This window comes from Lytechinus pictus, chromosome 17 (genome assembly GCF_037042905.1).
Source record: "Lytechinus pictus isolate F3 Inbred chromosome 17, Lp3.0, whole genome shotgun sequence".
Classification (NCBI taxonomy): domain Eukaryota; kingdom Metazoa; phylum Echinodermata; class Echinoidea; order Temnopleuroida; family Toxopneustidae; genus Lytechinus; species Lytechinus pictus.
The window spans coordinates 8,254,936-8,327,024 of record NC_087261.1 but is presented as its reverse complement, the minus strand read 5'-3'; the positions used below and the strand labels follow the sequence as shown (position 1 = coordinate 8,327,024).

Here is a 72,089-nt window from a genome sequence, read left to right as displayed (position 1 = left end):
TCCTTCTCAACACATAGTCTAACATCTACAAACTTGCCATCGTGTCTTTGGTCATTAAGTCCGAGAAGGATTTCGTTGACATGGTAAGGTTGTTCAAAGGTGTATTCCGTGGCAAGCTTTGCAAGGTCATTTGCTGATTCTCTCCTTCGATTGTCTTGTCTCTCAAGAAACTCTAGGCATGCCTGTTCTGATGAATGCATGTGGAACTGCCTTGATGCTGCAAGAAGCTTTGTAGCATTCTCATTGCTGATTGTGAGTTTAGCCGAGTAGATATAATCAAGCAACAACCGCACAATAAACGGTTCTACAGCATCAATGACAAGGTCATCTTTGGCAATTCGATCTCCTTCCTCCGTAACTTCATCTGCTAGATTATGGGCAAAGAATCTGCTAGTTGCAGCTAAAACTACTTTGTGACACCTAAATTGAGAATTTCCAACAAATATTTTGAAGTCTGTGAATCTATCCTCCAGACGGAATTGGTTGAGTTTGTTGAGCACTTCTGCTGCGTAGTTTGGATCATCCACTTCCTTCTGCTCTGCAACCGATGATGTGACTGTCCAAGTGCTTCCATCTGTCTTCAAACTGTCCGCAAGGCTGAACTGGCTTCCATAGCGACTCAAGCGATAGAAGTTCCCTGCCATAGAGAGTCTCTTGGACAAGGAGAGCGTTGACCCAGGAGTTCTTCGGATCACAAATGATAGATTGTTGATCGGGGTCATGTCCTGTCGATGGCTGTTTGTTGCAGGAGGCACCGGTGATGCCCTGATGATATCTTCGCATGATGATGGCTCTTCTTTGATCTCTGTAAATGGATGGCCCCCAGTGTCAGGAATCTCAGGGTAGAGGAAGTTTCCGATCTCTGCAGAAGGCGGCCGAGCCTTCTTCCGACGGCAGCTCTGGCAGCATCCCATCTTGTTTCCTTCACATATTACACCATACCAATCTTTAGGTCATCTGAAAAAAAATAAACAAGAAAACAACAAGTTTAAAAGAGGAAGTGTTGCATTATGTACACACTCAGGTCACTATTTGTAGTAGTAACCATGAATTGATTATTGAAACATATACCCTGTATGTATACACCAGCTATCTATAAAGAAAGCTAAATATGTTCTTGTGGATCCAATTCTTATGGTAACACACTGTACATAGAATTGGGTTGGGGGTGGCATGGTCTACTGTACATAGACTGCACATACAATCTTTAGAAAAAAACAAAAGGCAATATTACTCTCAGTTGTCAGTGTACGAGGCTGATGCTAGCTATCATCAACATGGTGATTTAAAAAGATTTAGCATCTGGAATTCCATCTTCATGACGAGTTTAAAGCCCCTGCCAGAGTAACCTATCCATAACGAGATTCCCAAATTGAATACATATGTGAAGACTATCTGAATTCTCCTAAATTAAAAGCAAATAAAAAGCTTTATGCTTATTACAGGATAATGCCAAATCTTTGGAAAACAACAAGGGTCTGTTCACACATGCCAACCAAACGTATACCTTTTATCTCAAATAAACTGAACATTTGAACATTTGAAAAAATGAACAAATTAAGATCTACATGTCTGCAAGATGACTTTACAGAATAATTTCATTTCTTCATAAAGGAATGTTAGGATTTCACTCAGTTCGGTCAAATCAAATACATGTATACATGTATGTGTAAATACAGAATGACCTCTTTTGCAACTTAGAATTCAAATTCTCATATTTGAAGCAGCTATTATTGGGAAATAGACTTCAACACAATTTTGTGCATTCTAATGTAAAAAAAAACTTTTAAAACAGTATAGTCCCGAGTAACAGATTGCAATGTGATATCAGGAAAATCTTCCCTTTATTAGTAAGAATTGTAATCAGAGTGAAGAAAATCTCGAGTGTGATTACTAGGACAGTCAAACCTATCTTATTCGTCTGTCGACAGTGAAATGCTGTGTTTAGTGGCCACCAAATTCATGTTACCCATCTATAAAGGCTACCTTTGTTTCCATTGGGTAGCCTTGAAACACAATTTTGACTGTATTTTCCCCAATTAGCAAATTATATTAATGAAATGGAATAAAACCAAACAAATCAAAGAAGGGTAAGTAGAACTGAAGGGGAGGGGGGGAGAACAGCTGAAACCCCCCCTCCCCCATTTTCAAAACTGTTCTGTGGCAACTGCGAGGAGAAAAATGAACATATTCATGGAATAAATAATTTTAGCTTTACAGTACCAATGGAAGAGCCTGGTATGAACATTCCCTTGACAGTGAACACAGTTAGCCTAATGTGTGATGTCATAGCTGCATTAAGTGAGCTGGGGATGTCATGAGCAATGATGTGATAGGTTTGACATCGGTGTAAAAGAAATACCTACATGTGACAAGTTCTTCTGACATACATGTATATCCAAACCTTGAGGAAAAAAATATTTGGGAAGGGGGGGGGGGAGCATTTTCTTAAATGTGTACAGAAATTTAATGGCATAACATGTACATTGTATACGGTAGGTTGTTGTTGCTTTTTCTGTTGTTGTTGTTGTTCAATTTGACAGACATTTGGGTATATTTGATAACCCATTCATTGCAGCTCTTTAATAACCCTTTCATCCTTATGGAATTTTCAAAAGAAGAATGTTTTAGATTTGTGGTTTCGACAACAAAAGTAATTTCCAACTCATGCCCATCTCTCACCAAAATGGGAAATAATGTAAAGACCTTTTGGAATTTCTTTTCAAATAAAAAATATTAGTAGTTTTTGGGAACAATCACTGAAGAAACTTTTTTGGGGTAAGTTTTATAAAATGGTGCAATAATGATTCAATAAATTTCAATCAAGCATCCCATGGCTTTCCTAATCCATTTGTTTTCCTTCAGAGATACGATAAAAGATCCTGAACCACACATGCCAATTCAATTTAACCTCACATTTTGACATTTTCATTGTCTCTCGGAACACATGCATGGTCTACAAAGGAAATGAACAATTCCAATGATGAGTGTTATGTACTTTCATGACATTGAACCACTATCAACAGACTCATTCAAATGAGACTGGGTGTCAATTCACCACATCCCTGAAAAACATATAAGGAATTGCTTAATATTTTGAGGTTACTGATTCAGAGTATTTTCTCCTTAAAATTTGAATCATTGGTATTTCATCCTAAAATTCTGAATTTTTTCTTCATGTTGTTAATGGTTGACTGTTAATGATAATGAGCAGACAAGGCATTGAGCACAACCACACAGGAAGTTTGCAAGAAATACTTTTCAGCTGAAGATTGATTCTAAAAGAGGATATTCCCAGCAAGGAAAGGATGTAGTACTTTAATACACCATTAAGTAATCATCGGCATAGCTAAGAGTGTTCATATTTAGACTATTTCCATGCATGGAACATTTCATTTATACTTTTAAAATATAAGGGAATAAAGTTTGCCAGCTTATTGAAGCACCACCGACCCCCCCCCCCCCCCCCCCCATTGAGCACAGATGACAAAGAGGAGATTAAATTAATTACCTCACAATAGTTTGCACATACAAATTATTAAAGCACATCCTTTTTAGGGCTTTTCTTCAAGAGAGTATATGGGGGAGATTAAAGAGAGCTCTATTAAAAACCCATTTTATAGTTTTTGGTATAAATCCTCCGGTACATTGCCAATTCGTCTACTGCCAACTTGTTAACTCACCACATGGTCTACTTTCATTTAGTCTAATGCCATAATGCCATAAAGCCGGGGTAATAATAGCAGAGCCGGCTGGGAGAACAGTTTTCGGAACTGAAGAGGCTACCCTGGGTAAATATGCCGCTATTATTATTATCATTCCGACCATCAACATTTTATCTAACAACCATTTGGTCCAATCATCACTTTGTCTAATCACCATTTCGTCTGTTGATGACCATTTTGTCTCATAACCAGTTGGTCTAACATCCATTTTATTTTCATTCATTTTGCACAAATAACACTTTAATACATTAGTCCAATTAGACCAAAAGGTATATATGGACGAAATTGCAATTGGATGAATTGGCATTAAGCAAATTGGAAATAAACCAACCCTCCCCCCCCCAAAAAAAAAAAAAAAAAAAAAAATGTGTGTAGATTTTCTAATTAATATTACAGAACTGAAATGGAGGATACAAACTAAAACGTGTTCAAATTATTATTAATTAAACCATAAGAATATGTACAAAGTAAAAGATGAGTGCGAAAAGACAAGAGTAGCATGTGGGTCACTAATTAAAGGGAAGTTCTTCTCTGTTGCCCGTAGCAATGCTATTTAACAACTGCGTGTGTTTTTTTTTCTAAATAAAAGTTCCACTACTCACACATGAAATGATCTGAAAATTTCAGGATATACATGTACATGCACATGTAAAAATATTCTGTATTTAGATTTGTGATGATCCATTTATCAAATTGCTTAAAGTAAGTTTAGAGAATGATAAGAGCATTACTGAGAGACAGGACACAATGTGTTCAAGATGTCACATTTCAATTTTGCACCAAGAATTACAGATGAAAAAAAAAAATAACGGCCACTATTCTTTTAGTTTCAAATGTGAGATGATGTTACATGTATTTGGGGAATATTCGCATTATTGGCCCTTTTAGGGAAAGTGATTTTCCATCTTTTCCATTTCTAAAACCCTGTAAATCCATTTCCAACTTGATTTTCAATTCAATTCAACATTTATTTCCAAAGGTACAATGGGAAAAGTGTCAGATGTACACAGCAAAAACACAAATTCTGTTTTGCAAAAAAACAAAATGGATTTTCCATTTTGATTTATTAGTGTGAACAGAAAATTCCCATACCCACCTTTTCCATAGCTATCTAGGTTTTATGAAAAAAATGTAGATCTGTGGCCCGTATCACAAAACTTAGCAATGATCGTAGAACAATTTTATACGACTGATTCCATTGACTACAATGTACAATCAATCGTAAAAATCAAGCGTACGATTGATCACTAACCTTTGGGTTATGGGACCCGGGTGCATACATTACTTTTATTACCTCTATAGGATTTATGCTGCAAAATGTTTTTTTAATCAAAGAGTGACCTACTACTTTGTAAATATTTTCTTGAACTTACATGTAATAAACAGGTTGATAAATATTAAAGTACGTTTGTGTTTTAATGATGACCTTAATTTTCTTTGAAATATAACTGAGGTGTAACCAGTAGCTGACATCTACCATGTTTTGCCGCCGCCACCATATCCTCAGTGAATTAATCTATTTCCTTACTGGAATTGGTCCAGATTTCAACAACGTCCGGTAGGTGCACTGTCACCTCCACATGCCCTCATACACAAAGGATCAAGAAGAGATGAGAAATTTATTATTTCCTTTACAATAGTGCAACTGTCAAAATTTTAAACAATATTTTAAACTTTATCCAGCATTAAAGTTTGTGTAAATTCTACATTATTTTCTACAATAAAGTTGCAAATGAATTATTTATTCATCATGGAGAACAGCAGTCTGATGGTTCAGACTTCTGAATTTGAAAAAGAGGGTTATTGGTCGTAAGGTTTGAATCTCAGTCATGGTATTATTTCCTTCAGCAAGAAATTTATCCATATTGTGCTGCACTAACCCTAGGTGAGGTGGATGAGTACCTGGCAGGATTAATTCCTTGACTGCATCAAATGCTATAATGCAGCTGAAGGTAAAGCCAGGGTACATCATATATCATGCACTACATAACCAGCACCTCATAATGCTATCAAGAGACATCAGTACCCGGTATGCCTACATCATATTTCATATCAAGCTGGCATATGTGAACAGGGTAATTTATAGGAAAGTGACAAGTTTCTCTATCAAACAGTGAGATGATTTTCAGGTATGCTATAAATAAACTATCTCCTTCAAGTCTAGAATGCATTCAATTCCAATACAGCCAGGGAAAACTTATCAATTTGACCTTATTTGGTAATTGAGTCTCCTTGCATTCTGAACTTAGTCTAGAGATTCAGACCTTGAAGGGATATCTACAAAGAAAAAGATGCTCCTAATTCCATTATTAAATGTTCAGTCTTGAATATTAGGATTTATGAGTCAGCTTTAAATTTCTGACACAACTTTGTGACATGTTCATCTGACCAAAAATATTTCAATCTCAAGCTACAGTGTAGGCCCTACTGTACTCCTTTTTCAAGGCAACTTTGTGGGATATCAAAGTAGGTACATATTATTAAAGGGAATATGGGACCTTCTGGGAGATGGTGTTTTTCAGATACAGAAACAGAAAGATTGAATCCAGTGAAGTTTATTAATTAGGCCTAATTATTATTTTTTTTCACTGTAACGTGATTGAGGTTTGTAAACGTAGACTAGCATAGATGTCTTTTGATTGTTTATCCAGAGAATCCCTGTCTAAACTAAACTTGAACCCTCTCTCCTCCCAACTTTTCGTTACAACTCGCAATGATTTCTGGGCGAGAACGACAAGAAAACATCTGGGGAACTCATCCCTCATAAGACCTTCCCAGAGCTAGGACACTATGTCAGTTTATAGCTTTCTGACACGAAACAGATCATCTATATTTTGGATAATTTTAGCTTGTTTTTCAGAGTGTTCATTCTGTATTATGCTTTTACCCCCAATAGAAGCAACGTAACCCTTCATCAGATCAGAGCCCTGCCACATCGTTCTGTGCAAGCCTTGCAGGTGAGTTGCGGGTGATTGCCCGCAACTCTGGTATTTTTGCTATGCGCAGGTTGTCCGCAGGTCGCGGGCCGCATTGACAGTATCTTGCACGTATCTCACATGCAGTTGCCCTTAGAAGCGCGCGCAAGTCCGATTTGCAAGCAGAAAAGTTTTGAATATTCTCAAAACTTAGTTGCGGGTGAGTTGCGGGTTGCACGGAACAATGTGACAGTCCTTTCACAACACTTCTGAAAGCATGTGCTGATTGGGATTTGCATGCTGCAGCATGAAAATCAATGGATATCAACGTTTCCAATTTGTTATTGTCATTGATCTGAAAATTGTTTCGATTATTAAAGCCTAATTAGACTTAGTCTGCCAGCACAGACTCATATTTGAAAATTCAACCAATAACAGGTCTAGAGTGAAGACTACATGTAGACTCCAAAGACTCTGTGTCAAATAAGAGCCAGCAACAGTACATAGTGAATTTAGTCTCACTAATTCAGACTCTGCACTCTGCACTATGCGAATCGCGAAAAGCAAGGGTCTGTGCCTGCAGACCACATGTATATAAGACCTGCCAGTTTAAGCCATGTCCATATGGTACAATTTATTTTTACCAACAATTGTATTAAGCCATCCCAGTGAAATGCATGATAGAATAGATTGAAACTGTTGGCAATATACACGTAGGCCTATTTATATGTACACTTGCATGTTCATATACATGTACCTTGTAACAACATTGTATTGGAATAAAAGAGATTATAGGTCAACCAAAAATTTTACTTGTTTTTCCACACACAGAAGTATCACAATTTGGAAGGGCACGAGAGAAAATAGACTTTGTGAATTGCTTACTACATAGTTCACATCTACTTTTGATGCAGTTTTTTTTTTATTCCATCTAAGCCATGAAACAAAGTTCAAAATAAACATGATACATTTTAAATGAAATCTTATGCATGATGTAGAAGTGGTGATTTTAAGTATTCTAGTGCCACATATTTCATACTATTCCTTCACAGTGATATGCCTACCTTTTGGAGTTGGACAGAATACTTACATTGAGATTTGACACAAAAACAATAGAAACAGATTGATACATGTAGGCTAGTAATGGCATCATTCATAAATCTATCTGAAAAGAAAGGCTTGGAAATGCAAATTGATTCTTTCCCTATAGATCCCCTTCAGGCTTCCTCCTACAGTATTTATGAACACAATACACTTGTTTTCTTTTCATTTTTTATTTAAAAATGCACATCATACATGTAATTAGTGGTCATGATTGACAGTAGAAGTGCAATGGGAGATCAATGCTGTAGCCATTCTATGCTAATGATAATGAATTCATTCACATTCAGTGGGTGTATTAAAAGCCATTGGGATCGAGAGAGTGATGCGGGGCATGGTTATATTTAGTACAGGAATATCAAGTAGGAGACACGAAGGAGCCTGTGAAGAGGGAGAATGAGAGATATGAGACCTGGGGACCGTTAAACACAGAGGTATAAGCAATTGATCGTATGCTTGATTTCCACGAATTTTGATTATACATTGTAGTCAATGCAATGAATCGTAAAGGTGATGATCCATAGTATTATTTGCGCCATATTTTTGTGTGACAGATTTTCTTTTATATAACTCAAACGAAGATTCTTGCCATCTGATTGGTTGAAAGGTGTTCAATATTTGGTCCATTTTTTACTGCGTGCATTTTGTAATTTTCCATTGCACGGTGACCGTGCATTTTTTATTTTCCCATTGCACGGTACGCGCGCTAGCGCTCCCTCAGTATAATCATGTGTATGTCTACTTATTGTGTATGTGTGTGTGTGTGTGTTCGCGCGCATGAAGATAGCGCAGATCAAACTGACTGTGCGCACTCGACTCAGATCCATGAAGCAATGCGCGTCACAAACATGAAAGCAAAGGGCTGATGAGCTGTCGATACATGGTGTTATCCACCGACTAGCAATTATCAGAGAAAAATTAGTTGCTGGAAATAGGCCAACCTAATCTTTATCTTTTTATTCCTTTTTTTACATTTTTAAAAACTTTGTAACTTATATGAGTTATATAAAACAAATAATGAATGTAAATATTTGTGCAATGGAAAGAATATTTACATTCGATGAAAGATTAAAAGTTCCATTCAACTCGGCTAACGCCTCGTTGAATGGAACTTTACATCTTTCATCTCATGAAAATATTCTTCCCATTGCACGCATACACATTCATTATTTGTATACTATACCCCTAAAGAGCAATTCATGGAGAGTTCTGTCAGTGATTTCAATTACTAGTTTGCTCTAAGCCAATCAGATGCAAGATTTTCAGTAGCTTATTACATCTATTGGTAAAGAATTCCTTGACAAAACTCTTCATGAAATGCTCTGACTGGACCTGTGACACACAAAAAAAGGTTTTTTGTGACTGATTGAAAATATGAAAGAACAATTCTGATTGGTTTCTGGTCAGTGTTTTGAACAAAGTGTGCACTCTACAATGATCCTCATTGGCCAATGTCATTTGATGATTGATGGCAAATCTTTTAGAAAACCATATTTATGTATCTAAATTTTCTCACAACCAAATTATTTGGAAAACAATTAACATTGATATGCACTTTGAATAATTGCATTAAATCTGTGTAGGAAATTCATTTTTATTTCATGCCCCCTTTGCCTGGAAATGGTCTGCAATCTAATGCCACATTTACACAGGGAACAGACCCCAGATCAACCAAAGGCAGCTATTACTGTACATTATTTCCAATGACATATCACCATTGGTCCGTCAAATTCAATTCCATTGCATTCCATTATTCTTGGTGATGCAACTGAAGCATACATGTACATTTAAATGACAGTCATAAAAAAAAATAATGCAAAAATAACTGTCAAAACTTGTCAATGACATTTTCAACACTAATTTTTAAGATACTAGTAGACTACCCCTTTAAGCATTTTAATAATAAACTGCTTCAATAATCCGTCTAGTGAATCCCTGTCTTACCGATTACATTCCCCTGCAAGTCCTCATCTATCAAAGTTAATTTCTTACAATTCCAGTGAAATGACTCATTAGAAAAGTGCATAGAAATCTATAAATCTAGTGCTGGGAACCAGGAGGGCGTTATTGCTATACCATACCACGGTACTATTGCCCTTCTGTCTCTGATGGATGGCATGGTGCATGTGAGAGCTTCATGATCAATCACTGAATGCTGCCAGCTCCATGTATGAGCTACACCCTACTGTTCCGTGATCTATGTCTTTGGGACATGGTTTGGGGCATGGCCTTTATACACATACATGTACTGTCTTACTGTTCTTCCTGAGGAAACATCACCTTCTTTGTAAAAAATTTACTGATTACTTTGTGATATGAAAAAAAGATGAGCTAAAAACTCAAACTAGACAAAGGATTTATAAACATCACCTGCACACAAAATCTGTTTAGAACATGCAGCACACTAACTTTGCTATTTTTTTAATTGACGCTTGTCCCTTTCAAATTGATGCCTATGGGTCACCACAGGATTTAAAGAAATGACCTTCATATTATTAAAGAGGTCAAAGTCATAACTAAGAACCATAAAGAGAAGATGTCCCAAAGTAAAGAGATGCAAGCAGATCATTATATAGAAACATTATTGCACAGTAACCTCACATAGAATGTGCATATCTTTAGTAGATGTTAAAGTGGTCAACTGACCATAGTCCCAAATGACCATCCTACATTTCATTTATTTTACCAAAGTAATGAATGCAAAAGTTCTGCTCTTTATAAAATAATTTCATGTTGCTTGCCCCATTTGTGTTTATCTCCCACATATTGAGAGCGCATATATGCCTATTTACATGACTACACTACCCAGACAAAAAATATATATTTTTCTGATGTCCAGGAAACTTCCTAAAGATTTAAATCTGGCATTAAAGTGAGGGTGAACTACTCACATCTTATCAAGAATAAAATGTTGGACTTTTGAGGGCTCCCAATATTCCCTATTTTGAACATCCATATTTTTTCTCTCTACCTATATACAATTTTTTTTATTTGTATTGCTCATGAAATTCCCTTCCAGTTTTATTGAACAGTGCATACTAATTTTTGTTCTTTCAAATATGAATTGATTATTAGACCGATGAATATGTGGAAACTCTATTATTGAACTTCATAAATATACACAGACGGTTAGTGTTGAACTGATTTAAAACTGAAAGTGAACATTCTCAGAATAATAGCTTTCCTTTTGCTTCTTTAAAACAGGTGTAAAAAATTTGTTTGTACATGTATTTACAAGTATTTTCTTTGATAGTGATGGATCGGCTCAATCTTTAGAAGGCTAATGAGGCACTTATCATCATGGCCCCTCAAAATTGGGTACAACTCAATTAAAAGTTAAATGTAGTAGAGGCATTGATTAATATAAGAGGCGGCAGATTTGCTCCTTTAAATTTACACAGCATGAAAGAAGTGATCATAAAAAAGAAGAAAAAAACAGACATGAAGGCATTTAAATGCACACTTTACCCATTATGCAATACATGTACGTACATGTACACACGAAGGTGTGCTAATTAGCCGATTAAGAGGGAATTTGTCTGTTACATGTACTGGAGATCCTGTATGACCAACATGTAGATGTGAGAGGATAATATGCCTATTAAAAAGCCTGCATTGTTTGTGAACAACAAAGTGAACTCATGTTCATGTGTGATTCATAGAAAAGTAAGCTTATAGAAAAGTCACCTTCATTTGGGTCACATGCATTCTTGTCTGCTTTATAAACCAGAGAAAAATGCATGTGACCCATATGGAGGTGACTAATATAGTACATACATGTATGCGTGTAAGAGGCTGATTGGGAAAGAACCATGTTCAGGCAAAACAAAATATTTCAGGGTCTACTTTTCCCAATCTACATACTCCCAAAATGGAGATTTTCCAGGGCCCCTTTGATAATTTCAGGCCTTCAGAGGCGAAATTAAACTACGAAATTACGCCACCTTGTAATTTTCCCTGATGTACTAGATCTAGTACTACACTACTCTCACTAGACTGGAATTGCATATTCACTGGCAAGATACATTGTTTGGCACCTACATATATTAAAACATTCACAGTACTTCTGTACACATCTAATCAAACATTTTTATCAAATTTATCAATGCACTATTAAAATTACACTGTATATATTTCATTTTTTTCACTCGGTAATCATTCTAGATTGTATACAGAGATATATACTCTCATCTCATACATGTACTGTACATCCAATGTAGTGATGAAAGTCAAAACCCAAGAGAATGTAAGGTACCCTCCCATGGATACATGAGCATACTGCACACAAGCAAACAGGGTCACAATAAAGGTGAAACGCTGGAAAGGGCCAACCTCAACAAATTCTGATCAACCTCCAACACTGAATGAATAAAGATGCGTTTAATTTGTAAAATCATCCTCACATGCATATTTTACGTACTAATCAGACAGGAGTCACATAGAGATGATAATGAGAAGATTGTGCATTCACAAAAGGCACTCCCATCATTAAACATGTCATGTAGACCTAATGTACAGTACATGTACATACATGCATACATGTACATGTACTACTCCTCAACAGTTGAAGGCTTAAGCAGGGCTCCACACTTTAACCCTTTATTTCTACTGGTCCAGCCTGTTAATGTTAGACCAGTAGATACCCAGTTTTTCAATTTTTTACTGGTCCGAACCTAAAATTTACTGGTCCCCCAAAACAAAGAAAAACATAAAGTCATACAAAGACTTGTTTATTTTGCTGTCTTAAAAGTTTTATTGCCCCCCCCCCCAAAAAAAAAAACCTACTAACAAACAGTACACACATGACACACACACAACATAATTCATGAGAACCATTTCTCAATTTTGGAAAGCCATTTTTTAAAGATGTCAAAGCCATTTCTATTATACAGAGAAGAAAATATCAATTTGATATATTTTTACTGGTCATGTCAGACCAGTAAATCTGGCTATTTCTGAAAATTAACTGGTCCGACAGCAATTTTTTACTGGTCTGGGACAGTCAGACCAGTGCCAGAGTCGCACGCTGGCTTAAGTTACATTCCTCCAGTGATAATAGAAATTCAGCACGATACCTTCTACCCTCATTCTCAATAAGAATTGGGATGTCAAATTATGCACAGTATGTTGGGGATGCCTATACACAGGTTAAAAGGAACAATTCCCAGGATTAAGGAACAATTCCCTGATGTACAGAAAATGTACTCACATTCAAAGAGACGACAGTCCGAAGAATTAATGTGAATTCACAAAAGGCACCTCCTATGAATGGCACACACATGTACAAACACAAGCAAGTTGAAGGCTACGACTACTACTCCGATGATGATAATAATAAACAGGGATTCATAATAAGGTGAAATCCCCAGCGGGATAGCCTCTCTAGCTCATCCTCATCCTCCGACCTGGTCTGGATGCGTTATCATGCCAGCGAGACAAAGCAAGGTGAAAAACCTAATCATCCGCAATGTAACCTGGATGCATGATGACTGACTACTCGCTGGCTGGCTGGTGAGCTGTCCTGACTCACTCATTGGAATGATTACATCACGGTATGACAGGCTTTAATATGACGACAGGGAGACACACACGGAGACTGCCCTCATTTGTCAAAAACAATATACCGGTGACTGGGTGCATCGCATGCATGTGAGTGTATGTATGATGTGGGATCGTGTATGATCCAAGTTTCAACATGACTATAAAATATGTGAAGAAACTCGCATCTGATCGAGTGCCTGGGCACATACATGCACTTCATATATACAGTATGTTCACATGCATGATTATACTAATACTTAAAATTATTTGAAACATGTACATGTAGTACATGTACCTCTACATATTGCATATTAAAGTGATCATTTCACTTTGTTCTGATTTAAAAAATTCTCCTTTTGGTTCCTGAAAATGGGCTAAACATTAGGCTTATAGTGTAAAAATACCATCCCAAAAGTTTCAAAGTATTATATTTACAGGATCAATTTTAAAACCTTGGAGATGTAAACCAAAGTTTGAAATAATTGGGAGTTGGTTTCAATGACTATGTGTATACAGGGAATCTGTGCACCACAACACGTTAATTCTAGATGAACACAGCATGACCTACATACAGTGTGTACAAGGTATACACTGAATGTACAGTGCAGCTAATAGTGTGTGTATAGGAGATACACACAACAGAAGGCAGTCAAAATAGCCAACGGACTTTTTGAATTGGAGAAAACTGGTCATAAGCTGAACCGTCTACTAGACGGTTCTCAAAATCAGGCTGATAAATTGCTACTTGTATCTAAATTAGAGTTTTTCATCCTATATTGTGGTCTGTTTCAGGGTTTTTTAGGACAAATACAGGCACTCATACGCACGTTTCAACTCAGTTTGAGAATTTTTTTAATCAGCTGCTCACAAAGTTAAACGATCCCTTTAAAGGACAAGTCCACCCCAACATGAAGTTGATTTGAATAAAATGGGGAAAATCAAATATACCACTGAAACTTTCAACAAAATGACATTTTAAAGTTTCTCGCTTTAAATTTCACAAAACAATTATATGCACATCCTGGTCAGTATGCAAATGAAGAGAGTGATGACGTAATCCACTCACAATTTCTTTCGTACATTATTATATGAAATATTCTAATTTTCTCCTTATTTTCCTATGAAACAAAGTTTTATTCCTCCCTGAACATGTTTCCCATTGTTTTAACATTTTATGAATCATTAAAGTTTGTCTGTCAAATCTGTAAAAACTGAAATATTGTATAATTCAAACAAAAAAAAACAAAAGAAATAGTGAGTGATAGACATCATCGACTCTCATTTGCATGTCACTGAGTTGTGCATACTTGTACCGTTTTCTGAAAAATAAGCAAACTTTTTATAAACTTTAGAATTTCACAACTTTCTTATTTTACATCCGATTTTGATAAAATTTTCAGCATTATGCTTGTAAAATTTTTCTCCATTGATTCAGATCAAAATTTTTCTAGGGTGGACTTGACCTTTAAAGGGATAGAGTACTGTCATGCACATTAATAGGGGTAGCAGCGGCTTTTTTTTATCAAAGGAATGTCATTTAAAATGGTATTAGATACACAACCTTGACCTAGTCTGCAGGCACAGACCATGATTGAAACTTTGATCAGCAAGTGTGTCTCCACGCAAAGACTAGCACATACAAAACTTGCTGTTTCAATTCGAAAGATGAAGCAGACCCTGAGCGAAAGGGCCTTCAGTACACAAGGCATGAGTAGGCTGCACATTCAGACACTTAGCTCGAGTGAAGGGTTTGCACAGCAGACTAAACCTACATGTAGTCCTCTCATACTATCTTCCTTCTACTTCCTCCCCCTTTCTTCCTATTTTACTTTTCTCCTGTTTTTTAAAACTACTTGAATAATCAGGTGGGAAAGGGGGAGGGGGGTGTGGCCTCATGCCTCCCTTTCTGCACAGTACTGTCACCCCTCCATGCAGGGGAAAGCAAATGGAAGTGGACTTGGTAGGGGAACACTAGAGTAAAATATGGACCGGGGGGATTAGGACCTGGAGAATGGGGAGGGGGTGGGGGAGATGCACAATTGAGCAACTTTCAACTGGTGCTAAAACTGCAGCTGTTTCGGGAGAAGTTGCACAGAAAGAATGCTTATGGTTCATTTGGAACAAGATTTTTGTTATTCATTACTGCACATCCCACCTCATCACTACAGAGCTACATGGTATAATGTACCTATTATGTATGCATGACCCCCCCCCCCCCATGCACACTACACACATGCTACACATATTTGAGATCGATAGATTGAATTAGATTTTAAATTAATTATTATATTCAGTCTACCATGTAACATCCACTCTATCCAATGATCGGCTGTTCATGTCTCACTGATTTATAGTGAGTAAGAGTGAGTGGAGGGCTTTGTTTACATTTCGACTATTCCACCAATGTATCTCACTTAGATGTAGATGTATTAAAGCATGCAATTGCAGTGGAGGTGCATAGTCTGCTAACACAGACCCTATTTCGATATTCATTGTGATAGGTTGGAAGTCTGGAGAAGAGCCTAGATTAGGTGGACTTTTGCAATATCGGGATCAGCTCGAAGTCAAAGCCCACTGGAGGTAGAAGCATCAAAACTGTGTAGTTTGCAACTTCAGACACTATTGAATACATCATTCCTGACATGTGTCTGTGAATAGAGACTACTGGGATGATTCATAATGATTGCATGGAGTTGTGTGCAGTGAGTCTGCTCCAACGTGGCCATGCAAGCACTCCGTGGCTCACTCCCAACCCTCGTCTGGCATTGCCATGGTGAATGTTCTCTGTTCAAATAAATGCCAACTTTGCACTTTACATTGACCTAATTTACAATCTAATGAGGCAAGAGTGATGAAAGGATATGGGAGGTGCATTCTGGGTATTCAAGAATCCATTTCATAGAATTATTCAGTCTGTCTTAAACCCAGTGCCCATCATACAGTACATACTATAATACAGCCCCCAGCAACCATTCACACAAAAAATAAAAATACATTTGTGGGTGTTACACACCCCTCACCCCCCCCCCCCCCCGAGCTTGTGATGTAAACTGAACTTGTTTAAAGTACAAAATCATCTATACATGTCAAAGGTGTTGTACAGGCCATCATAAATGGACAAGGGCAAGTCCACTGTAAGCCTTTGAATGTACCTGTCTCATATCATGGACCTAATACGTCCATGCTCATGTCCTCTTGTTTTCTTTCTTCGACTTCCAATTATTTCATCTCTGCATTGGTCTTTCTCTTCAGAATCCCTCTTTGGTTAAATGTAGTCTGTATATCTATGTACACATAGGCCTAAACATTGACAATGTTCTCCTATAAAATCCACCCACTTCAGATTCTTTTTCTTTTCAAATCAAAGCATATACATGAAAAATAAAATATCAAGTTTGATTTCCCATGATTAGAACTATTGGTACTGGTATTCATATCATCTACCCCCCCCCCCCCCCCCAACACACACGATGCAAAGAAGGTAGGCCGACTGTAGGCATAATTGGAATAATCTGCAAGAAATGGTATTTCAATTTTGAAGCATTTAGCAATAATTGGAAGACAATGAACTCAATCTCAAAGCACAAAAAGCAAGTGAGCAACTGCATCTGAAAACTTCAACCTCCATGTCCTCCTTAAACTTTAATTTAGTCTGAAAGGCCCTTGGGTATGCAACATTAGAGTGAAGTTCAAGCATCTTCCAGCAAGGCACTTCTTGTATGCACATAATGGACAGAGAATCAGAAAACACCCAATACCCAATCACACTCGCAGGTGCACATACACTGTACTGTACATTATGTAAGTGCAATACAGTCTTATGTACATACACCTGTACCAGGTACATTTGAACCTATATGTAGAGTAATATGTTAAAATGTTAAATGAAAAACTTTCTGCTTTATAACAAACAGTTAGCTGGTAAAACTGCATTCAACCCAGGGAATTTCACTTTTTGAAGAAAAAAAATACAATCTTCAATGCTAGATTTTATAGGCTTTACTTTTTTTCCTTGCTAAAATTTCTACCCACTCTATCCTGTATTGCATACAGGTTTACAGCATTGGTTGAGCCCTATTCATGTGCTTTTTTGGGGGTCAGATTTCTAGGGCTTTGGGTGCATTTCAGGAGCAAATCTGCACAGAGCCCCCATATATATTTGTATTAGTTTCAATACAAACATGAACATGATCGGGGGGGGGGGGGGTGTTTCATAAAGCTGTTTGTTAAGAATGACTGAACCTTTCTTGCGTGCAAAATAATCACCAATTAACATTTAAAATGCAAATATTACCACAAGATACATGTAGGATCCCCAGTCGTTCTTAAAGTCCTTCTTATCTTCATACGAACAGCTTTATAAAATGGCCCCCAGGTAAAAATAGGGGATTTGGGATTAGGCTTTAAAGGTTTAATCATCAGGCCTGTCAAGCAAGAAGCAACTACATGTACCTACCTACATGCTTCTACTGCAAACAATATAAAAATCACAAATTTTATTATGAACATCATATATGTAATCAAACATTTTTATTGCATTGTAAATGGGTCTCTTGCAGTTCGTCTTCAACATATTATGTGATTCAGTTTAGAGCATTCTTTGTGTGATACCTATACCTTGCACACTATACCATGTCATGCGTAAGGAGAGCAGCTCACTTATTCCTGGAATGCCATGAATCAGGGTGATGAGAGCTTCGCTGAATGATTTTCCATCATATTGTATAACAAGATCTCAACAATCTCATATTGTGCATGTCTCAGGATTATATTGTGCTGCCCATATTTGAAGATTGGCCAGAACATTGAGTTACATAGAACTGCAAGCATTTCCCTTCTTAAGATTTAAATTAAAATTTGTTATTGAGACAGCAAGGCCAATGGAATTTTTCCCCCTTGTCTTTGGTGGGTGGGGGGACAAACTTCTTTTTCCACTTCTTTGCTTTTCCTCAATGTAAATGAAACAAAACAAATAAATAAATGAAATGCAGTATCTAAAGTTGTATATCTAATACCCCTTTCATACTGCCCTCTTCATTTTTCACCGGCGATTGGCCTCATTCGGCATTTCCGCAGCACCACGATTATTTATTTCCTTTAATTGTGTAGATCTAACTTGTTAGTAAAGTTGTCAAGATGACGGCTAGATCTAGTAAACAGTGTCAGTATTCCCTTGATTTAGTCAGTGCTCGGCACGTGCAGAACAAACGAAAGAAAATTGTAAACATTACTTCTTACCTATTACAAAAAGGTATAGAAAAATTAATTACAACATATTTTGGAAGTATTATGAGAAAAACAAACAATATCACTTTGTTTTTATATTTTAGCGCATTTTATAGTATGTAAAAAGTGCTTTTGAATAAATATTGTAAGTATAAAAAAAAATATGTTTGAGGGTATCTACTTGGCCATAGCATTCAGCTGAGCTTGCAACTATCGCGCGCGGAATCTCGGTACAGGGGACTTCGGGAGAGAAAAAAATTGACCTCTGACGTCATTAAAGAGGAGAAGTTCTCCGGTTTGCTTTCATACTGGCCTTTTCACTGGTGAACTTCGCCGGTAAAACAGTTTCGCCGGCGAAGTTCTCCACCTCTAGAGGTGGAGAAGTTCGCCGACATACTTCACCGGTGAAGTTCTCCTGTGTACCTTTCATACTGGACACTTTCCCCTTCGCTGGCAAACTTCGCCGGTGAAGTTTGCCGGTGAAAAGCGCAATCTGAAAGGGGTATTAAAGGGATTGTTTAAAGGAGAATGAAACCCTTGAAACCAGCTGAATCCATATCAAAGAGAAAAATCAAAGAAACATATTGTTGAAAGTTTGAGGAAGATTGAATGAATAATAAGAAAGTTATGAGCATTTGAATATTGAGATCACTAATGCCATGTAGATCCTCCCATTGGCAATGCGACCAAGATCTGTGACGTCACACACGTACAACTCCCTCATTGCTTTAGTACTTATTTCACTTATATTCTCACTTTTATAGAATCTATCACAAGGTGAGGTGTTCTCTTTATGAGAGGACAAGTACAGAGGTTTCACAACATTATATCATTGATGAATCGTTTGTCGTATGATTAGAAAGAGCAAAAAGAGATGTTTTGGGGTATATTTTCAGTGTCCAAAAGGGGAGAGTTGTTCATCTGTGATATCATAGATCTCAGTTGCGTTGCCAATGGGAGGATCTCCATAGCATTAGTGATCTCGACATTCAAATGCTCATAACTCTTCTATTGCTAGTCCTATTTTACTCAAACTTTTGTTGATCTTATTCTTTGATTTTTCTGCTTTCACAAAAGCTAACTTGCTCCAAGAGTTTCATTCTCCTTTAAACTTTATTCAGGATATAAAGATATTTCTTCTCTCACAGCTACATGTACATGCTGTAATCATAATTGAAAACCTTTACATGGAGGTCCGAATCACCCAAGATAAAACTTAATTGCTGCGATAACAATGACTGCAGTCTCCAGTCATACATGTAAGCCTCCAAAAATACCAATGCTTTATAAAGTTAATGCTGTATGCTATCTAGGGAAAACTAATCACTTTTTAATTCTACATATTGTGAAGCTTGTGATAATATGAAATCAAAAATTTCAGTAATTTCCTCTTAAAACATCATTGCATGATTACATTTACTTGCAGCATGTATATGTAGAGTTCCGCAGCTCTTTATGTAATCCTCTATACTCCATCCCTTTTATTAATAGCAATTTCAAGATGATTTTTTTAATGTTATTCCGTATTTCATTTTCAATAAACTGAAAAGAGATTTGATAATACAAAAAGAAAAGTATAGATATCATATGACTATATACATGTACATGTATATCTGTTTACAAAAAAACAATGCAAAAGTTGAAAATTCTATATTAAGTTTTGTCAGATTCTATTGAAAATTCAAAAACCTTCACTTGGTACTTTTTAAAACTTAAGTTTAATATTTTTTTTCACATTAATTTCATTATAAATAGGAATGTCATACATGTAGATTTTAAAAAGGTTCCTTTCCTATAACCAGGTATAACCGTCACCATGCAGCCCATTTCTTAAAGGACAAGTCCACCCCAACAAAAAGTTGATTTGAATAAAAAGAGAAAAATCCAACAAGCACAGCACTGAAAATTTCATCGAAATCGGATGTAAAATAAGAAAGTTATGACAATAAAGTTTCACTTTAATTTCACAAATAATACATGTATATGCACATCCCAGTCGCTATGCAAATGAGGGAACTGATGGCATCATTCACTCACTATTTATTTTGTATTTTATTATATCAAATATGAAATATTCTAGTTTTCTCCTCACTGTCCTGTGAAACAAAGTTTTAATTTGACCTGAACAATCTGAATTACCATTGTTTAACATTTTAAGGACCTTTATATTAAAGTCAAGTTGGTCCTTATTGTAAAATCTGTAAAAAAATATATTTTATTATTCAAACAATAACAAACAAAAGAAATAGTGAATGAGGGACATATTCGATTTTCTCATTTGCATGTGACTAAATTGTGCATATAACTATTTTGTTAAAAATAAACAAAAATATAAATGTCATAACTTTCTTATTTTACATCCGATTTCGATGAAATTTTCAGCATTTTGCGTGTCTGATTTTTCTCTATTGACTCAAATCAACATTTTTCTGAGGTGGACTTGACCTTTAAAGGGTTACAACTATGTATAACACTACCATGGTAACAGTGCTTTTCAGCCAATCACAAAGTTTCCATTGCATTACATTAGGCCTAATGGAAAGTTATTAAACATAGCTGTATGAAAGTCTTTATTAACAGGGCCCCCACATTTACAGAATTATAAAATAAACCCCAGCATCTGCACTTAGTATCCGCTGAAAAAAGCAGCTATTATTCTCATTATACATGTACATGTAATACTTTCTCTCCAACTTTGAATGTGTTTTGCATACAGTGTATTACAGCTACAGAAATATGAACAAACCCACTTGTAGAAATCACAAGTGCTTGAAATAATATGAACTTTCAATAAATCAATATTCTCCAATATCCATGACATTTTATAATAACCAGACAGGTGCGTGATAAAATTGGCATTTTACCAGGAATTATGTGACACTTTGTCACACTATTTTAGCTTTGTAATGTACATGTATGTATGCGACCTGTCATTTCTCATCAAGCTGGAATTGATGAAATGACATGAAGCGTATACAGGTACATGTAGGCATATTAAGTGTATCGATGTGTAAAATCATGAAAAAACAACTCATACAACAGGTTTTCTATTTTTTTGTCTCTCTCTGAACAGTTTGCATTTTTAGATGTGATTCTTTCTGGTACATACTGTACATGTATGTTACCACAAGTGTGATTCATAACAACTTCTAAAGAAATTCATAATCTATAAAAAGACTTTAAAAGTGGCTGTCTGGCTTTTTAAAACCTACTGGGTGGTATTCTGATAGTTAAACCTGGGTTAACTTAGTCTGCAGTCTCAGACCCTGATTGGAACTTTGATCAACAAGTGTGCCTCCATGCAAAGACTAAACTTGCTGCCTTCAGTACACAAGGCATGAGTAGGCTGCACATTCAGACCCTAAACTCGAGTGAAGGGTTTGCCCAGCAGACTACATGTAGGTTAACTTACATGCAGACCAAACCTTTATGAAGTGCCAGTTGTCAACTCAATTATCAATTAAAAATCATTTTTAACCTGTTGCAAAATGTTGTCAAATCATTATTTCGAGTCATAAAATGGGAAGAATATGAAAATACAAAAATTACTATCATTTTCATAATTAATTGATCAATACATAATAATTGCTGTGAATATGGAAGAAATATTACAAAGCCCAGCATTCCATAGAAGTGTTTAAAATTCTAGTTTAGAATAGGGTAAAACCTAGGTTTAATTATCAGAATACCATGCGTTGTAATTGCTACTGTAGTGTCACTGTACTGTATGTGTGGTTTTGGTTCTGTAGCACCAGGGATCCATGGGACGGGGCCCTACATGTAAGTGCCCACCCCTGTATATTTAGTGAGTGCACAGGAGAAGGCACTCAGGGCCCCCCACTACTTGGGTGTCTTTGTGACAAGATTTCTGGAAGATAATGACATCATCATTTGTTTCAAAACCCTTTTACATAATTTGCTTTTGCCTGTCAAATTTTTCATAGTTCAATTAAAACATCAGTTCTTGTCAACAAGTGTGTTAAAGTTTTGTTACCAAAAAGGATTCGCCGAACAAAATGGAGCAGCTTTCTGAGCCCCCTCAACAACCCCTCCTTTTCATGAAATTGTTTCACTACTGTTTGGTGTGAATACTCTTTCTGAGAAATAGTTTTATTTTGGTTAATGATGTACAGATAGATTAAAAAGTGAGGCTTGTTTTAATGTATGATGCAAAATAGGTGACAGGCCTCTACAAAAAAATAATTCTGTCACTTGCCCTGTCGGGCAAGTGATGAAAAAATTTGCTTGCCCGATAGAGAAAACTTCTTGCCCTATTTGTTTTGTTTTTTTTTATTGACGGTACTACTCTTATTTTTAAAGGTCATACAAAATAGCAACGATTGAGAATCATGTACAGTATAAAAGAACACACATTTAAAAGTTTATTTTCAGCAACGTAGGCCTGAGTCATTACGTTTATTTTGAGTTTTTTCGCTATTTATAATGGGGCTTAATTTAAGGTTAAAAAAACCTTCACCAAAAGTTGCTAAAATTTCATATTTTACATCTTTAAATCTATGAAATGGTTATCTGTTTGCCATATTTCCTTAGAATTGTTTTGATTTAGTTGGAAACTATAAAGAAAGCCAGTGGAAAATATTCAGCTCTTTACTGACTCTGAAAAAGATTGTTTTATGATGTAAAAAAAATCAAAAGTGGAGTGACTAAAATTTCACATTTTGCATCTTTAAATCCATGAAATGGTCATTTATTTTCCATATTTCCTGGAATTTTTTAAAAATTAGTTGGAAACTATCAAGAAAATTAAGAATATTCACCTCTCCATTGTCTTTTCTTCATCATTTTATGATGTTACACTCGGTCAATATTTTTTTATATTGTAGTCCCACATGTAGACTTTCATGGGTTTTTTTTCATGGTGTTGCAGCATTGATCGTATCGTTTGATCGTTTTACACTTGGTCAACATGAAAGTCTACATGTGGGACCACAATAATAAAAAGCATTTACCGAGTACATCATCATAAATCAGAGTCAAGAAAGAGCTGAATATTCTTCATTTTTTCAGTAGTTTCCAACTATCAAAACATTTTCAAGGTAATATGGAAAATAGATGGCCATTTCATGGATGTTTGCAAAATGTGAAATTTTAGCCACTTTTGGTGTGTTTTTTTGCAAATTGCTCAAGTAGCGCATGCGCAGTCATTGCACACATAGAACGTATTAAAGATGCCATGGCACGGTTTTGCGAACGAGGTACCTGGCGATAAATTATTGGTAATTGGCGCTGTATTTATATCAGTTTCCACTGTTTTTTTTACTGGTTTGACATAATTTGAGAGATACATGTAGTTGTGATTATCCAAATGATATTGAAATTTAGAAGGTCTACTGATATTTTATTTCCAAAACAACCACTTGCCCGATCAGGCAATTGAGTTTGAGAAATGCTTGCCCGCACGTCATTTTCACTTGCCCCGGGCAAGCGGGCAAGCGGTTTTGTCGCGCCCTGGGTGAGTACTTGATCAACACTTCTCATTTCCACTGGAAAATAATCTTGTTGCCAGAGTACCATGAATTCAACCAGATCACACAAATGTATTCATAGGGAGAATGATCAACATCTTGAAGTCTGCAGCTAAGACTAATAAGTGCTTGGAAAAACAAGAAATGTGATTGCAAGTTGTTGTCTCCAGACTTTTAATCTAGACAATGAGGAGTGGGTTCATAACCCACTGTCTACTCACGTCCTTTGACAAGGCATTAATCATCTCAATTTGTAACCCTCTACCCAGGGGTAGAAAATTGGTACCTACAGTACATTCATGTAGAAGGAAGCACATAATATGCAGCACAGAAACAATTAACTGTACATAAAGCTTACCTGCCAGAGTGCCTTTTTAGAACAAGCCTGCTCTCTGTCTGTGTAGTCTTTGTCCTTAGGTAAGGATGTCTGTCCTACGACTTCTGTCCGTCTCCCTTTAAAATCAATAGCAATTATTAGTGCATTGTATGTTGACACAGTGTATTGATCAACTGGTGAGTGGTCCCCAATACTCCAAGGTCAATGTACCTAGTACAGTATAAAAACAAAAGGGCTTTAAGCTAGCACAAGTTTAAAGATCAATTCTAGATTGATATCATGTGGCAAGAGTGAAAGGGGAATTTAAGGATACCATAGAGAGTTCCTCAATGACATGTACATGCAGATAAAGTACCCCTACTGATATAAACATTAAAAATATTACGGAATCTGCCACGATCCTCTACTCCCCCCCCCCCCCCCTTCCCCTCTACAAAAAAACAACAACATGCAAATCATTAAAACACATCATACATGTACATGTATGTAAATACCTGTAAACATGAAATGTCAAGTGGGAACTGGGAGGTGCAAAAAATGTCCACACCATCACTCCCATGAGTTTCAGGAAAGGACTTGTTTGTTAGTAGGCATTTTATCTGACAAGTTTTGGTTTATCCAACAGTTAAAAAGTATTCAACAGTGCTTCTCAGCCAATCAAAAGAATGTAAAGTTGTCATGATCTAGTAGCATAGCAAATTTGTATATTACGTTGAGCAAAATGCCAACAGCCAAATGTACATGTAGGTGCATGAAAACTACCAATGGCCACAAAGCCAAATCAGAATTTCTTATATTGGTATTAAGACTTTTTTTTCTTTATTAATCTATGCATAGAATATTTGCGAGTTTGTTCCATTGCTGATGGTAAATAAGACCAAAATTGGAATCAAAGTTCTCTTTTATTAATTCTACCTGTTTAGCTAAAGTATACAATGATCACATATTTTTTGCTGACTATTTGGACAAAGGCCTGAAGCAACAATACATGTAGATGCACCTCCACACCATAACAATAGCTTCACCCCAAAGCAGGTTCTGCTTCAATACTTTATACACACGACCAAGTGACAGGGATTTGCACTCAAAGCAGGGCACAGCTTGACAGGAAAATCAAATAGAAATAGGCCTACAATACTGGAATTCAGGTGTTAAAAGAGGGAAGGAAATGTATCCCTTCAGACTTCTGAAATGTTTCTAGTATGTACTACTGTACAGTACACTGTAAATTAACACTGAATGAAAGCCAAGGGCTGAAATGTACATGTACTTCACTCTGGGGGATCCTTGCATAAATCTACATGAAAGGCCTATCATACAAGTTGCAGTACATCATGCCCCATATTGAAGAGCATATTGTTCAGAACGCCCAACTGGGTCAAAATATTGGAAAAGCACATGAGCCTAAATGCAGAGAAGGAAGAATTCACACAAAACAAGGGCGACAAAAAAACAAATTAATAAAAACCCCATCATTAAAAAAAGGGGAAGTTCACCCTGAAGAATAGTTTGCTAAAAAAATAGCTGAAAGAATAATAAAAAAATATTGGTGAAGGTTTGAGGAAAGTCCATTAAAAATTAAAGAAGTTATTAGAATTTTAAGTTTTGGATTTGTGACGTCATCAACGAGCAGCTGCCCCATATATGTTATAAAGGCCTAATACAGGTATAAAATGTAAATTTCAATTTTTTAATGGTTCATGGTGACTTTTTTTTTAATTTCTTTTTTGGAACTGGTGTAAAATGATTTGTCTATTCAGTCTATTGATACATAGTAATGAATGTAGAGTAAACTCATTTTCAATCTTCTGAGAAAATTACATTTCATTGATATTTTACCATTCGATATGTACATTTATATGTAGGAATATGACATCACAAATCAAATAATTAAATGAGTTATGAGTTAAGATTAAATGAATGAGATAATTCCTTGGGGGGGGGGGGTTCAAATCAGGGTATTCATATGGAATGTGAATTTCCTCCAAAATGTAAATTTGTTATTTTCATTTGGATGATCGCTGAATTGGGGGTACTTGAATATCTTTAATTTCAAGGGCGGTATGGGCAATTATTAAAATATCATTACCGGTATTCTGTTGTACGTGCATAATTTTCTGTTAAAATATTAGGAAGGTCTTTGAGTGACTTGGGAAAACATTCCATTTTTAGGGTCTTGAATTTATGAAGGTACATGCCACTCACTCCAAAGTTCAGCTTCATTAGAGCAAAAGGGGTATTATGGACTATAAAGTGATTACACAATCAAACTTACAAAGAATAGACCCAAACCTGTTTATTCTTTGTCACTTGGTGTTAAAGCATCCACATTTTATCATTTGTGCAGGTTTACAAATCCATGCTGCAGATAATACTTGACATAATACACACATGCATGTTAAAATCTGCAAAACAGGTTCCATGGAAAGTCATATTATGCATAGTTTTAAAGTACATTGGAATTCTCTTTGATTTTCATGATGACCACTTTTATTATCAAATTAAAATTTTCTGGCCTGGAAAAAATGTGTTTTCCATTCATATAATATGTGAATCCTCTGTTCTTCCATAATCCAATAATTTTTTTATGTTTTCTGTATCACTGAAAATGGGGACTCTAACAATTTCTGTTGCACAAGTTAACTTGTACCGGTACTTATTTTCTGGATCTGGATCTGTATGGGATGAGGGATCTACTGTTAGTCTGCTTTGTTAAGTTGCAAACCCCTCACTCGAGTAATAATAAAGGGTCTGAATACGCAGCATACAATGGCGTGTGTACTGAAAGCCCTCTCTAATCACATGTGCTAAAACTGGTCTTCTGTGAAGAGCCACTTGTTATCAAAGTTTCCAGCAGGGTCTGTGCCTGCAGACTAGGCACAAGGATGATTAGAAGGGGTGTGTGTGCAGTTTTCACAGACGTACATATTTCATTTACTTCTGGGACCGACCTTTAACATCACCATCCAATGGTTGTGACCAGGGTTTGAATCTTGAAGCTGTGCTTCAAAATTGTAGAGCTCTACCCCCATGAGTAGCCACAACATCTAGTCGTACTGTAATTATGTAGGTAAAGTCTTTCAATGCACAACCTGTTCGTTGATGGCGAGTTGATTAACATCACTCAGATGGTTCCACTATATTTTATTGGTTGACCACGATTTGTATAAGAACTGGACCCCCCCCCTCCACTGCCATCACTTCGAACAAGACAGTGGGTTTGAGATTTCTTCCTTTCAATTTTGTCTTTGTCCACATTTGTTGAGACGATAGTATTGTAGATCAACAAGCAGATACACGGTACTCCAATAAAAATCTGGTTTAATTATCTTCAACCGCTTTATAATCTATAAAGCACTTGCAGATTTATCATTAAACCTGTAATCAGATTCTATCAGTCAAACCTTCATTTTGCACATTGTCCACTCCCTAGGGAGCATCCAAGCCAGTTCCCATTGAGGCGCACAAATACTGGACAAGCTACTGGGTACCCGTTTAGCACCTGGGTTGAGTATGGCATGTTTGGACCAACGCCTTGCCAAACGACCCTTGGCTGTCGTGGGATTCAAACACAGGACTCTCTGATGATTGCATACATGTACAACTTGCAAGGCCAAAGTCAGAAACACTAAACACAACTTAGGCTCTTCCATGTGAGGGTAACAACAGCATGAAGAGTCTAGACCCACATAGATCTACAATCCATCAAATGCAACACGCACTCTGCAAAACAGAGCAAAAATCACAGAAATTCCACTAAGTTCATGAACCAAGTTCATCTTGCTTCACACTCAGCACTCCCCCCCCCCCCCCCCAACAATCACTGCTCACCCATATCCACAGATCGGTCCTTTTTAAGTTTTGGCTACGTATTATTTGGCTTTGGCATTGCCGCACAGCTCTGTAATTAGAATTCAAATAACATTCACAATTTGTCATTCTAAAAATAAAAATGAATCTAATCATGCTGATTCACTGATTTGGGCATTGGGGTTAAAACATCATGATCATCTCATCAAACAAGACAAACATAATTGGTTACAAATATAATTGATTGTTCAATAAGGAATATTGGCTTGGTTTCGGGTCGGCGAAAACATGTTTGCTCGTTTTCATCATCTCACTCACCAATTCGAAATTGATTGTTCAGCAGTTGAGTCAGGCGTGAGGCTCTGCTCAGCTCAGTCAGTAGACTCGAACTAGCTATGCCGCTCCTCCCGGCTTATCTGGCACTCCAAATGCGCTCTTCCTCTGTTCTGGCTCTGCTGACTCCTGCTGCAGACACACGTTCACTCAACTCCCCAATCCATCTCTATAGCACTAAATTCTAATTGTCCTCCGATTAAACTTTCAGCTCATCTATGGTCTCCTGAGATTCAGTTTGTAAAATGAACTTAAGCCTGGTTAAAATGCAACGACAAGGACAAAGATGAAAATACCGTCACTCTTTTCCAGCTGGTCGCGTCGCGGCGCCTCAAATTATCTGCCATTAGACAATGAACTATGCGAGATACTGAACTCGGTCATTTCCAACGACAAGATCGGTAGTATCATTTACGGGGCGGGGTCCGAATATAATTATTATCAAGTCAATTCCATTTTGATCAAGTAAAAGTAATTCAGTTCAACTCATTTATTTTCCACTTTCATTATGACTATCGCCTTTTAATCAGAGGGCCATGGTTCAAATCATATAAGGCAACATGAATGAATAGATATGAGGAGGTTCAGTGGCGTGGTGAGTCAAACATTTTGAGGGTCCGGCATGGCGTACTTGGGCAAAATTTCGTGAGCGAGCAAAAAATTACCTTTTTATTATTTAAATATAGACCTATTGTTTGGATAGATTTTGGCATAGCATGCAGAGGATAATGTACCATACGTCACCCTTTTCTCTGTTCTTCTTAATTTCTCCTTTTTTTCTTGGTCTTGATTTTTTTTGGGGGTCCCTGCATGGCCCCAAGCCCCCACCCAATTTCACCCGGGGGGGGGGGTGATATCCTCTGTGCTTGCAAACAAGGGACATTGATGTGATCAAACTTTTCAATCGTCTTTCATTAATGAGCAAAGTAGGCGCGGTTCTAGGAGGGGGCTTTGGGGACTAAAGCCCCTCCCCCCAAAAAAAATTAATAATAATAATAATTAATTAATTTAAAAATCGCTCGAGCCCCCCCCCCCCCAACAAAAAAAATCGACCCAAAGAAAAAATATAGATATAAAGGGCCTATACCAAGGCCCTATATGCGTACTAGTATGATGATTGTATTGAATAATGCAGTGTTCCATTCATGTCGTCGAGTTCTCTATCAAATCATAGCTTTTTCTATAATTTTTCAAAAATTAATATGAAAAATTTCTCGCTTGGTCGCCTCACACTCCCTCACATAAATAACATCTAAATGCAGCAAAATATTAATCAATGCTAGAAGTATAGGCCCTAATGCTAGGAATATATATGAAGTCAGTGATATCCTGACTAGTAGATTGCCTTGCAACTTTTTTCATTAGATAAATTATACTTCACCCATATCACTAATGCCGTAAAATTGAAGTATTAACTCTAAACCTGTCTTTGTTTTGTCAAAAGCGCTCCGAATTTGTGTCATTCTTTGGGAAGTTTTTTTTTAAAGAAGATAGCACTGACACTTTCTACTCCCTTACCAGGCTAAAGTTATTTAAAACACTTTTAGCTTTAGTAGATTCAGGGGTGTCGATCCATGTTTTGAATGGGGCTAGGGGTAAAAACATTGACCAAAATTTTCGGTGCGCTCTGCGCGACATTATAATACAGAATATTGCACGTACAGCACACCGAAAGAAAAATACAATTTTGTATGTTTAATAGTATTTTTATCATTATTGTCAAGTTTGATGCCTGGTTCTATGCCGCTTTTAGATGATTTTTCAAACACATTCTAGCATTGGATATTACAAAATTTTAATTTGTAAAACTTGATGGGCAGGGCAAATCAATAGGCCTATGTTTGCCACGTCCCTAATATTTTCTTGGCGATCGCCCCCTGCCCCCGCCCCACTATGAATGCAACATGTGGAATGACTTGACTCTATTCTCTACAATATTCTATATTGTCATGACTCTTGTGTGGTCGATCCGGGACGAATATACAGAGCATGAGCCATCGTCACTTGTTCTTTTGCAGCCTATATGCATAATGACTGTCCCCTTCAGTAACGGTGTTGCAGATGAAAATATATTTGGGAGTGCAAAATAAATTGCTCCAAATCAGGGGGGGGGGAAAGTATTTTTGTACAGGAAAATACTAACATGCCCCACCCCCCACCCACCCCCACCCCCCGAAAAAATGAAATTAAATTAAAGGGTATCCACTTCCAATTAATGGTGATTTATGCCAAAGAAAATTTGACAAGCAAGCAAAATGATTTTTGGGGTGGCTATAGGTCGCTCCCTCGCATAATACTAATATAGTTTTTTTTATAGGGGGGAAACAAGCTGCTTGGTCAGCATAGGGCTACCAAAGATAGACCATTTTCACGGTAATGAATAAACCAACGTCTATATTTTCTTAAGCCCCCCGAGTCCCCCCCCCCCAAAAAAAAAAAGAGTAAAACGTCGCCTGCAATAATACCAAGAATCCCTTTTTTTCTTCTTTTGCTCTTCATAGGCGGGACTTTCATTAAAGTGGTACAAAGATATTTTGATGGGGCCGGGCCGCCGGGGAGGGGGGTGGCGATACGGCAATGAATAACTTTTCTCTCTCTCTCTCACTTACAGGGGTATATAGACTTCCAAGCAGTGGCGTACCGTGGGTCACGGCATTGGGGGGGCACCAGCAAAAATTTTGAGTCACTTAGAGAGCGCGCGAAGCGCGCTCAGTTGCCAGGTATACTGACATAATAGAGACATTGACAGTGACATTAAACGAATATGTATCTCACTGATCACATAATGCGAGCGCAAAGCGCGAGCTTAAATTTTTTTGAAATTCAGACCTAAAAAAGGACATTATAAGCAAATTTTTGTAATCACAATACATACCTGTCTCGAAAAACAAACAATGCGAGCGCGAAGCGCGAGCTGAAATTTTTGTATATATTGACCCCAAACAGGGACATTTTAAGGACTATATTTTAGGAATCCATTAAGAGTATACATATCTCACCATAGTCATCTAATGCGAGTGCCAAGCGCTTGCTGATTTTGTTAGAATAATATAAATCTAAACACATGAAGCACTTGTAGTCATTGTAATCATGATTAACATACGCATCTCACATATCAAATATTGCGAGCGCGATGCGCGAGCTGAAAATTTAGGAAATTCAGACCTGAAGAGGGACATTTTAAGGCTTGTTTGTTGGAATTCACGAAGATCATACGTATTTCACTAACCAAATGATGCGAGCGCGAATCTCGAGCTGAAATTTTTGTATATATTGACCCCAAACAGGGATATAATAAGGACTATTTTTTAAGGAATCCATTAAGAGTACACATATCTCACCATAGTCATCTAATGCGAGTGCCAAGCGCATGCTGATTTTGTTAGAATTACATCTAAACACATGAAGCACTTTTTTTGTAGTCATTGTAATCATGATTATCATGCGCATCTCACTAATCAAATATTGCGAGCGCGAAGCGCGAGCTGAAAATTTAGGAAATTCAGACCTGAAGAGGGACATTTTAAGGCTTGTTTGTTGGAATTCACGAAGATCGTACGTATTTCACTAACCAAATGATGCGAGCGCGAATCTCGAGCTGAAATTTTTGTATATATTGACCCCAAACAGGGATATAATAAGGACTATTTTTTAAGGAATCCATTAAGAGTACACATATCTCACCATAGTCATCTAATGCGAGTGCCAAGCGCATGCTGATTTTGTTAGAATTACATCTAAACACATGAAGCACTTTTTTGTAGTCATTGTAATCATGATTATCATGCGCATCTCACTAATCAAATATTGCGAGCGCGAAGCGCGAGCTGAAATTTTAGGAAATTCAGACTTAAAGAGGGGCATTCTAAGGCCTGCTTTTAGGAATTCACGAAGGATTTCACTAACCAAATGATGCGAGCGCAAAGCGCAAGCTGAAAATTGTTGATATTCAGATCAGAAAAAGGGACATTTTAAGGACTGATTTTAGGAATTCATGAAGAACAGACATATCTCACCAATCCACGAATGCGAACGTAGGCACGGACAGGAAATGGTTTATATTAAGACCTTAACATGGGGCAATCGCTTTAAGTAGTCATGATAAAGAAGCATATGTCACTACATTAAACAATAATAATTCGAAGTGCGAGAAAATATATTTGGTGTATATTGACTTGAAAACGGGAGGTTTTAGTACAGAGGATTACATATCTTGATAAACAGACAATGCGAGCACCAGGAACAATGAAAACATAGGCCCTGCGCAAATTATGTTTCATAAAGTTATGATTTTTTAAATGTAATATAACATAACATAATTACAATATAATATAACATTAAAATTAACAATAATTTCTTCTTTCCCCACTACGTTTCTCTCCCTTTCTCCCTCTTTTTCTCCCTTTCTCGGTTTTTTTTGGGGGCCAGCCTATGGGGGGGGGGGCACGTGCCCCCCCATGCCCCCCCCCCCCCCCCGTAGTTACGCCACTGCAAGTTCCAAGGCTCAGGGCCCTTTTTCGTCCTCTTCCTGCAAGTTTTGCTTTCCTTTTCTCCCGGCTTCTTTTTCAAATTTTTGTCACTTCTTGCAAATCGTAGGGGATGACCCCCCCCCCCCCTTGCAGTAGCTCAACCCTTTTATATAGTCAACAGATCGACCCCGGGAGATCGACAACGCAGTGAATTAGTCTTTATTTGCTCGCTCATAATTATTTTTCATATCTGATGGTTTCGGAAATATACACATTCGGAGGAGACACATCTAATTCCACGATTTGATTTGGGAAGTTCATATTTGTGATGCCCTATAATGCATTTTCATATAAGGCTTCCTTATTCCTGATCCTCATCTCAAATCAAACCATTGAGTAAATAGTTTTCACTGAAGAAGTTTCAACTGTTAATCCACATTAGCTCATTGTGATATATCAACTTTCTATGTATTTTGGTTTTTCTTCTGAAGTTTCATTCCGTTATTAGGCTTATCTTCTTTGTTTTGAGACGAAACTCTCGCAACGTTACTGTATTATTTGAAAGCTTTCTGTCTGTCACGTAATATACACACACCTTAAAAGGAGTTTTTGAACACCATTCAGTCTTCCAACTACTGAACAGATAAGTCGGCCAGCCATTTTGACATCTCTATACAATATTCAGGAGCAATCACTGTATATACAATAAACGCTACTACTCCAAACACAAGTTAGATATCTCTTTGTTATACGATCTTTGACAAACCAGTGCTGGCGCAGCTGTATCGCGGGCGAAGAGCTGCATCCAAGTTTAGGATGCATCTCATTTGGTTCATCAAAGGTGCATAAATTGACTGCCCCGCCCCTTCTATTTCCGCCAAAATTAAGCCAACTTCCAAATTCACGTATTTCTTGAATTATTTGCATAAATACTGAATATCTGGAAATTCTGTCCAATACCTCATCCTTGTAATATATGGCTTTTATGTAGGCCTACCTTAAAATAATTTAGATGCTAAAATTCATATTCAAGGCCTACAATTTATGAAGCAAAATGTGCCAAAATACAAATTTACCCTGCTCCCCTATTACCATGGTTACTGATACTATTATGCCCTTTCCCCATTAAGCCCAAAGCATCGGCAATCAATTCAATTATGTACAATCAATTCATTCTTACATTAATTCCAGAAAGTACAAAGCAATTTTATACAATAACATGTGGCTGGGGAATTGAAATAAGTTTCCCTTGGCAAAAATTATGTGTAACAAGACGCAAACACTCTTCATTGAAATAATGACAAGAATGCAAACATTTTCATAGCAGAGAAATAAAAAATTTATTGATCACAATATTTATAATACTACCTTTATCTTGCAAGTGCTTATATAGAACCAAATCTTTCTGTAACAGACTGTTGAAAAAAACTGCGTGGTTAGATTAAACAGATATATACTTGCAACACTCTACTTTCACTGTAATAAAGTTACTGGGTAAGCACAATGTTGGGAACAAGAATTTGGAAAGAAAAATTGTTTTTCTATATTTCTTATTACATTGATATATACACCCACTATTCCGAAGGCTCGTTACTTGGAAACAAAAAACTTTGATTAATTTGATTAGGATTAAAGAATCTTTGAACAAATACGGGCCTACCAACCTGTTAACATACAGAATAGGAGTAATTCATTTTAAAAATAGGAGTCGTAGATTACTGTACATAATATCTGGACAAAAAAAAATTCTTTCCCTATATGATATAATCAATGTATATAAAAAATTTCCCCAAAAACTCTTTTTTCAAATAACAAATCATATTTCATTTTCCAAAAAAAAAAACCTTTGGGTAAACGAACCTCTGCAGCCTGTTGCATAACATTTTTTACCTGAGAAAACTCCGGTAAAAACTGAAAACTAAGGTTAGTCTGATTTCTGCCATTGACTTTAACACAGGGCAAAAACTCAGGTAAAAAATACCTGAGTTTTTCTCAGGTAAAAAGTTTTATGCCACAGGCCCCTGGATAAATGAACCTTTGGAATGTCAAAGCTGATGTCTTGAGTATTATTTAATCCAGGTTTGAATAATCATCAGATTTGATATTTCGAAGGTCATTTGGAATAGCGTGCAACCCAGGTAAAGTGGTAAATAATGCAGAACAATGTTATTATTGCATTGCCAAACTATACCATATACTGTAATACATAAAAAATTAGCCCACATTTATGGCACCTTGATTGAATGTCCTAGCTCTTCAACTATTATGGATCTTGTAATATCGTTGTTGGAATCTTGTTTATCACAATAATTGCCAAAAAAAGTGAATAGGTAAATTGGTGCATAGGTAGTACATAGAGTAGGTAGACCACAACCACAAGTATTCACTTTAAAACTCCTACTCTAATCTTATGGATGAATAATACCAAGTATTTGTGTAAAACAAATATGAAAGTATCATTTTTCAATGAAGACAAACAATAACAAATATAACAATTGGTACCATGGTTAAACCACTTTTGATTACTGATTGTACTTCACAGAATTTAAGCATTAGCACATACGTCGGCTTGTTCCTCTCAAAAACATGAAAAACAAAACCATTTTTTAACTGAATTTAGCTTCAAAATCATGTTTAATTTATTCATGATAGTAAAAACTTATTTCTAAGAAATACAGTCAAACATAACAAATTTTACAAGAAGAAAATAAAAATCACAAAACCCTCTCACACATTTTGAGCATAATACCACACACAATTTAATTCAGAAAAACAGAGAAATAATCACTTAAATAAGAGATTTAATAAAGTCACATATCATTTCATGAGCTTGTTAAACTAGTGTCCTATCTATGCTATATATATATGCAGGATCCAAGATAAATACTTGTTTAAGGATACCTTAAAAATGGTAATATCCTGTATACGTGTAGGTAAACTATAATTAGGGGAAACAAATCTCTTCTTTAGTGACATTTCTGTTGGCTACATAAATATACGTGTAATGAAAAGACCTTGTTGCACAAAATCATCCAAATCTATTCTTGAAATATCAGCTTTGACAAATGAACACACATGCCTTTGGAATAATCATGTCCTTGCACCTTGTGAAATCATTACTGTTTCTTCAAATAAACACCTGGCTCCTGTAACACGAAGGCTAGCGATTAATCATACGTTTGATTAATTGTACATTGTAGTTAATGAAATCAAACGTAAAAGAATTTTCTGTGGTGATTGCTAAGCTTTGTGTTTACAGGCCCCTGACTTCAAAAGACACATTGAAAGGGTAAGCCGACCCTGCTGTTAAAGATAAAAGAAAGTAGTTGCAGCAAACAATTATTTCACAAGAAAGTCCTCTAAATCAAGGGTAATTGCCACAATATTATCATACATCTACATCTGGTACATCTTGGCAAAATTGTGAAAATTTGGCTGAAAACTGATAATTCTGATGATCACTGACACAAAAAGGCATATGTGGGACAGTGTATTAATATTATTTGAAAAAATACCAAAAAAAATTACAAGAGAGTGGTTCTACCTTTATAGTAGTAGAAAACATCACAACATCAAAACTTTGAAATGTGTAAACTTTGGAATTCTTTAATGGATTGAAGGTTTCCTAAATTCTCTGCACCTATAAAAGCCAACTAGTGTGGTTTCCACTTTAAACAATGACAACTATACGAAAGATACTGCATAACAACCAATAAAACAGAAAAAAAAGAACAATCTACAAAAAAATATAAATAACACATATTCATGGCATCATCCAAGATTTTTCACACATTCACACAGAAAAAAGCTATTAAAAATGAAGAATGTGCTCATCCATTACAAAATTAATTACATTACAAGGTTTAATCAAATTGCCTGGAAGAAAATCAATAACATACCACATATATTGTATTGAAAGAATGAACTGGTGTTGAAATTGCACAAACCTTCATAGGCTTTATTTGATTCAAGAACTTCATATATATTTAGATTCAAACAATGATGTAGAAGTGTGTAAGGTTATTCTGAGATAAAAATCCCAAGGAAAACCTAGCCCTAGTCATCATAAATATTATTTAGTAAAACTTATTTTTCAGGTGCACATAGAGTTGAAGACTTCCATGAGCAAGATCTACCAATAGTTTTGAATATACCCAAACATTAACCATATATAAATGTATAAATCTCTGAGAAGTGTTCAGTCTTTAAATGTGAAATCTAAAATTTCATTTTTTTAGTTCTGTAGAAAAGTGCATGGTTTTGCTGCATTTGGTCCCTGTTGCAGTAATTTGTGATTGAAGATAGATATCAGAATTCTGGACATATAAACTTCTCAGCCAATCAAACGGCACTACTTCAGTAGCTTATAACAATGGCTTGCAACATGCCATTGATATTAAGTTCTGTGAATCAGGGCCAGTCAGTGGCGGACTGTGACCCGGAGGAGACAAAGCATTGGAGGGGTACAGCATTGTTCACAAACAATACAGTGCCCCTCCAATCATTGTCTCCTCAGGGTTACAGTCCGCCACTGGGACCAGTCACAATGGGAGTTTATTGCAGAATTCAGTCTCTTAATCAGTTCTCAACATCTTAAAAAGTAATACAATATGAGCAACATATACAAATAATGGAAAATATCATTATTTCCTTCACATTTCATATATTCTTAAACAAATGTCAAGGTATACTTTAACATAATATACCTTTGAAGCTATGGCAGCTGATAATTTGATACACAGTCGACACCATTCATATTCTCACAAAATATATCTACTTCAGCTACTTTAAAGCAAGGTAAGAATAAAACCATGTTGATATATATACACACACATATATTGACATATTTCTTGATCTAAAGAGATGAACCTTGGCAACTATAATATTCCCACAAAAGATTGTCGATCATCATCATCAATATAGATGGAGTCTGTTTCATTGTATATTCTGACTATATCATCATTCAATGTACATTTAACTTTATACATGTATGTACATGTGAACACTAATAGGGTGGTGCAAGAAACTTGTAATCAAAAGCAAATGTATTTTCAGTCCCTAAATTAATAATCATAATCTTGCAATCAAATTTAAAAATGAATTGCTAATAAATCTGCTTGTTGAAACAAGGAGTTTGACCTGTTTTGTTACAGTTAAAATTGATCAATTAATTGCAACAGAATATTTGCAGTTGATTGCAAATATTCTATTGCAAGTTGCAACATCCCCAAAGAGACAATGTTACAGGATATATATCACAGGGACATTTCATAAAAATTGTAAGTGATTTTTCACTGACAAACTTGCACTCAGTAAATACAAGAATTTCAACCAATCACTTTTAAGCGATTACAAAAAGACAGTTGCGACTGAACACGTCACAATACTATTACACTAGTACATGAAACACTCTCCTAGGACCTGTTGCACAAAGAGCTACAATCAAACACAATTCCAAATATCAAACACACCTTGATTTACAACCAATCAGAGGTGTGCATACTTTGGACTTGTGCTTAATAAATTTAGTTGCATTTAAACAAACTCTCTCTGCCCTCAGGTGACAGGAGGTTATTCTGCTTGACCAGATATATATACAGACATAGAAAAAACATAAAGGTCTCGACTGAGGAAGTGACATCATAATATGACTAATAGCGACCCTATAAAGGAGAAAAATCTGCACAGATGACGGCTCAAAAGGAAATTTTATCTGTAAATGTCCTTCCAAAATTGACCTTATAAGGCCATCTAGCCAACCAACTATTTACACACGTTAAGTTTAATTCAAGAAATTGGAACACAATCCTAACACCCCCCCTGAAAAAATGGGGAGGAAAAAAAAGAGTATACTTATCCCTTATGAGCAAAAATTGCCTTGAATGGTTACTAATTAGAACTAAAAGTACATAATTTTTACAGTCCTTTAATACTCAAGAAGTATATAAAAAAACAACACTTGTACAAGATATACCAAGGTATTACACAGATCTACATAAGCATGTAAGAATTCAATATCTTCTATTCTACAATATAATGTTGTTTTTCACATGAAAATACTTTCAATCATAAAGGCACATTTCAGCAAATCTAACTCTAATGAATAGAGCTTTTTTTTTTTTAGAACCTGTACATATACATGTACTTCATACATAAATTTTGACTTTTTTCTATCTTTTTATAATCATGATATGCAATGAAGAATCGCCAAGGAAAAAAAGAGTTTTTGAAAAAGAGTTTTTACAAGCAAATCAAGGAAAAGGATATTCTTGAATAGTGTCCTTTACATATTGGTGTTTATTATCTTTTAGCCTATATCATATTCCATGGTTTATTTTTGCGGCAGTACTGTAGAATGAAGCTAATCAAATGATAATTTAATTTGAACTGCTAACCAGTAAATAGCATTGTGAAGCATTGTGGCCCAGTGGATTGTTCTCCAGACAGGTCATGGGTTTGTATCTAAGCCATGGGTTTGTATCTCAGCCATGGCGTGTTTTCCTTCAGCAAGAAATCTACCCAAAATGTGTTGTACTCGACCCTGGTGAGGTAAATGATTAACAGCAGGAAGTATTTCCTTTAAAAAAAAAAGGTGCAAGCACTGGAACCGGTAGCCAAGCTTAGCCGGGATAATAAAGGGGTACCTTGAGCTCCTATCAAGGATACATGCACTATAAAAATATCCCATATTATTATTAAATAATTCTAACATTGGTTCCATGCATGCCTGGAGCCTGATAACAATCTACCTCGCTTCATGCTTGTTATTTAGCCATGCTAAGCTTTACAGTGGAGGAATTTCTGCATGAGATTCTGTCTATAACCTGCTGTGTCCGGGCATGTTTTAGTAAAGTCCTGGATGAAAACACTTGTTGTTGGGACCATGTGTGTTGGCTTTAATTGATAGAGCGTCCACTGGGATGGGATTCAAACCCACGACCCTCTGTTTCGAAGTCAGTAGACTAGTCCACTGGGCCATATAACGCTCCACAATATAGTTTATATATCTTTGCTTTTAATAAACTGGCTATAGATTCAAAGTTTGTATTGGTAACCAAGGAAACAAATCCCTCAGTTCTATACCGTTATTAAATATAAACACCTTACCAAAAACACCAATAGTAATGGGAAAAATACTTCATTTTAAATTCAAATATCTTCTTATGAATACAAAAACCCAGCTACCATATAATATATTCTACACTAAATTTTCCGATAATGAAGAGACCCCATAGGTCTATGGTTGGCCTCTTTCAATCACTCATACAATGCCCCTTTTCCCCAGCTGCTTTGTTTATGCACTATGGCCTGACATTATTGGGTTGCATGACATTTGATCCGGCGACAATTGCTCGCTGGAAATTCCACCCACTAATGGAATTACTAACTTCAACTCCTAATTTAACACTATACCCTAAACTTAATCCAACGCCAGACCGAATGGTAAACTTAATGTAAAACCGTACTGAGAACCTAACCCTATATCTGAGCCCAGAGCAATTGTCGGTGGAGCAAATGTCACCTGATAAAGATATTATAATAAGAAAAAACATACGCCATTCAACTGCACCTTTTTTATCATTAAAAAAAGTTTTGAACAATTAGCATTACATATAAAAAAAGAGGATTCCAATGATTCAATAACACAAGATTATTGCAAGTTGGATGATAAAATCACGTTTCCATAAATGACCAACTTCTACAGCATCTAGCAACTTCCAACTTTATAATTTGATATGCAATTTTTCAGTATTGCATATCGAATAGCTATGCAGGTCCTATGCATGCTCCTCTAGATAATTGAAAAAGATGATTATGGCAAAAAAAAAGGAAAATTGGTAATACTGGTATAAGATTTTATCATCCTACATGTAGCAATAGATCCTGCTTCTAAAAGCTCTGTGTAAATGACTTTAAGAAGGACTACCAGGTAGATTACAAAGTACACAAATAATAGCCAACATGATTTCCTACATGTAACTACTTCATAAAAGACCATAAGTTGTTGCCCCCTCTAAAATATTTTCTTTTTCATGAATAAATATATATTTGTGAACCATAACATCAATCTCTGTACACTTTGATGTTAGCAAATGCAGTGTATAACTTTTGACAAAGTGGAGTTTCATAAAACAGTCTGTTGCACAATGTTGAACAGACTCACAATTTTATGAAGCAGTCCCCATGAATCAATGCAGTCTCACATTTTGAATAGGTAAATAGGAGAATGTATTCATAGCCTGAAAACCAATGAGTCATAATGTATAAAGCTTGTTATCAACAATCATGACAGTATGCTCTCAGCAAATAAATACCGATTCCATGGCTTGTAACAGAAACACTTAACTAGGCAATAATAACAAGTTTTATTGTATCAGAGTACTGAACAATGATGGCAGCACCACCATACTTGATTATACATTTGTAAGTCTAATTTTTAAAATCATGTTCAGTGGTTTAATGGACTGAAGAACATATATTCATGTGGCTATATCGTTACCACAGGGACCTGCGCTAAAACAAGTTGTTTGAAAATTCACCCCAACAATAAGTTGATATAAATAATTAGAGGAAATAAAATCAGCAAAAGGCAACATTTCAAACAAATCTGATGTAAAGAAGCTGAAGAAGAAGCCACACACTCCTCACTTTTTCTATCTTTAATGTGTGAAACTAAATAAAATAGAAAATAAAATATTAAAAAGGCTTAATAATACAAATAATAAGAATATAGGATTTGTATAGCGCACGTATCCACCATGCTAGGTGCTCAAGGCACTCCTATATTACCCAGGCTAAGCTAGTCTACCGATTCCAGTGCTCACAGCTTTTTGAGGAATTACTTTCTGCCGGTACCCATTTACCCCACCTGGGTTGAGTGCAGCAAAATGTGGTTAAATTTCTTGCTGGAGGAAAACATGCCATGGCTGGGAATCGAACCCAAGACCCTCAGATTGAAAGATGAGAGTCTTAACCACTAGACCACGATGCCCCCATACTTTACATCAGGTTTAGCTCAAATTGTCAATGCTAAAAATTTCCCTATTCATTTATATCAACTTGAAGTTATGATGTTGGGAGTGTAGTGCTTCAAGCTTCTCGCTGTCACATAACATTGCATCGATCTCACAGTCAGCACAATAAATTTCAATTCAGACACAAAAATATGACTTTTACTAGATGGGTCTATATGCAAACGTTATTGCTTTGGTTTCTGTTCTGCCTTTAGATCTTCATAAACCGGTTGAAGCTTTGCGAAAAAGACGTTGTGGTCCCAGACTGTGGCTAGGAGGCCGTCGGGGTTCTTGACGTCATCTGTCCTGTCATATTTTATCGTATCTCCTTTCAATGTGGTCATCTTAGATTTCATCTCCGTTAGGATGGCATTGCCTGCACAGATATCCCATTTCTTGATGAGTGTCACATGGATGTAGATGTCAGATTCATCTTCAAGGAGGGACATCACTTTGAAGCCTGGAGTAAGCAATGATTAGGGAAATTGGAGAAGGGTCATTTTTACTTGGTATAATGATGGTACATGTCCGATTAATTTTTTTTAGTAGTCACTTCATATTTGAACCTTTGTGCAGCAAAAGTGATTTTGAAATATACAAATGGATGGGGTCCAATCAGAGCATTTTGTAATGAGTTACATATGGATGTCAATGTCCGATTCATTTTCCAGAAGTGACATCCCTTTGAAAACTAGAGTAAGCGATGATAGTTAAAAGACATTAGAGGGCCACTATCACATAATTTCTTGGTATGTGAAAGCAGATGTCAAATAAATCTTCCATTACTGAATTCATTTTGAAACCATGACTTTGTCAACCTTGCCAGACTGACTCTTTGATACAACTATTCTAACAATGTACCAAAGTTAACAGTAAGTTAAGAGCTGGTTTAACGTTAGTACTCTCATCAGAAGTCTTCTTCAAGACTTTTTCAACCTTGCCAGAGATCCTTATTACAACTATTCTAACAATGTACCAAACTTAACAGAGTTAAGTCAAACCTACCTGCCCCTCCAGCTGGATTGACCTAAATACTCTCACCAAAAGTCTTCTTCGAGACTCCTTGCCAGAGTGACTCCTTATACTACAGATTCTATCAATGTTCCAAAGTTAACAGAGTTATAAAAGACAAACCTACCTGCCCCTCCAGCTGGATTGACCTAAATACTCTCACCAAAAGTCTTATTCGAGACTCCTTGCCAGAGTGACTCCTTATACTGCAGATTCTAACAATGTACCAAAGTTAACAGAGATCAGAAGACAAATCCAACAGATTTCAAAAGACAAACCTACCTGCTCCTCCAGCGGGTTCAACTTTAGTACTCTCACCAAAGGTCTTCTTCGAGAATTCTTCAAGACTTGACAGAGTGACTGCTTGATATGATTCTAACAATGTACCAAACTTAATAACAGAGTTACAACAAACCTACCTGCTCCTCCAGCGGGTTTGACCTTAGTACTCTCACCAAAGGTCTTCTTCGAGACTTCCTCAACCTTGCCAGAGTGACTCCTTGATACAATGATTCGAGGATTCTCCAAGGCATCAAGATGATGTTTGACCTCCTTCAGATGCTCTGCATGACCTTTACCTACCCATGCCCAAGCTGTAGGAAGACATAGAGAGAGATGAGTTAAAGGAGGGAGAAAGAGAGTAAAGGCCATTGGGGGGAAGTGCAGATAGAAAGTATAGAAGGTAAGGTGGGGGAGGAGGGGAGGTAAAAAATGTTAATAAAGAGAAAAAAGAGGGGGAGAAAGCAAGAGATGTGATAAATTTTGCAATATTCATTCCATTTCACTCACAATACATATGAAGTCACAATAATGCCATTTAACGACCAGTCATATATTCAGGCCTTTTTTTTTATATATACAATCAATTTTTTTTATTTTTATATTGTTTCCTATTATGGGCCATGTGCATGGACATCTTCATTGGTATAAATGTATTTTGTTTGTTGATTTTGTTTTCTTTTGTCTCTTTTGGTATGCTTGTTTGCTACTTTGCTTTGTTTTTTATTATTTTTTTAAACATTTTTTTAATACCAAACTCATTCCTTGGAATGACATCTTTTCAGAGTTAATTCATATCATTGGATATTGGATGAAAAATGAAAAATTCCAATGCTAATGGCTGAAAACACAATTTGATGACTGCTACATGTACATGTACAATTTTGTAATCCTGGAATGTTAATTAAATGATACTCAAGTCTATAGGGCCGTCTGCACCATCCCGAAGTTTCAAATTAGCGCGCTATTTCTGATCCGGCAAATTATCCCGATCTGAAAAATCTCGAGATAGTTGGCGGTGCAGACGCAATTATCGCGCTAGTTCGTAGGATTTATCTCGAGATTGCAATCCCAAGTCAACTCGGGTTTATTTGCAAAATAGCGCGCTATTTTACGAATTATCCCGCTAATTCGTCGGTGCAGACGCACTCGAGATTGGACTCGGGGTAATTTATTCATGACGTCAGTCCATAATGCAATTCGCGTTCCACTTCCGCCTTGGTCAAAACATAAACACGTGCGAAAGTCAACTTTATACATGCGAATAGCGTTCATAAGCAACGTAACGATGGTGTCCCCACCAGTGAATGGATTTTGGGAGAGACCCCGGGAGAGACCAGACCGAAGGGGGAGGCGCTCATCGCATCGACGATGGTCATATTCAATAACAACACTGACAGCAGTGTTGTCTTATTCCTTCGCAAAATGTGAGCAAATAGCATTTCTTTCCTCCTTCTCCCTCTCTCTCTCTCTCTCTGTCGTTGCCTCCTACTCCGCCATCATATTTCACGAAGAATACATCACTTCTTCACTCGCTGAGCTGAAAGGATTGTTGCATAACACCGGTTGAATTCGGCGAAAGTACTAGTGAAAGGAGTTCATTGCTTGCATATCGCGGGAAGTTATTCAAAAGCGCGGGCCGTTGAAACTCCAAGATCCGAAAGTGCGCATGCCCGGAATATCGGGCTTGTTGCCTCGCTCGAGCAGATATAGCTCCTCGTGGGATGGTGCAGACGGGGTTTCTTGAATCTCGAGATTAATCGCGAAGAGGGCTGATCGGGCTAAAATCTCGAGATTGAGCAAACTCGGGATGGTGCAGCACCGCCTTATATGTACAACTGACTTGTTACCAAAGCTTTAGAAATTAAGAGCTCATTCTTTTCTAAATAGTTTTCACTTACATGTCTTGGGACCTTTATCGAGGAATGGTTTATGTATAACTCCAATTGTGGGCACTCCTTTCACTGCTACACAGACCATTGTCGTGACATATTCCACCAAGTCCTCTAAAAATGGGAGAAAAATTACAAACTGATTTCAGCAACTTCTGTTACTCATATATTTGTATTTTATTCTACTCATTAAGACCAAAAAAATAAAAATAATTTAAAAAAATCAGTGCTTGACAGTAGGGGAGATCAGGGTTAGTTGGAACGCGGGGTAAGTTGAAACATTGTAATTTTCTTTAACGCCTGTAAAATAAATTTACAATGTTTCCAACTAACCCCGATCTCCCCTATCATCCATACCTTATTTGACTCTCCATGTATAGTAGAATGCAGTATCTCTATGCAAGAGCTCCTAGAATCTAAATTAATGTAAATTACATGTACCTAGAGTTACCAATCAAATCTTTATGAAACAGGATTTTGTTAAAGGCCAAGTCCACCCTAGAAAAATGTTGATTTGAATAATTAGCGAAAAATCAAACTTGCATAACGCTGAAAATTTCATCAAAATCGGATGTAAAATAAGAGAGATATGACATTTTAAAGTTTCACCTATTTCTCACAAAACAGTGATATGCACAACTCAGTGACATGCAAATAAGACAGTCGATGATGTCCCTCACTCACTATTTCTTTTGTTTTTTATTGTTTGAATCATACAATATTTCATTTTTTATAGATTTGACAATAAGGACCCACTTGACTGAACCATATAATTCCACATGTTCCATCACTTGACATGAGGAGAAAATTAGAATATTTCACATAATGAAATACAAAAGAAATAGTGAGTAGATGACGTCATAGTCTCCTCGTTTGCATACCAGCCAGGATGTGCATATAACTGTTTTGTGAAATTAGGCGAAACTTTAAAATGTCATAACTTTCTTATTTTACATCCGATTTTGATGAAATTTTCAGTGTTTTGCTTGTTGGATTTTTCTCTTTTTATTCAAATCAACTTTTTGTTGGGGTGGACTTATCCTTTGAATTGATGCATGTTATCTGGATTCGAAGGCTTGCTCTCCCAGAATGTCTAGCATTGTCAAAAGCCCACTGAAGAATAGCCTCTTGTTTCTTGAGGCCCTGGTGGCTACATGTATTCCTTGTGGACAATTATGATCCTGAGCCAAGCAAGAGATATCTCATAGGCCCTCTTTACACCTAGGACTCTCTTTCTCCTTTTATTACCCCCCCCCCTCTATCTCTGTCTTTCTACTGTTCCATTACAAAACTCATTTAGGGGGTGTTTGGAAATAATCTGGCCATGCGTGTGTACAGCAATACATTTGACTGCCCCCCCCCCCCTGGGATATCTTCTGGTAGATAAGGAGGCAGAGGTACGGTATGTGGGTACCTGCAACCCGAGACTTGTTATTTTGGTAACTTTTTATGAACTTTCATACATGTGTCCACTGTTCTCATAGCATCTGATAATGTCATAATGATTAACTCCTTTTAAGCCATGACAAATCGCCTATAAATATCTAAATTGCATTGTGGATGCTAATAAATTCAATTTGAAAATGTCAGCTCTGTTGGATGAGCAATACTAGGCCTTCACTAGTAATTGTGTTTATTTTTAAAAACGTTTAAACGCTATTAATAAACGGGCGGTTAGGGTTAAACCAGCTGTGGTTAGAAAGAAAAAAAAAACTTTCCCAAAAGTTGCTGAAATGTCACATTTCATATTTTTACATCCGTGAAATGGCCATCAGTTTCCCAAATTTCCCTGATATTAGATTTATTTAGTTTGAAACTATCAAGATATGAAAAATATTCCCTTCTTTCTTGACTCTGAAAGAATGTACTTTCAGTTGATTTCACACTAACTAAACTAACATGTCTACATTCATTTTTTTTTCACTTGGACCGTTCAAACGGTTGTCAAAATAGAATTGGTACACATTTATGCTTCTAACGGTCGTTTGAACAGTAACATTTTGACTCAGCCCTTAGTAATACAATGTACCTGCTTTGCACTATCATTTTGCTAGATTGTGAGACAACTGACAAGTGTGAAATACATTAAATGAGGTTCTTTTATAAATAGAACATCATTTTTGTGACTTCTGAAACTGAAATGCTCTGGACAATAAGTTTAGGGCTGAAAATGGGGTCTCACCCACAGCACATAGCAAAGCCAAAGCAAGTAATTCTGCCCTTACATGTATACCTCCTTATCTACCAGGAGAAGCACAAAATATCACTCACTGCATACATGTAGTACCAGCACTCATGACAATAAAAAGATTGGGGAACAGAATTTATTCTCAGAATATTGACACCAGCTTTTTAGTAGAACCTGTTGATTTTGTTGCATGTGAAAGATTCAATATTCATTGCATAAATAGCGAACCAGATATCTGACAATCATTCTATATCAAATTACATCATAAACATGAACATTTGCATTACCATAAAATATGTTTGCACTGAAAAAAATTCCCAAATGCCAGTTGTCGTAATGTTCTCAAAATGAGTTTGTACAGAATCCAATGAAATGACCACCAAAGTGTCTGTTTGTATAAATAAAATACATGTGCCAAATGATTCTGGAAGAAATTGTGTAATTGCTGAGAAATTAGCAAATAAGCACAGGATTCGGGTCAAGTGTCGGGCCGACATTCAAAGCAATAATAATACACTGTCCCACGTGCGCTTATCTGTGTTGGTGATCTTCAGTGTGAACATTTTTCAGCGTAGATTTCATGATTTCACAAAGTTCAGTTTGTGTAACTGTCACAGATCTAGATCCTCGATGATATAGTGACAATTAAGCCTGGTTTTACAGACTTTCTCGTGAAATCAGTGTTTACTGCAACTACTTTCATTTATCTTTAATGGTCACGCAGTCCGAATAATAAGATTCTTAATTACAGCGCAGCCAGGAAACAGATACTGCCCAATCTAACACACAGTCCTTGATATTCTAGTCATTTGGAACAGTATGCATAGCTTAATGTAGACTACAGTAGAGACAAGTCAACATCATCATTGACCAGAGTCCTGTTTCATAACACTTCTTTAAATACGATAACAAATGCAAAATTTATTTTATACAAATTTACTATCAGCCAATCAGATTGAAGGACTTTGGTAGCTTTTACCTGTTACAGCAAATTTGTTACTATCAAGTTTAAAGGAGAATGAAACCCTTGAAACCAGCTGAATCCATATCAAAGAGAAAGATCAAAGAAACATATTGTTGAAAGTTTGAGGAAGATTGAATGAATAATAAGAAAGTTATGAGCATTTGAATATTGAGATCACTAATGCCACGTAGTTCCTCCCATTGGCAATGCGACCAAGATCTATGATGTCACACACGTACAACTCCCTCATTACTTCAGTACTTATTTCACTTATATTCTCACTTTTATAGAGTCTATCACAAGGTGAGGTGTTCTCTTTATGAGAGGACAATGAAGTACAGAGGTTTCATAAACATTATATCATTGATGAATCGTTTGCCATATGATTAGAATGAGCAAAAAGAGATGTTTTGGGGTATATTTTCAGTGTCCAAAAGGGGAGAGTTGTTCATCTGTGACATCATAGATCTTGGTCGCATTGCCAATGGGAGGATCTCCATAGCATTAGTGATCTCGATATTCAAATGCTCATAACTCTTCTATTGCTAGTCCTATTTAACTCAAACTTTTGTTGATCTTATTCTTTGATTTTTCTGCTTTTACAAAAGCTAACTTGCTCCAAGAGTTTCATTCTCCTTTTAGGAAACAGACCCAGCACACACTGAGTGAATAGGGAGCTTTAGATTATTTTTTCATCCATCATTCGGAATTTTCTGATTTGGGAAAATCAGAAGATGCACTACTGTGCATGAACTAGGAGAGTTCACAGTATTAAAGGGAGAGAGGATTCTGCATATAAGGCTACATTGTGCAATCTACTTAGGCTCTCTAAAGACATACATGTATTGTATGCTACTATGCATCAACCTTCACACTTGTACAAGCTTCAAAATATGTGTCGGAGTGTCAATTACAGTATGAAGATGGAGACTAATTACCTGTATATTCTTGTGTCGCATCTAAGGGATCAACCCAAACTGTGATGTCACTATTAGGGATCTTCTCATCCGATTGAATGATGTTAGACACTTCAGGTAGGTCTTTGGACACGGCCTCGACTTTATCCAAATCAAATGTTTTATCTTCATGTTCTTCCGACACGACCTGTAATGAAAGTGAAGATTGAAATAAGATCAGAGGGGTGTTTCACAAAAGATTTAAGTGTGATTTAGAGTCATCCTTGAATGCTGACGCGCATACGATATGTAACATACAATATCATCGATTTATACGCAGTAGCGCGCATCCTCTCCGCACGATTATTCCAATGTGGTGATGCCTATTATACCTCACAAGATGGGAATCTAAGTGCGACTCCATAGTATCTTTAATATAGAATGCAAAGCTCCGTGCTACCCTGGCTTTAGCACGGCTACATGTACCGTGATTGGATGCTCGATCATTCAAGGAATTCCTTCTTATCGGGTACCCATTTACTACACCTGGATGGAGGCTGGCAAATATAGATAAACGCCTTGCAAAAGGACGCGAGTGCTGAAGTGGATTTGAACTCCAGACCTTGTGGTTCAAAGTCCGGAGACTTATCCACTGAGCCACAACACCGAAGTCATAAATCTTTGTGAAACCACCCCCTACATGGTCATGAAAATGTGAAGATACACTGTACATGTATCCTAAATTATGCCTTTCGTGAATCACAATCTACAGTGCATCATATTTTCAAATAACTGCTTCAGTAAGTATTTCCAAATAATTAACACTGGAAAATATCATTTGAGAATAAATATTAATACTTCAATAAGAAATATGATTTAAAAAAATATCGGTGAGCAAGAAGAGAGTTGTTAAAATGCAGTATACCGGTAATTAAAGAAGTTGGTACATGTAGTTCGTCATACACTGTATTGTATAATTGCGAAAAAGGAAAATGAGTTTCAGTAAGTGGTGCCTAAGTCTCTCAGACTTGAAACATATATGTACAAGTCAGAAAGCTGTGATCTCTTGAAACAACAAGGCCTACATGCACACAGAAAACTACTTAATTGAAGACAAAGAGGGAGATGAGAAGGAAGATGAGGAGGAAGAAGAGGAGGAACGGGGAGAGGAAGATGAAGAAGAGGAGGAGGAGGAAGAGGAAGAGAAAGAGGGAGAGGCATGATGTTGCCGTCCTCTATATTCGTGTCGTAGCTCAGCTACGAAGAGGACAGGAACATCGGTTAGTTATATCCCCTCTTCTCATAATAAATTTGTGTGTTTTTCAATGTATAAGTGTTACAAAATGAAATAAATGTTGGAAATGAAGTTCTAGCCCATTTACATGACTAACATGTAGGGCCACTTGTTTACTGCAACCACCCGGCCTGTGGGGAATCTACATGTACATGTAGGTCTATGACTCTATGCAGTGCTGGTATACAACACACGTTCATTAAAATTCATTAAAATCCCACTTTTTTTACAACCAAAAGCACTCATTTCCATACAATTGCAACATAGGGTCGTGGGTTCGAATCCCAGCCATGGCGCTATTTCCTTCAGCAAGAAATGTATCCACATTGTGCTGCACTCAACCCAGGTGAGGTGGATGGGTACCAGGCAGGATTAATTTCTTGAATGCATGAGCGCTGAAAGGCAGCTCCAGCTAAAGCCGCGGTAATAATTATAATAACATCGTGCTTCAGAATAGAATATTTCTAGACAGATGGCACTATATACATTGTAAATGCCTATTATTATTTATTATTCAAGTAACTTGGGGATCATATTTGTATTCACCAAAGTGCTTCATACATTGTGACATCAGCAGAGAGCTCTCAAAGTGTAAAATATGCACAGATCGTGATGCGCACAAACATAACTGTGGAACGTCCTTAAGAGCCAAGTTGTTGTAATGGAAACTGACAGTGTCAAAAAATCAAGCATTTGTCCCTAAAAACAAACACCAGCAATCCATTCAGCAACTAGAGGTCACAAGTTCAAGCTTTTCACAGGACGATCTCGGCTGGAACTTAGGAGTAAATTTTTAGTCAAAGAGTAATTTCTGACTGGAAAAAACTGCCTACAGAAGTAGTGGAAGCTAAATCAGTGGAAATGTTTAAACATCTGTTGGATAAATTTTGGTGGGGGGAAAGATTCAAAACCTCAATTTCTCAACGCACGTAAAGTCTCATAAGTTTAAACTGTCCAGATAATCGTCAATTACCAGAAGTAAAGACCGGAAAACCTACAGGAGAAGTCCTTCATTTCCGTACCTGATGTGATGTGATGAAGAGAAAATAAACAAAACATTGCAAACCTTATTTCACCACACAGGGGTGGCAGGGAGCAGTATCAGAGAACAAGGTTTATATCATAACCTTGTTCTTTGAATGAGTGCTTAGCTAGAACTTTTAGAGTGAAAGTAGAAATCTCGTGGATGAAAGTTTCATTTTTTTGTGGGAGTGGCTACCAATATCATAAACACCTTCTGATAATATGCTTCCTCATATTCTTATCATGAACAAGTGTACCAAAATTCTGATTAGCAAATTGGTATCCTAATCTTTGCAAAAAGTGCAAGACTTCCAGATTTAGATCAGTGCCATCAAAGTCTGCACATAAAATATTTTACTTAAATCCGGTGCGCAGATTTTTTTTGTTTGGGACTTTGTCTCCCATGAGAGAGATTATCTCCAATATCAGAGACGTGGACTTTTGTAAAGAATTTGGGTATCCAATTTCAGAGACCAATTTCCTTTGTTTACATTTGCTGCAAAAGGATTACCTTGGCAGCAAATAGAAATATGATAAGCAGATTCCTCATGAAAAATTATCTTTTTCACCTTCTACTTTGAAAATACACCGTCTACTTTTGTTTTGATAAGGATTTTTGTTGTCATCCACACACAAAACAAATGGGCTTCTGAAGTTCTGACCTCAGTGAAACAACATTTTGGGTGGAAAAAAAATCATGCTTTTGTTGGTGTTGTTTCTTTTGTTCTTTTGCAAAGCAAAGTCAAAGAGTATCTCAAGCTTCAAGTCTCATTATTATTTTTTTATTAATTATTATTGCCAATAATATTAATAAAATATTATTGGCTGTGCCCTGAAGATGATCTAATAAAATATTTTTAGTTTTAAAACAATACAGTAGGCCCTACATAAAAAATATCATACATAAACTGAAGGAAATGACTTCTGGAATCCAGATAAAATTGCTTCATGTGACTTCATATCTCCGTCTGTTACGGGATTATTTGCTCCTTCCAATGTTTTCCCTTTGCTGGCTTCGTTCAGCTTGTGCGCATCGCGAATCTCCTTCACCACCTTGCCGCCGCGCTCGGCGAGCTGGATGCTGGCGACCAGGAGCTGCTTCATGCTGATCAGTTCACCTTGCTTGGAGACATCGCTGTTTTTATCCTTCCCATAAAATGAATTTTTGATGAGTAGTAATGTTCCTCCTCCTAGCACGACAAGGAATATTATCCCAACGGGATTCACCTTAATATTGGTCATTCCGAACGACATTTGAATATCTGTCCTCACAAATTAAACTCACGGGCCCGAACTGTGGACGTGGAATAGACACTGCACTTTTCACGCTAAGAACCGAGACAATCGCCCTCCAAATTCTCGGCTCAATCTATTGACGCTTCGATCTTTGATTGCTTCTCGTTCATTTCACATTTTCACAATCTAAACTTGTGTTATTGCTTTCAATTAATAATAATAGAGGGAGATTGAGTGAGTGGAAATGGATCCCTCAAAAAAAATTCATAGACCTCTTAAAAAGTAGGCATGCCTACGTTCGCCTGCATGAAGAGCTCACTTCGTACTAGTACGATAATAATATGCCAACGGCAGTCTGTATGCCTACTTTACAGGAAGAAGAAAAGCCAGGGGTTAGGTCCATTTTTCATCAAATTTGATTTTTTTTTTTCAATGTATAGATTTTTAGTAGCTCTATAACATGATACCAAAGAAAAGTTGAAATTCCCATTAAAAATTGAAATAAAATGGCAATGAAAGATCCCTTTTTTCAAAAGGGATTAGGTCCATTTCAGTTTGGTTGCAAGAGGGGTTAGGTCCACACAGAATTTTTGGGAAAAGAACATTTTAAAAAATATAAAGACAGGTAGATTTCCTTTCATACCGAATTTTGTATTCTCATGGTAAGGTATCATGAAAATTTAGTTTCGCATAAGAATAATAATTTTCTAGGAGTGGACCTAAACCCTTTTGCAACCAAACTCTTCTGAAGAGCTCATTTGTCAAAATGGGTTAGGTCCATTTTTTCATAAATTTTATTGTTTTCTGTCTCAAAACCTTTAAATTTTCAGTTGCCCTGATGATACAAAAACACAATTTTAAATTCACATGAAAACATTAATAAAAGTGGCAAAGAAAAATCTTTTTTTTATTGAAAGAGATTGGATTCATTTCAGTTTGCTTGCAAAAGGGATAGGTCCAAAATGATAATTTCTTTAAAATAGAAAAAAATTGAAGACAGGTAGATTATTTTCTTTTATACCCAATTTTATGTTCACATGATAGAGTACATCCTAACAATTTAGTTTCTCATAAGAAAGTTGCAATACGTGAGTCTAGTGAGAAAATAAAACACGGTTTTTCTCGGAATGGTCCAAAATGGACATAACTCCTTTTGCAACCAAACTCTACAAGTCATTCATGTCTTGTCGGATCGGCGAAAGATGATGGGATTGGATAAATTCCGGGAGCACCCCCTGAAATTCTGGTTGGTGTGTCACATAAAAGAAAAGTATGGAAAATGACCAACATCTTGTGTTGAAACCCCTTTTTTGGCTTATCAAATTTCTTGGCACCAAAACGACCTTCATTTTGTAATGAAACCTTGTTTTACTTGTCAAATTTACATATAGGCGGATCCAGGGGGCCCAAGGGGCCCGGGACTCCCTATTGGCGGAGCAAAAAAAAAAGGGGGAAGGCACTTAAAAAAAGACAAAAAAGAGAAAATAGAGTAGAAAATAAAAAGATAAAGAAGAGTGAATAAAATAAGGTGAGGGGTATACGACTTGGAAAATGAAATTAAAAAAAACCTTTCATGTAACTATATCAAGTTTTCGCTCACGCTTCGCGTTTGCATTGCATTATGTTTGGTGAGATAGGCCTATATATACATGAGATTCTTCCTCACTGAATAGGCTGATATATGGAGCTTAATATCAAGTTTTGAAGTCAGTATTCAAAACATATTTCAGCTCCGACATCGAACTTTCATTATTTTGTTTGATTTATAAATTGATTTTCAAAAAGTGCTCTGTAAAAATGTCCGTTTTATTGTCTCAGTATCAACATTCTTATGCAGCTCTCACTGCGCGCTTGCGTTATTTGATTTGTCAGGTACCTATATATTCTCTTCGGGTATTCCATGAGGTTATCAAAATATCCCTTAATTTTCAGGTTTGATTGTCAAAACTCATCAGCTAGCGCTGCGGGCTCACATTTTGATTGGTGAGTAACGTACACCTCAATAATTTCCTCTATAATAGTAAGCAATTCTAAAACAAACTACTTAAAATCCCCGTTTTCATGACATCGCGATTTGCGCTATCATGATTTGTTAAACATACTGTATATTATAATTAACCAATGCATTCTATTTACACTTTCAAAAGTGCTTAAAATATCCAGTTTTCAGGAATTAATATCAACAAAATTCGAGCTGTCATTAGGCTTTATTAGATGAATACAAAAATAACAATTTCATGAATTTCATGGTGAGATATCCTTTATTTGTGGTTAAAGACCTTTTTTTTTTTTTGATTGTCAATATTTTTCGCGGACGAAATATCCTCCAAAAAATTTGCCCCCCTTCTGGAAAATCCTATGTACGCCAGTGGAAGAAAGTCATCATTTTCATAAAACGTCCTTAGAATGTCCAGGTCCTGGGTCAAAATAAAAATATCAGCTTGGCGCTTCGCGCTCACAGCCTTTATCAAGGCAGCGATCCATATAATATCCACTGCACGATTTTCCTATATACACAGTGCTTAAATTGACCCTTTTTCAGATAGGAATATCACATATTTTTAACTCGCGCTTCGCAATCACATTATTGATTTTCGTGATAAAAAAAACAATTTAGAATGCCCAGATACTATGTATAAATCTTAAACACACGCACGCATGTTTATTGAGATACACAGTTTGTTCTTTATTTAAAACATGCCTAACTCATCCAGTTTCAGACTAAAATCTTCTGCTCGCGCGTTTCGGGCTCACATTATTGATTAAGGATACCCAATTACCCATTCTTTTCATGATTTACAAAACATGAATAGAGTGACCCGTTTTTAAGTCTCAATCTCATTTTTTCCCCCCGCCCACGCTTCGCGTTCGCATTGTTTAGTTATATGCCTATCCTGCCCATGAATACAAAATATGCTTAGAATTTTTATTTTTTTAGGTTGGAATGTCACAAATTTTCAGCTCGTGCTCACTTTATTTGATTATTGATGTATCGCTTTATGGCTAACTACAAACAGTCCTTAACAGGTCCCTTTTCGATCAGTTATATACGGATTTTGTTCAGGATCACATTCATTGCCCAGAGTTCGATTTTCAGGACAAGATACATGAAATTTAAAAAAAAAAATTGTCGCGCTTCGCGCTCGCATCATATGGCTTATGAGATTACTATGTTTTATTAGAATAAAGCACAGATTTAACTGTTACGAATTTAAAACAAACCTCATCTTAGAGTGGGCGATCGGGGAAAATATGGGTGAATTGTTTTTGCCACCCCCCCCCTTATCGGCGAAAACTGGATCCGCCCCTGAATATAGGCCTTGTTCAGCACCCTCAGCCAAAAAATCGTTCTCAGGGCCATAAAGAAGTATATTTTTCAAGTCTTCCCCTTATTTTATTTTAATCCTTTTCTTCCTTCTCTTATTTTAACTCCTTTTTCTTCTTTTTTTATTTCTTTCCCCTAAGTTCCCCTTTTTTGGCGTCCCGGGGGGGGGGGGGGGGGCGGGGCTTCGCCCTCTAAATATTCTTATGACCGCTGATTCCACATGCTATACGTTTCATAAAATTTAAACACTATCGCGTTTTGTCATTGAGAGTGGGTTTAAAAGACAAGTCCATTCCAACAAAAAGTTGATTTGAATAAAAAGAGAAAAACCCAACAAGCATAACACTGAAATTTTCATCAAAATCGGATGTAAAATAAGAAAGTTGTGACATTTTAAAGTTTCGCTTAATTTCACAAATCAGTCATACACACATCCTGGTCTGTATGCAAATGAGGAGACTGATGACATCATCCACTCACCATTTCTTCTGTATTTTATTATATGAAATATGAATTAATCTAATTTTCTCCTCTTTGTCAAGTGAAAGTGCATGTGAAACAACGATTAATTCCTCCCTGAACATGTGGAATTAGCATTGTTTAATACTATATGGTTCAGTCAAGTTGGTCCTTATTGTCAAATCTGTAAAAAAATAAATATTGTATATTTCAAACATTAGAAAACAAGACACAGTGATATGCACATCTGATGTGCATACCACTGTTTTGTGAAAAATAAGCGAAACTTTAAAATGTCATAACTTTCTTACTTTACATCTGATTTTGATGAAATTCAGCGTTATGCTAGTTTGATTTTCTCTATTAATTCAAATCAACATTTTCTGGGGTGGACTTGACCTTTAAGTCCTATTTAGCTACGGCATTGTTATTTTTTTTAAAATCATTTTCGCTGTCTTTTGTGTGTGTATACTCCAAGAGGGGATAAGTGTCCCCACTTTCAAATTTGGCTCCGCCGCCCCTGTTGCCAAGCGAATATATAATTAAAAAACTAAATAACCTAAAATATGGCTCAAAAAGGTTCCAAAGAAAGTAAAAGGCCTCGCTCTCTCTGTAATATCAATTACACAATGCCGTCATCAACCTCTTGATACCGATATTTCTAGGGGACGAACTAGTTGTTGACAATGCTATTAACCTCAAAATTACCGCAAGAGGGATTATAGAAGCGTGAGATTTTTATAAGGGGGTGGTGCGGCATGCAACGTAAACAATCATTCAACGTGAATCAAAACACAGACACGCGGTAGACGGAATAGGGGAAATGCTGAAAAACTGAAACTATAATTTGGTTGATCTTTTCGAATTCATGTCACAGATCTTAGGCATTAGCCGAAATTGGTGTAGATATTATGCTATATCTGAATAATTTGTTCAAGTTTTCAGTTGTTGAATTAGGAGGAACGAACTATGAGAGGCAAGACGAAATCTTTCGACGGTTCGGCAGTTTTGTCGCTGGCTTCAAAGTCTACGGGGAACATATTGATCATTGGTGAAAAACTCAGGTGAGTTTGTACTCAATTATTAGGGCTAAAATTAGAGCTTACTCCTTTTGCCATGAAACGAAAATTATACCTAGTAGTAGTACTTTGTAGAAACATTCTTTTAATCTTACATCAGGTGCGTCATCTGGCACCAGCTTCCAATGTCATGATTGTCATGATAATCTGTGATCTGTCTGTACTTGCGAAGTTCTATTATCTAGTAGTACAGTAAATCTAGTAGTACTACTAGTAGGCCTTCTTTTCTTGTTTGAAATTTGGTTAGCAGGAATAACTTCACCATCGTATGTTGGGATTTATTAACAATATCTGACATTTGTTAGTTCAGCGGAACAACCAATGTACAGAGACTAAAATAAAGCTTTTTGTGTATTGTTTTTATTCAGTATTCTAACTTTATAGGCATTACTTTGTCATGTTTGTCTTTGGCACAACACAAAGCAGGCAATTTCTTTTGTCTCATCATCCAAGCATGAAGAATGTATCCCATAACCAATTGATTTGGAATCTAAATATTTTATCTGTCCAATAATAATAGTCCGATCCTAGTCATGATTTATTGTAATTTGCCATTGCTAACTTTAGCCTTTTTAATTTTAGGTGTACAGACTCTAAAATCTATCCTTTTTTACTTGTTATAGGCCTACACATGTATTTCTTTTTGTGTTTGAGTGAGTGCATGAAATAATTTTGATTGGCAAAACTCTCCAATCCGGATGACTAAATAAAAAAGCATTTAATATTGTGCATGTTTTCTGCTAGGCCCTACATGTATTTTACTGGGGGATATTATAAAGGGTTATCTAATCATTTTTTTTGTCTTGTATTTTTATAACTATTTTCATGATTGAATTTCTAGCTGAATTAATGGAAATTGAATTGTACCATCTTTTCATAACTTCCCAGGAATGAATGGAGAGCATCACTTATACAAGATAGACGATACAGACTTAGACATTACCAAAAATGTTTTATTGGTAAAGATGTCATTGACTGGATTGTACTACACAAGGGCATCGAGGAAAGAGGGAAGGCCGTTGAACTCATGAACGTCCTGCATAAATACAATGTCATTCATCATGGTTAGTGTGAACGAACCCGAAGCATGAATTTTTGTAATCTATTAATCAACCTGTATTCAAATTGAATGGACTTCATCTCCTGGGAACTTAAACAATGTATTCATTGCATCTATTAGTAACTTGAATAGACTGCAAAACTTGGAATTCAATTTTCACACATAAGATGTTGCTATGTTAGGCAAGACGCTGGCAAGATTTTACGTTGTCAAGAACAACAAAGACCTGAGATGACTTGGTCGAGTCAATGACATTGCTTGCATTGTCTTTCTTTACTAATGAATAGAATAGGCCTATTCAAAGGTCTTTAAAATAAATACATTGTACTTTTTAAATCAAAGCTTGTACTTGACAACCTAAAAGATTGGCAAACACTGACATGACATCAAATATTGTATACAAACTGAATTCCTAACATGTCAAAGGAAATAGCATGAGAGAAATATTAGAAATTGATTCGTAACAGGCCTATATGTATTCCATTTTCCACGAAGTCACTGACCTTGCTTGTATAATTTGTCTTTCTTTACAAATAAGATAGGCCTATTGTGCATGCTTTTTTCTTGACAACCTGAAAGCTTGCCAGACACGGACATGGCAACAAGTATTGTATGCAAACTGGATTCCTAACATGTCAAAGGAAATAACATGAAAGAAACATCAGAATTTGATTGCCTACATGTATTCCATTTCCACCAAGTCACTGACCTTGCTTGTATTGTATTTCTATACAAATAGAATAGGCCTATGTAACTTATACATTTTAAATCAAATCTTGTTTTTGACAACCTGAAAACTTGCTATTCACTGACATAGCAACAAGTATTGTATACAAACTGGATTCCTAATATGTCAAAGGAAATTATTACATGAAAGAAATATTAGAATTCAATTAGTTACAGGCCTATTCCATTTTCCACCAAGTCACATACCTTGCTTGCATTGTCTTTCCTTTGAATAGAATAGGCCCAAATAAAGGTGTATACTTTTTACATCAATGGTTGTTCTTGACAACCTGAAAGACTGGCAGACACTGACGTGGCAACAAGTATTGTATGCAAACTGGATTCCTAACAGGTCAAAGGAAATAATATGAAAGAAACACTAGTATTTTATTATGTAAGTAAAAAGGTCGACATGTGAACCAAGTCACTGTCCTTACTTGCATTGTATGTTTTTACAAATTATAGAATAGGCCTATGTCTACATTTTAAGTCAAATCTTATTTTTGACAACCTGAAAACTTGCTATTCACTGACATTGCAACAAGACTATGTGTACAAACTGGATTCCTCATAGGTCAAAGGAAATAACATGACAGAAACATTAGAATTTTATTATGTAAAAAACAGGACTACATTTATTCCATTTGGTTATAAGTACTGACTCAATGACCTTGCTTGCATTATCTCAAGTTACAAGTAGAATTATTCAATTTTTAATGCATACTGTCAAGACAAATGGGCCTTTTCACACAAGAATCTTGAATCATCATTGTAATGATGATTGCAATTCGTCTATTGACTCATTGTACCATTCACACGTTTACTCAAAAACTGTGATTTGAATTGGAATTCCTGAGTGAAGGCTGTTTTGTGACCTTGGTGACTTGTTAATCAAACCCAATCAAAGCACTGCATTGCAAAAAAGAATCTACGATGAGTGCATGACAATTGTATTATCTACGGAAGTGCTTGAAAGGTCACGTTAGCTCCGCCCCTCAAAAGATGTTTTGGAGGTCAACCCTTTCAGACGTAAAATTTGTACCGTAATTTGAGTAAAACTTAACTGGAATTTACCTCTGGAGTAGAATTTCAATTCGTGATTGTGATTAGCATTTGCGATTCTAGTTGGTTTTACACGTGCTAAAAATTCGTCATTAGAATAATTTTCACTGGAATCATCATTCAAATTACGATTTTGGTACCGTATAAATAAAAGGGTGTATAGAGTAGCATGATTCAAATTGGATTCCAAGTAATGTATCTACAGTAACTATTGGGTGAAAGGAATATTTTCATGTACTGTAATATCTAGTTTGTAGGAAAGAAATCCATCTGAATGACCTCATTCAATAGAGACATAAAATAATGATTACCAACATTTAAAAGCATGATACTACAAAAAATTAATCTAGGTCCATATTCCTACTCCAAGCTTAAAAGATTCCTGGGGAGTGTTTCATCAACATTTTCATCCGACAAGTTGTCAGATCTGACATCTTTCTCTGATGTTGATTGGCTGAGAGGTACTGTTACTATGGTAACTGTCGGATACAATGGGACTTGTCGGATAAAACATCCGACAAGTCCTTTCATGAAACGCTTGACCTTAGAAGAAAAGAAAAGAAAAAAGAGCATCAGGAGTGAGTGAAGGGGGAAAAATAATGTATATAATGATGAGCATTGTCACGTGAGGGGAGCATATCATCAATACTTTCGTCTTTAAGTTGTAAGATCTGACAACTTTCCTTGATTTTGATTGGCTGAGAAGCATTGTTACTATGGTAACTGTTGGATAAAATGGGACTTGTCAGATAGAATATCTGACAAATCCTTAAGAGAAATGTTCACCAGGTCTGCATGAGGTATTATTGATTCGTTTTTGTTTCAAGTATATACATCATTTTTTAGATGACACATTTCAATATGTTTTTTTTCCAGTGTGTGATGATCACCTATTCAAGGATGATATGCTTTTCTATCGGTTCCGAGTCGATGATAAAACGTTCAGAGATAGTCGAGAATCAAGGACCATCATCAATGGTACAACAATATTCCACAGGTATGCATGAAGCTATTTATCAGTGCATTGGTAAAAAATATTCCACTGGCATTTGGGAAGTATAACATGAAGCAATTAGCCATGTGACAGTGATAACTATTTAACAAGTAAATACATCGGCTACACATTGCATGAATCAATTAATCAGTGGAGTGGCACTTTTTTAACAATATTCCATAGGTAATGTGTATGGAAGTATAGCATTACCATTCTTCATAGTTTTCAACCATATTTGATTTTACTTCTGGTGTCTCTATGTACCCCAAGATCTATCATCTCGACCCAATATGAAATTCCAACAAAAACGTCGGACCACTATAAGAATATTCAACAGAGCCATTATATCAGTAAATTTGTAATTTATAATATTAATAAAAAAGAATAGCCTCAATAGTTTATAAAAGAAAAATGAAAAAAACCCTTTCAAATAAATAATTATTGCCAACCCTGAAAACAATTGTAAGCTACCAATTTTTTTTTTTTTTATAAAAGCAAATTTTGTGCTTTAGTATCATTCACTATTCATTTCATGAAATGTATCCAAGATTGTATTCAGTCTGTAAGGATCTACTGCAAAGCTAAGCTTGTTTTAATCCCCTACTTGATTAACAAAAAAGGCAACATAAAGTCATAGATTATGGAAAGTGTTTTCTTTTCTGTTTAATCAACGTTTATTGAGGAAAAAGTACAAAATAAAACATGTACGTTATATGCATCATATAGAAATGAGCAGGCAGTGCGAACCATATTATGCAAAGATTAATATCGATTAAGAAGGCAAAAGGTGCTTTTCTCTTGATTGGAAATGTATTTTATAATTCAATGTAAATCTGGAAACTAATTTTGTAATCACTTCTAATGACTCTTCCTTTTCTTGTGGTCTATTTTTCTTAAGAGTCACAAGTGAAACTTCTTCAAATCCATTGCTGAAACCACATACAGAGTTTGGACACAAGTATCCGGATGTAAGTAAATTAAGAAGCACTAACAGTGTCTTTGAAGATATGGAATCAGGGGAACATTTCTTGAAAGGACTCTTCTTTATCTGACAAGTCCCATTTTGTCTGACAGTTACCATACTAACAGTGCTTCTCAGCCAATCGAAATCAGGACAAGATGTCAAATTTGACAACTTGTCGGACAAAAATATTGATGAAATGCTCCCCTGGTTTTGTGGTATAGATTGAAATCAGAATAAAATGAGACCGGGTGAATGTTTCATAAAGTTTTTCTTATGCTATGAGCAACTTAATGAATTATTACTGGTGTTAGCTTCTAAGAAAGGTTCACCAGTCGTCTATAAAGTCGCTTGTAACTTACATTATGAACAGATTTATGAAAGATCAGACATTTGGCTGGAATGCGATGCTTGTTTTCCAAGTTTCTCAGCAATTACACAATTTCTTCCAGAATCCTTAGGCATATTAAAAAAAACAAAATTATAGGCCTACATACTTATTTTATTGGATTTTGTGTATGATAAAGAGTTTATAATCACATGGTTGAAAAAAATCAAGACAAAATGTGAAAAGAAAAAAAAACTAGATTAAAAGAAGCAAGCATGTAATAAATGCAGCATCTTGCTTGCTCTTGCTATCCCCACCCCACATTGTTGCGCAATATCGAAAGATACATTATATGATAATTGTTTTACTGAACAGGATACAGTCTCTTAGAATTGTTTCTTTTATGAATTGAGAAGTACATGAATAATGAGCCTGATCGTATCCTGTTTAGTTTACCAAGTGTTCCAACAACACTTTAATTGTTTCTAATATTGGAATTTACATGTATATATAGTCAAACATTTTATAACAGATTGGAAATAATAAGATGGGAAATAACATAGATACATACATGTATATAAGTACTCTTGTGTGTGGGAAATCTTTTTGAGTGTTAGGATATTGGTTAAATAATGTTTCAGAGAAAACGTGAACAATTTTTTAGTAGTACAGGTGGTGGTATAATGAGGATAATTATAAAAAAGAGAGAAAATAGAAAGAGAGAGGGAGAGGGAGAGAAAGGATCATGGAGAGGGGTCTACTGCTCTGTAACATTTTGTTTTTCAAGCCAGAATGTATATCACTTGACTATTATGGTAGAAATGGGTGCTACATGTGCATTGCATATCTAGTAAAATAACTTGTCAAATTTCTATCAAACTTTATGACTAGAATGGTTGTTAATGATCCAGCATTCATCAAATGTCTATCCACATTGCTGTTTGCTTTCAGTAGTGTAAATACTGGGAAAATGATGATTTCTACCTTTCATGCTCCTTGAGTTTATCTTTAACCTTCTGTATTTTTCCTCCCAACAGAGTTTCTATGGTGCAGAACTGGTATCCTGGTTGTTACGTATTAACATGTGCAATTCAAGAGATGCGGCTACAGGACTTGGTAAAGATCTACTAGAAGCGGATATCATCAGACATGGTAAGCAAAGTTCGTTGATTGTTGGTTTTAATAGAGGGCGTTGAGTGTGGTTTGGTTCAATAGATGAGGCTACGTACAGGACTTGGTAAAGATTTACAAGAGGCTGATATCATCAGACATGGTAAGCAGTAGTCTGTAAGAGTGACAGTACTGATACCCTATGCCCAGAATATCAAAAGGGTTTTCAATTGTACCATGGTAAAAATTGATGGATTATATACAGATTTCTTGTAATATCAAGCTTTATTCAAGCATGATTTTATAGCCCTTTGCCAAAGAGTACATTTATCATTGGACTTTTCATGGTATATGCAATCATTGCAATGATAGATGGGTAATTATGTACACAAAATCTGCATAGTCCATTTGTTTTGTACCATGATACAAGTGAAAACTCTTTTGAGAATTTAGGCCAATACGTCAGACCTACCTGAAATGTTTGAAGTTCATATAAATGTGTGATGCTCCCTAATCATCAAGGGTTGCGCATTTCATAAGACTAGTGTAGTAAGATTTGAATCGATAAGTATCACAAAAAAATGATTATTTTGTTGATTTGCTGAAATAATGTGTCCTATATCAAAATTAAATGCTTATTTCTTTCTTGTATGATATAGTAACAATGGACCATCACTTCAAAGACGAACGACTCCTCTATCACTTCAATCCAGTCATGTCTGATTTGAGCTTGACTGATCTCACGACGTTAGACCAAGAAGCAACGATGATGGCATCGGGAGAAGCGGCTGTGATGCCATCATTGACAATACCAAGAGAACCTCAAAGGATACATTCAAACTCATCTTCTTCAGGTATTGGGCAAAAAAATCAATAACGTTGGAATAGAGTATAAACATGTTTTTTTCACTTTTAGCTTCCCATTACTTTAACCAAGACTTCAGCCATAGTTTATTATAGTTAAACCAAAGTTTAGAATTCATGCCTTGCTCTCTTCATTTTGCTCTCTTGGATTTTTTATCACTGCAATTATTTAAGTTTGTTATTGATTTCGAATTTTTATGGATATTGTTGGGGGTGTGACATGGTCTAGGGGTTCTGACTCTTGTCTTTCAATCATAAGATCATGGGTTCGAATTAGCAGTAGAAGTAGTAGTAGTTAAATGGTATTTATTAGAAAGAACAACACTGCCATGGTGGGTTTTCCTTCGGCAAGGAGTTTACCCACATTGTGCTGCACTCAACCCAGGTGAGGTGACTGGGAAACTCAGGGGATTAATTCCTTGAATGCACAGCGCTGGAAGTGGCAGCTTGTTCTAAAGCCGAGGTAATTATAATTTCACTTTAGGTATTAAAGATGGTGCCATATAATTCATCATTATTATTTTACAGACACATCTCTCGAAAGGGCATCACTTTCGGGTTCAAAGCCAGACCTAGGAGGCCAGGATCAGAACCAGAACCATCTAGGAGAATCTTCTAAAGACTTGGACTCCCCAAACATCCCTACAGAACCAATCTGCACCAGAAGATGGGGATCGTTTACGGCAAACGAACTCCGGCATCCTGAGAGTCCATTCACCAAACGGCACATCAAGGTGAGGCTAAAGATAAATGAAAGTAGTTGCGGTAAATACTGATTTCATGTGAATGTCTGTAAAACCAAGGTTGATTGTCGATATATCACAGTGGATCTAGATCTGGTACAGTTACACAAACTGAACTTGTGAAATCATGAAATCTAAGCTGGAAAACAATCACACTGAAGATAACCAACACAGATTAGCACATGAGGGACAGTGTATTATTATTGCTTGGAAACAATTTTATGCTCGTTTCTTGCTAATATTTCAGCAATTGCAGAATTACTTCCAGAATCCTCTGGCTCATATATTTTATTTATACAGACACTTGGGTGGTCATTTAATTGGAGTCTGTACGAACTCATTTTGAAATTGTTACCAAAACTAGCACTTGTCTTTCATGTAAATGCGTTCATAGTTGACGTGGGGACCGTTTTCTGAAAGTTGTCATCACAAAAAGTTGTCATTATCCGCCAGTTGCTATCACAGTCGGATGTATGTGCTTCTCACCCAATCAAAATCAAGGATTGTCTTATCTGATAACTTGTCGGATGACACATTTTGATGAAATGCCTGAAGGGAACAATAGTAGAGACCTTGCTTCACAAGTGTTCATTATCGGTTTAGAGCTTACCTATGGTATTTTGGTCAGAATAGTCATATTTCACTTTTTTTGTATTTTGTGAGAGGCACTATTTTTCTATACTGTATGTGACATTTCCACTTACTTGTCACTGAGGTCTGATTTCTAAGACTAGTCTCTAAACTTTCACTTCTACTTATTCTGTACTTTCCATGTTTTTGAAGAAGAAGTCTTTGTATACACTTGTATAGTATACTGTGTATACTGCGTACCAAGATGCTGACAATGTCCCTAGTAAATGTAATCATTGAGTGCACAAATGTATTGTTTAAGCGTGCTATATTATGGGAGAATTATCTCTGATATACATGTACTAGGAACACGAAATGCTACATAAATCAAATCTTCTATTGATCGGTTTGAAAATCATCATGTGATCCAAGATATACTGTAATAGTGTACTCTTCCATTATGATATTACAGATCATGCGCTCTCTCGGACTCACTGGAAAGCATGGTGTCTCTACCGCGCAAGTCCCATGATGCAACAGCGCAAGCACTAATCAGATTATGCTGGGCGCGGTGGCTTAAGGGAAAGTAGGTCAGCCAGCGCAAGAAAATGGGCTCTGTGCAGCGCAGCATGTGATCTCGACTCGTTCAGATTGTGGTTGAACCACAAAGATAGGTTATCGAGATCTATCATTCTAATTGATTAAAAGTAGAATATAGAACAATAATATACCAGGCGTTTCTTTTGAAAGTATAGAGGGAATTATTCATCCTCAGTAGGATGGGCAATATTAATTATCCCTTGGGGCTTAGCTCCTCTGTAAAAGTAGTAACTGTCAGTCCAATCTCAGACAAATAATTCCAGCTAAACTTACTCAAAGCCTGGTATATTTGTATGATATAAAATAACCTTGCATCTTGTAGAAATATCCCTGATAGCATATTGTCATAGAGCTAAAACTTGATATCCTTACCAAATGATTGGCTAAAATTTATTATGTGACCAGTCATTTTGTCTCACCTGCATAGCAAAGCGAGACTATAGGCGCTGTTTTTCTGACGGCAGTGGCAGCGTCGTTAACATTGAAATCTTAACCAGGGTAATGTTTTTTAACCTAGTTCATGAATTTTTGACATAAGTATAGGTCATAATGCATGAGTTTCAGGTCACATGACCAAGTTCAAAGGTACTAGTGGACTTGTTCTATTGACCGGTCACAGTTTTTAGATGTGGCTGGTTACCAAATAGGATCTATGTCACTATCTTATAAAATATACGATTCACATCACTTTTCTCAAGCATTAGAATAATTACACACACTTTTTACCATTGATACAGTCCAAACGACCTATGCTATACCTTGGGCGTGTTTAGAACTGTTCCAATGGTATCTCTTTGATATAATTCTTAATAGTGCCTGCGATGATGAAAAATATCTGGACTGTTTTTATTCCACCTGCAAGTGTGTTTTTGTCTCTGTATACAGATTGTAGGAGATTCCGTTGGCTTTGGTCTTGTGATACGAGGAGGCGGTCCAACCTACGTACAGACAGTAGACCCTGAAGGTCCAGCTGCAGCAGCAGGCTTAAAGGTAAGATATTACATTGTCTTTTGTAGGAGATTCAGTTGGGTTTACTTTTGTGATACGAGGAGACGGTCCCACCTACATACAGACGGTAGATCCTGAAGGTGCAGCTGAAGGGTTACAGGTAAGATATTACATTGTCATTTGTAGGAGATTCAGTTGGGTTTACTTTTGTGATACAAGGAGATTGTCCCACCTACCTAAAGACAGTAGACCCTGAAGGACCAGCTGCTGCAGCAGCGTTAAAGGTAAGATGTTTACATTGTCATTTGTAGGAGACTCTGTTGGATGTGGTCTTGTGATTCAAGGAGACGCTCCAAACTATGTACAAACAGTAAACCCTGAGGAGTTCGAGGATGGTACATTGACATTTATAGGAGATTACCTAGGGTTTGGTCTTGTGGTACAAACGGGGGAAACCCCTTTTCCCAAGCTGCACTTTCAGTACGTGTAGATGATCATGCCCGAGTTTCCTTCAGCAAGAAATTGATCCACATTGTGCTACACTCGATCCAAAGCTGCTGTTACAGGCAGAGCATGTAACAGTAGCTCTGCTAAAGCCAGGGTAATTATGCTTAGAGACTTCTTATAAAGAGTCTTTAAAGATGTCTGAAGAACTATTTAAACAAGTATTATTATTGTTGTTATTGATTATATTATTATTATAATAAAGAAATAATAATATTATTTTTATAATCATTATTATTATGATCATTATCATTTTATTAATTTCTTTATATTGTGTATATTAGTCTCATTGTTTTATGTCTTTCTCTTTTGTTTAAGGTTAAGGAATACCTTGCTGCTGTGAACGGCACCGATGTCCTTGAAATGAATCATACAGACGTTGCCAAGCTCATCCTTGCCAATCCCTACGAACTCTCTCTCGATCTTATGATATTAAATGATGGAATCATGGGAACTTAGGTCCGTACAGGGCATGACAGAAGTCACATGGTGGTGGTTGAGTATTCATTTTATAATCATTATCACCGATATCTGCAGGGCATCGTTGGTTTAAGCTTGGTTTCAAAGGGTACTAAATCCAGTGAGTGATAGCTAACTGTTCAGTTCGGGACCAGACCCATACACAAGGTTGAACCTGAATTTCAACCCCTAGGGGTACATTGTCTTCTCCTGCAGATTCTCTGTACACATGTCCTGATAGTGTTGTGTCACCAAATGTCCCACACTGGCTCGAATCATTGTGGAGCAGTCATTTAGATGGCAGCTATAATTTTCAGGAGACACTTTTGCAATATTTCTTCATCTGAACTCTAGAAATTACACATGGAATATGATTTGAAATAGAAAAATTAAGCCCCCTCCCCCCCCCAAAAAAAAAAATGGAACCATTTCCGGTGCAGTACATTTCCCATTTCTGTATAAAGGTCTATCTAATCATTACACTCACTAAATTGGCAATGTGATGAAAACAACAAAATCACTGTTCAAAATGCAAATTGGCAACTTTTCGTTGAAGTCTCCTTTTATCATTGATTTCAACATGTTTGATGTCCTTGCTGATTTTTCTTTCCAAGTATGAGAATAACTTGAAAATTAATAATAGTTGCCAATTTGTGGATGAAAAAATGGGCTAACCTTTATATTAGGAAAGCTGTGTAGCTATGCAAGTTCTTATATCAATTTGTGGTAGCTGCCTCAAGAAAATAAGGCAAACAACTGCTTTATTCTCTGTAAAATAAGAAAACTAAAGTCGTACCTTTTGGAGCAGGGCTAGTTATATGTGTGTTTATTTTCAAGTATACCTCAATTTTGGTACTCTTAATACTATATAAGGTTATAATGTACATATGTCAGGGATGATTCATGTATAGTTGCAATTATGTATATTAATGAATATACATGTAAGTGGCATTATTATGAGTTTAATATGGTAATGTGTGTTTATGAATTTTCGTATCATAAAAATTACACAACCCCAAAAAATTTAAAGCCTTGTCCAAAAAGCAAAAATATTTGGTTATGCATCATCAATTTTCTTGCAGAGACGGGACGCATCTTTTAGAAAAATTTGTGGAGTATTCAAATTTTTGAAATGTTGAGTGCCAAATAGTTTTTGCCAGAAGATGTGAGTCAAACTCATTACATTTTTTTCTAGAATCTGTTGCACACTGAATGAATCATACTTACATTTACTTCATTGAGTTACTTCATTTTACTTTGTACAATGTATCCGGCATGTCATTACTGATGGAAGTGGAAGTAAACGAAATGAAACGTTAATAAATGAAATGGCATGGAGTGACATTGAGATGTCAAACTATTGCACAGCAGCTCTTGCAGTAAACTCGTACAAGAACAAGATAATTTTGTAAGAAATAGCTTTAGAAGTTTTAGGGCAGCAAGACATTTGAGGTGATTGAAACTTTAATCAAGAGATTGGTCATCATGCAAGACTAGCACATATGTGACCATCCACCCCAAAGCCAAGAAGAGGTCGCCCAAGTAGGTTTCCTATACATAGCCAAAATTATAATTTAGTCCTCCAAAAGCAGGAAAAAAAGAAGAAAATAACTTAAATAGCCAAAATTATAATTTAGTCTTCCAAAAGCAGGAAAAAAAGAAGAAAATAACTTAAAACTTATCGTAAAGTGTTATTCTTTCTCTTGATACTATTAAAATTTCAAATTGTAAAATTAAATTAAAAACAAGATATAAGAGTTTCTTTAACATAAGTTTATTGCGGACTGCTTGGAGGATTGAAAGTAAGCTCATCTTATGCTTGAGTGACCCCAAACTTCAAACGTTTTTTCCTATTTTTACAAAAGTTTTTGCTTAGTTTCTTCTGCATTTAATCAAGTACTTGTGTGGATTATTGTTAATCAATTTAGACAAGTTATAACATTTTGAAGCTTAGGATGAGCTCTTTTAAACTCGAGAAACATCTAATATTCATTTTGGGCGACTTATTGTCGGTTTGGGGTGGCTGATCACATATACAACTTGCTGTCATTGAGAGGGCCTTCTGTATACGAGTCATTGGATGTTGCGTATTAAGACCACTTTTAACTCAAGTGAAGGGTTTACACCACAGACTAGCATAGGGGTGAGCCATGTTGCACAAAATGGGACGAAAACTCTTTTTTTTCTTCTTTTTTTTTTGAGAGAGAAATGATGCATATGGAAGACAATGATGAATCAAAGTAATTTGTCTCATATTTGAAGGCCTAAGTGTTGTGGAGCTCAGAACCTGTCCCAGGGTTATTAGTATCTTGTAAATTCATGTGTGTATTCCTTCAAGGTATTCTAGATCATATTGATAATTTTGATGTATTCAATCATATATTTATGATGAAAAGATATTGATATCAAAGACATCAGAATTGGTTACCAAATGAACCTATCATTTATCTGTCCATCTGGGGCCTGTTTCACAGAGTCGCGATAATTAAAATCATCTCCAAGAATCAAGCACAACTTGATTATTAACCAATCAGAAGCATGCATTGGGGACTTGTGTACAAATACAACACATTTTGCAATGTGCTCCATGTCTCCAAGAAGTGATCTTTTTATACAGGTCTCTTTGAACAAGCTTGGTGATGAAAAAAGAATGAATGATCGTACAAACATAAATTAAGGAGATAAAAACAACACATGACATTCTTCTCTCATTTTGTTAGTTTCGGACCATTTACTACAAGGAAGGCATAATCCTGATTTCAATATTATTTAGTAGATAATCTGGTTGATAGTAAAAATGTTACATGTTACAAACAGAGGTGGCGGAACATCAGGCTCGGACAAAGAAAGCACCTTTTGTCTGCCAAACAATAGGTGCCTCTCCACTTTCTTATGAGCCTGACGTTCTGCAGCCTTTGGTTACAAAGGAGATCCTCAATCAGGAACTATCAGGAATTGTTCTGATCTTTTTTAAATGAATAAAAGCAGATTGTGACAGTTGAGAAGAAACGAAACTTGCTGATTGTGTATATGTAAATATATAGTATACCTCAAAGCACTTGTATGTTTTATTGTGAATTAAAAGAAAATATTGCTGAGGCAAGATAAATCGTATATATATATGCTAAAAGCGTCTCTAAAGGCCTAAAGGCAGGGAAATCTAGGTAACAGTTCAAAAGTGCATAGTTTTATACAAAATATATTAAAAAACATGGACAAATGTTACCATCCAGTTTTAAACTTCAAATTTTTATTTTCTGCATGTTATATATGTATGTGTGTGTGTGTGTGTGAAAGTGTATCCTTCAAGGAGGTTATAAAAAAAAAAAGATTAATAGATTTTTAAAGATCTTATCCATTTCGAATGGAATGAATTTGGGTACATGTATATATGTATATTTTTATGTTTTGAAAACATTTCATCGTGATTTCGTTTGTACTTCAGTTTATGATGCCTGTATATGTTCTTAGCTACAAGTTTTATCCTCATTTTTATTCCTGATAATCAATTCAAGACACAAGGACCTGTATTCTGAAGTCGTGTTTAATTTAAACTC

The 72,089-nt window shown here is 36.2% G+C and overlaps 3 protein-coding genes and 1 long non-coding RNA gene across 4 annotated transcripts in view; 1 reads left to right on the top strand and 3 right to left on the bottom strand.

Moving 5' to 3' along the window:
* Positions 1-960, bottom strand: part of LOC129280796 (kelch-like protein 38) — a 5,025-nt gene extending 4,065 nt beyond the window's left edge. The window contains exon 1 of the mRNA XM_054916800.2: positions 1-960. This exon is cut by the window's left edge and continues 157 nt beyond it. Within this exon, the coding sequence (XP_054772775.2) occupies positions 1-914 (914 nt within the window). The 5' untranslated portion in view covers positions 915-960.
* A 19,281-nt stretch (positions 961-20,241) lies between these two features.
* Positions 20,242-28,838, bottom strand: LOC135157272 (uncharacterized). The gene is made up of 4 exons (XR_010296287.1): positions 28,460-28,838; positions 23,990-24,447; positions 21,905-22,697; positions 20,242-21,744 (listed from the first exon to the last, which is right to left on the bottom strand). It is a non-coding gene; the product is annotated as an uncharacterized LOC135157272 (long non-coding RNA).
* An 8,727-nt stretch (positions 28,839-37,565) lies between these two features.
* Positions 37,566-53,078, bottom strand: LOC129280864 (inositol monophosphatase 3-like). The gene is made up of 5 exons (XM_054916861.2): positions 52,408-53,078; positions 49,230-49,395; positions 45,149-45,253; positions 43,388-43,561; positions 37,566-42,417 (listed from the first exon to the last, which is right to left on the bottom strand). Exons 1-5 carry the CDS (start codon positions 52,756-52,758, stop codon positions 42,143-42,145), a joined length of 1,071 nt encoding a protein of 356 aa, XP_054772836.2. The 5' UTR covers positions 52,759-53,078; the 3' UTR covers positions 37,566-42,142.
* A 4,152-nt stretch (positions 53,079-57,230) lies between these two features.
* Positions 57,231-69,902, top strand: LOC129280772 (DEP domain-containing mTOR-interacting protein-like). Its single transcript, XM_064111964.1, has 9 exons — positions 57,231-57,588; positions 58,492-58,667; positions 61,328-61,448; positions 62,344-62,413; positions 63,772-63,886; positions 64,504-64,698; positions 65,237-65,442; positions 67,507-67,611; positions 68,392-69,902. The coding sequence occupies exons 1-9, from the start codon at positions 57,494-57,496 to the stop codon at positions 68,530-68,532; spliced, it is 1,224 nt and encodes a 407-aa protein (XP_063968034.1). The 5' UTR covers positions 57,231-57,493; the 3' UTR covers positions 68,533-69,902.
* The last annotated feature ends 2,187 nt before the right edge of the window (positions 69,903-72,089 follow it).

Coding starts and splice junctions, on each gene's coding strand:
- LOC129280864 (XM_054916861.2), bottom strand. CDS start 52,758: ATGTCGTTCGGAATGACCAATATTAAGGTGAATCCCGTTGGGATAATA. Junction 49,396..52,407: donor AGTCATTTCCTTCAGTTTAT/GTATGATATTTT, acceptor CTTTCATTACAG/GTCGTGTCGGAAGAACATGA. Junction 42,418..43,387: donor CAAACCCGCTGGAGGAGCAG/GTAGGTTTGTTG, acceptor TGCTTACTCCAG/GCTTCAAAGTGATGTCCCTC.
- LOC129280772 (XM_064111964.1), top strand. CDS start 57,494: ATGAGAGGCAAGACGAAATCTTTCGACGGTTCGGCAGTTTTGTCGCTG. Junction 57,589..58,491: donor ATCATTGGTGAAAAACTCAG/GTGAGTTTGTAC, acceptor ATAACTTCCCAG/GAATGAATGGAGAGCATCAC. Junction 63,887..64,503: donor AGCGGATATCATCAGACATG/GTAAGCAAAGTT, acceptor TGTATGATATAG/TAACAATGGACCATCACTTC.